General features: G+C 46.9%; 1 long non-coding RNA gene across 1 annotated transcript; it reads right to left on the bottom strand.

Moving 5' to 3' along the window:
• Window positions 1-27,118: 27,118 nt before the first annotated feature.
• LOC138473828 (uncharacterized) lies at window positions 27,119-52,507 on the bottom strand. The gene is made up of 3 exons (XR_011268941.1): window positions 52,428-52,507; window positions 49,473-49,518; window positions 27,119-27,682 (listed from the first exon to the last, which is right to left on the bottom strand). It is a non-coding gene; the product is annotated as an uncharacterized lncRNA (long non-coding RNA).
• Window positions 52,508-52,971: the final 464 nt, after the last annotated feature.

Genomic DNA, 52,971 nt, shown 5'->3' with positions numbered 1-52,971 from the left:
GAGGAAGGAAGGAAGGAAGGAAGGAAGGGAGGGAGGGAGGGAGGAAGGAAGGAAGGAAGGAAGGAAGGAAGGGAGGAAGACAGGGAGAAAGGAAAGAAGGAAGGAAGGAAGAAAGAAAGAAAGAAAGAAAGAAAGAAAGAAAGAAAGAAAGAAAGAAAGAAAGAAAGAAAGAAAGAAAGAAAGAAAGAAAGAAAGAAAGAAAGAAAGAAAGGAAGGAAGGAAGGGAGAAAGAAGGAAAGAAGGGAGGGAGGAGGAAGGAAGGAAGGAAGGAAGGGAGGAAGGAAGGAAGGAAGGAAGGAGAAGGAAGGAAGGAAGGGAGGGAGGGAGGGAGGGAGGGAGGGAGAAAGGGAGATAGGGAGGAAGGAAGGAAGGAAGGACGGAAGGAAGGAGGAAGGAAAGAAGGAGGAAGGAAGGGAGGAAGGAAGGAAGGGAGGGAGGGAGGAAGGGAGAGAGGGAGGAAGGAAGGAAGGAAGGAAGGAAGGAAGGAAGGAAGGAAGGAAGGAAGGAAGGAAGGAAGGAAGGAAGGGAGGAAGGAAGGAAGGAAGGGAGAAAAGAGGGAAGACGAAGGAAATAAGGAGGCAGGGAGGAAGTGAGGAAGGAAGGAAGGAAGGAAGGGAGGAAGGGAGGAAGGGAGGAAGGAAGGCAGGAAGGAAGGAAGGAAGGAAGGAAGGGAGGAAGGGAGGGAGGAAGAAAGGAGGGAAGGAAGGAGGAAGGAAGGAAGGAAGGAAGGAAGGAAGGAAGGAAGGAAGGAAGGAAGGAAGGAAGGAAGGAAGGAAGGAAGGAAGGAAGGAAGGAAGGAAGGAAGGAAGGAGAGAGGGGGTGGAATCTGTGGTACTGTCTCTGTACCTGTAACTGTTCCATGGGGGTGATCAGAGGCACTGGGAGCTGTTCTTAGAAAAGGCAATTCCAAACAGCTTCCTAGGGTGTCGCCAACAAGGGCACGGTGGGAAGGGGGTGGGCATTTTGACTGCAATGCATGAAAATAGGGAGCACACTAGGTGAGTGATATCTAAAATGGCAATTGACTTGAGAGAGCACACATTCCTGCAGCTGCCCGGATCCTCACATCACCAAGGGCGACAAAACCTCCAGGTCTGGCAATTATTTCTGCTCTGCATGTTTCCCCCAGATCAATGCTTTCAATGGGCTGTTCTGTATGTCGAGTTCTTTCCCCTAGCAGCAGTGTCACTGAAATATGTAGACGTGTTTTCCAGTTTGCTTTCCCAGCTGTCCAAGGAGCTGAATTTCTGTAATTGTTCTTGCAGGCAACAGGGGAGTTATGTTTGCTCATGGCCGCAGTGTCCAAAAAAGAATTGCTGTCACCAGTGTAGATCGCACGCATTAATGTAAACGCGCTCATTTTACAGCAGAGAGGCCCACGCTTAGAAGGCCTGGACGTCCCTGCTGCAGCACACACTGTGAAGACACATCAGGCCATTAGAATGCGGGCTGGGAACCCAGCACCCCAAGTACGGGAATCTCTGCTCCCTCACGGGGCACTTCCCAGCGCCTGCCTCAAAAAACTGGAGCGCCGAGGCCCGCGGGGGAAAGTGAATAACAGGCTGCAGCGGCCCACTTCCGGTCCGCACGCAGGCACCTTACTACACTCATTATAATGACAGGACAGCACCCTAACCAAATAGGGTGTCACACAGCAGTGTCCTTCCCTACCTGCGTGACCCAAGCACACACTGATCGCGCCAGCCAATCAGCTTTGCATAAGGCTTTAATCTCACATCGAATCCCGCATTTGAAGTTCCTTGCTGGCGCCTCACCCACAGGCTCACATTATCAGGTCTGCCTCGGGACCTCAGCACCCCCTTTCCCGCTCATTCCCCATTTCCTCTGTCCAGCACTCCACAGGTCCTGCCTTTAGTGTTGCATCATCTATGCCGTCGCCATGGAAACGGCAGAGCGGCTCCTCTTCGAAGTCCGGCTTCCCTTTTTATGGTACTTGCGTTTCATTTTTCTCACATGAACAGAATCCACGGGTTGCGTGCCGGCTATGGCCGGTGTTTTCCCTCTGTCGCTTCACTCTCAGTGCCAGGGCCAGCTGTTGTATAATACCATTAATCAAGCACTGGAGGCTGCTGGGCTGCTGATGAGGCTTCTGTATTCAATGTTGAGCTTCATCTTCTTAACTGCACAATAACACTGCTTAAATGAATGGGCAACAGGCCCAGCAACTTTGCTCCAACGTAAATGAGTTTATAGTCTGTAAAGATCTCTTCAGGTCAGTCTATTGGAGGAGCACACGGGAGCCGATGCTGCTCCGTGCCTTCTCTCCGGCTCTCTCCTCTCCCGAAGTGCGGAAGCCGCACTTCTGCTTTATTGGCAAGATCTTGTGAGACCTGGAAGTCGCCCGATCTCTCTACACACCTCCCTTTGACAATACAAAACAAGTTACTGCAAGACATAGTCATTGTATCTCACCAGTCTTCCGTGTTCCCTTCTCGGCCGGTCATCCTTCTCGCCATTGGCGTCCTGCTTATGACCATCTACTTGCTCCACTATGGGTGCATCTGCTTCAATCTCCTCTTCTTCAACTTCTCTTCTGCCTGTCTCCGGTTCTCGTTCTCTCTCCGCTTCCTTGTCCGGTACTTCATGGGTTTCGGGTCTTTCATGGGTCTTTTCTCTCTCTTGCCTCTTTTCAAACATGGCTACTCTCTCCATGTTCCATGTGCGGCCGTCCTCGATACGGACGTGGTTGTTTCCTCTGTGAGTCACTTTTATGGGTCTGCTGAACCTTGAGCCAGTCATTTGATCTTTGGTCGGTAAACAAATTTTGATCCAATCTCCTTCTTTTACTTCCCATCCTTGTTTTGTCCTTCTGTCGCTCCACCTTTTCATGCGTGCTTTGCTGTTCTCTATTCTCCACACTACTTCCGACATGTCTACTTCTTCGTCTTCTCTTACTCTGGCCAACCATGGTGGCACTAGTGTGGAGGCCGCTCTCCTCCCTCTCAACATGCGAAATGGGGAGTTTTGGGTGATACCGTTGGGAGTCAGTCTGTGAGCTGCGATGGCCTCTTTGGTCGCCTTGAGGGGATCCATTCCTGAGGCGTTCGCTAATTGGATGGCTCCTTTGAAAAATCTGTTGGCCCTCTCCACAAGCCCATTGGCCTGGGGATGATATAACGCTGCTTTCTTCTGGTAAATGTTGTGTTTCTTCAGAAACAGTTCCATGTCTCTGGATATTAACTGTACCTCATTGTCTGTCACTAACTCGCTGGGGAGCCCTTCCCTCTGGAAGATGGCGGTAAGGATTTCTATCACGATGGCGGTCGTGATGTTGGGGACAAACTTAGCTTCGACCCACTTCGATAGGTAATCCACTAACACCATGCCATATCGATGCTCGGGCGCCATTGCTTCCAGTGGTCCGATAAAGTCCAGGCCTACTATTGACCACACAGCTTCTGGGATTTCCATGGGAATCATGGGCGCTTCTCTGATCTTCAAGCGTTTGTCACTGTTGAGACATTCATGGCATCTCTTGATCATTGTACAAATCTCCTGATCCATAGTGGGCCACCAAAAGGGTTCCCTCACTCTGCGTCGGGTCATGGTGTTTCCTAAATGTCCTGCATGGGCTCTGCACAGGATGGTTTTCCTCATGCCTGTGGGCGGGATCACTTGGTCGGTTTTCATGATTATGCCGTCAGTCTCGGAGATTTCATCTGCCACTTTCCAATATGGTCTCATTCCTTCTGGCACTGCCCTTTGATCTGGCCACCCCTTTTTGATCCATTCCCTGATTCTCACCATGGTGGGGTCTTTTCCGTCTTCTTTCATCCAATGTCTCTCACTCAGCGTTAGGTAGTCTCGGGCCCTGAGATCTGTAATTGATGCTACAATCTTCCTGCAAGAAGTAGGTGGCATTGTCTTTTCCTTTGGGCAATCTTGACATGCAGTCTGCCTGCAAGTTTTTCCACCCAGAGATGTGTTGTATCTCGAAAGTGTATTCTTGCATTTTGGCTACTATGCGTGCTAATCTGGGTGTCGACACTTTGGTGCCTCCTGGGCTGAGCATATGGATGAGGGGCTTGTGGTCGGTGACTAACTTGATCTTTGTGCCCCATACATACGTCCTGATGTGCTCCACAGCCCATGCACAAGCCAGCATCTCTTTCTCGTCGGTGGAATAATTTTGTTCAGCTGGTGATAGGGCCTTTGAGGCAAATGCAACCACATGTTCCGCATCGCCCTTCTTCTGGGTGACGACAGCTCCTAGTCCATACGCACTGGCATCTGTGGCAATGACTGTACACCAGTCTGGGTTGAACGGTTGCAGGTACGGTGCTTCCACTATGTGTCGTTAGATGCTTTCCACTGCTTTCTTCTGAGCTTCTTGCCACGTGTACTCTGACCCTTTCTTGGGGAGTTCACAAAGCTGTGCTGAGGATTCTGAGAATTTGGGGATAAATTTGGCGTAATATTCGGCTAGCCCTAGGAATGATCTCACCTCGTCTTTGTTGGTAGGTTCAGAAGCTTTGATTATTGCTCGCAGCAGGTTTTGCTTGGGGCTTGTTCCTTGCGCTGATATCTTGTACCCCAAATACTCGACTTCTTGTACCTGGAATGCACATTTCTCATACCTTAGTTTTACTCCCGCTTCTTGGAGCTTGGTAAGGACTGTCTTCAACGTGGCGTCATGTGTCTGTTCATCTGCAGCGTATACCAGGATATCATCCTGGAAATAGTACACGTTCTTGACATTCCATAGTAGAGCGTCCATCATGCGTGAAACGCTGAGGCTGCGGATAATAAGCCAAACGGCATCTTTGTAAACTGATAGGTGCCAAACGAAGTGATGAATGCGGTCAGTGGCTTGGATTCCTTATAAAAACGGTATTTGATGGTACGCATTCCTCATGTCCAACTTTGAGAACACTCTAGCCTCCTTCATCATGAGGTTTAACTCGTTGATGCTCGGCAGGGGGTAGCTGTCCTAGATTACTTCCAAGTTTAGACTGCGGAGGTCAATGTATACCCTTAACTCCTGTGAATTTTGTTTTTTTATGAGTACAACTGGGATCGGACACTCTGATGCTTCGATCTCCTCTATGGTGCCTTCTTTCCTCATTTAGTCCAGTTGGCTTCTGAGCGTGTCTCTTGCAGTCGCAGGTACTGGTATTACTCTGTGTTTGACTGGGACTGCGTTGGCTTTGAGTAGTATTTTGTGGACAAAGCCTTTGATGTGTCCAGGCCCTTCCGAAAATAGTCTTGGATAATCTTCTCTCGCTACCGGCGCGCCTTTGGAACTGACTGACAGTACTTGGTCCTCTGTGCTGGGCTCTAGCTTCATTTTCAGTTTTGCCTGATCATCCCACCCTAATACTGCTCGGCCTTCTTGACTGAAGTAAACTTTTGTGGTGGTCTCTCTCCCTTTGAACTACACTTTTCCTTTGATGTAGCCCAGCAGGTCTATGGATGCGCCTCCAAACACTGGGCTTATGTCGAGTGCTGAACCCTTTGACAGTCTCTGTACCCATCATCTCCTTTAACGTGTGCAGGGGTATTATAGTTAGATCAGAGCCCGTGTCGGCCATGACTCTCGTTTCCAGTCCGTTTATTTTGATGGCACAGTGGGGCTTTTCTCTCCTGGCCCGTGGGCTGTTCACCATTATGACTGTAGGCCTCCCCTCTTCGTCAAAGGACGATTCCCTCTCCGTGTTGTGTTCAGCGTGGACACTGTTGACTTTTTTGTTTCGCCATCGACACACTATTGAGAAATGTCCAATCTTTTTGCACACCAAGCATTCTTTGTCCCTTGCTGGGCACTCTTTGTCAAAGGCCAAGTGTTTCGTGCTGGTGCACATGTGACATTTGAACAGTTCTTTCCTTGCATATTTCCCTTCTCTCGTGTCGAAGACCGGCTTCTCCTTATTTGGGCGGAACGCTACCGCTTGTACTTCGGCTGGGCTGTGTCCACTTGCGTATTCTTTCCTCTTACCTGCAGTCTCTTCCACTGCTCTCGCTATCTCAACTGCTTTCTCCAACTGCAGTTCTTTCTCTAGAGTGAACTTGTCTTGCACTTTTCTGCTTTTGGTATGAACCACTAGCATGTCAAAGATCAATCCTTCTGCGTTGTTTCCGAAATTGCACAGCGCCGCCAATTCGCGCAGTTTGGTCATATAATTGTCTACTGGTTCTGACTCCTCCTGCTTGCGGTTGTAAAACCGTATCCTGTGTAGGAACGTATTCTCCTTGCTGGCGAACCTTTTGACTATTCTTCTCACGGCATCATTGTCGCCTGCCACTGGCTCCGGGGTGAGACTTTCAAACACTCTTTGGCCTTCGATACGCAGGGCAGTCAGTAGCATCGCTCTGCGTCTCGCTGCCGTGTAGCCTGCACCACCCAAGGCCTCTAAACACGTGGTGAATAAGGGTTCCCATTGTGGCCAAGGAATGGCAGGCCTACCTGGTGTTTGCAGGAAAGGCGGTGGTGGTGTTGCTCCTTGCATGGCGCCGCGTAGGTTTCAGTGGTGATCCTCGTCGCCAATTATGTTGTATAATAACATTAATAATGCACTGGAGGCTGCTGGGTTGCTGATGAGGCTTGTGTATTCAATGTTGAGCATCATCTTCTTAACTGCACAATAACACTGCTTAAATGAATGGGCAACAGGCCCAGCAACTTTGCTCCAACTTAAATGAGTTTATAGTCTGTAAAGATCTAATAAGCCGGTCAAGTGGCACAGCGAGTAGAGCGCTCTCTTTGACATCCGTGCAGAGTGCGGTGGCAGGTTTGAATCCCGGCGGGGCCAAACTCAGCCTTTCATCCTTCCGAGGTCAGTAAATGAGCACCACACACCGTGGGTAATAATAAGCAGTGCTCAGATACCTGAGGGTTCGTAGCGCTATATAAATGCCAAATTAATTATTATTATTAAATTATTATATCTTCAGGTCAGTCTATTGGAGGAGCACACAGGAGCTGATGCTGCTCCGTGCCTTCTCTCCGACTCTCTCCTCTCCCGAAGCGCGGGAGCTGCACTTCCGCTTTATTGGCGAGATCTTGCGAGACCCGGAAGTCTTGCGATATCTCTTCACCAGCCTTAGGGCAGGGCGGGCCAGGTGACCACCCGGGGCGCCATGCCTCCCAGGGCGCCATATGCCCCCTGCCACGGCAGCTCGGCTGAGTCTTTCAAGGGCTCCCCCAAGCTGACATAGTGGGAGAAGGCGTGGCAGGCGCCCTTTTGATATTAAATGTGCGCAGAGAGGGGGGGACCAATTCGCCCAGGGCGGTGCTGCCCTTAAGGCTGGCCCTTCTCAGTACCCTTGGTGTTTGCCATGGCTTCCAATAGCCAAATTTCCCTGCTCCTCAGGTCATACTGGCTGGTTATGGCGTGCATTAAAGGCCAGGATGAAACTTGGGCTCTGATCCACAACCATCCGGTATGGCCGTCAGAACCTGACTTAAATAGAACACTGTCCATGTCCATCACTTACTGTGATCCTCTTTCCAGGTCGACTTCTTGATGATATAGCACAAAGGGAGTAAATGTGCAAGGCTAAGTAGCAATGGCCTAAATTGTGCTGCCACAAAAGAGTGCATTCCTGCTGCATAATCTATTTTGTATTATGTTGCTCTCAACTGAAAGTATAACTGGAGCCCAGTGCCCTCATGTGCAGGTGTACTGCAACTCCCTTCAACTAAAAGTAACAGCAACTAAAACCAAAATCGTAGGTGTAACCCACACACTTGGAAACAAATCCCATTTCTTTGTATGGTGAGTACGTCTTAACAAAGAAAACATTTTCCCAACCATATTTTATTACTTCGCTAATCTAAACTATAGTCTAGTAAACCATGAGAGATGTTTTTTAAATAGCATTAACTGTGAACGGAATCACTCATAGGGACGTCATTATTTCAGATAAGGCACAGTGACCATAAATGATTAGCCAGGGTCACACAATTTGGTTATGTGATAACGCTGGGATTGGAACCCAGTCTGAAATGAAGGCAGTTGATCACATATCTGGTGCTGCTATATCAACACCTCTGGCTTCTTTTTTTATAAATGCTGTTAAATGTATAGAAATCACATAACGAACCAACCTGACAAAATATAAATCGTTATAGAAACATGTTGAGCAAAAGGAGTATAACTGCACCTGAATTTTCTTTATAAATGAAAAGCAGTAGGCAGGTCAGGCATCAGTGCATGGAGTACTGCAAAAGTCGAGGCGTATGGTAGGCCCTCGCAGGCAGGTGCGCTCTGATCTCCGGAACAAGGTATCAGAGGAGCGGCAATCATGATGCTTCTTATGCAGGTTGCCATGGTACTGAGATGTCCCTCTTGCCGTTCAGTTTCTGGGGAGAGGGCTTGACTTCCTAAGTGGTGGAGGCATCCTGATGGTGCGAAGTGCCCGCCAGGTTGCCTCATGTAGCCCAGGACAATGTCCTAGAATTCAGAACAATAAACAGGGCAATGCTGACAAAACATGAATGCCTCTGCTTGAGGAGAACTTGTTTTTGTGGCAGCACTCTGTCTAAAGGGGTGCCCATGCTCATCCCCATGTTTTATGTACCCCTTCTTTCCCTGTTTTTTTGGCATTTATTTTATCTCTCCTATATATATAAGCCACAGAGTCACTAAAGGTCATTGGGCCTCATTCCAAGCTCGGCGGTAAGGGTTAGCGGTCACCGGTAACGAGACCGGTGCCGTTAAACCCTTACCGCCCTATTCTGAGTTCCCTTTGCGGGTTGGTACTTAACGCCTGCTTTTAGCAGGCGTTAAAAAACGAACCCGCAAAGTGACTTTGAAGGTAATTACGGTACCGTAATTTACGGTACCGTAATTACCTCCTTCCCCATTCCCATTGAGCCCTATGGGGGCAACAATGGGAATGGGGAAGGGCTCTGGTGAATGGGGAATTACCGGTCCCTCCAACCTTGGAATGGACCGGTAATTACTCCATTCACCAGGCCGGATTTGGGACGAGTTGGGAGGCAACCATGGAGCTAATAGCTCGATGGTTACCTCCAAACTCGGAATGAGGGCCAGTCTTTGGTACTAGATTTAGATATTTTGAAGGCTGATGGAGAGGGATGCTCGTGGTGTAGACACAGGGATAGAGCGGACCATGGGGGGTTGCCCAGCCCAAAGGTTACTTTCCAATGAATTAAATCACAGAAAGCAATCATGTATGCTGCTTCCTAAAGGCGCACTTTTTTTTTTATAAGAAGGGAGAAGGAATCTTAGAGGCTAGATAATAGCCGTCTGTATTTTTAAACATTTGGGATAATTGGGGGTCATTCCGAGTTTGGAGGTAGCCATGGTGCTATTAGCGCCATGGCTGCCTCCAAACCCGGGTCCGGTCTGGCTGAATGGGGACTTACCAGGACATTCCGACCTATGCGGATTCGGTAACTCCCCATTCACCATTCCCCATTCCCATTTGAGCCCCCATAGGGCTCAATGTGAATGGGGAAGGTGCTAATAACGGGCCCGCTATTTCCAAGGACCCTTAACGGGTTCCGCAGAGAGCTGCTGGTCAGACCCGCCGTTTCTGCTGGGACCCACTAAGGGACCTCAGAATAGGGCAGTAAGGGTTTACCGGAACCGGCATCCTTACCGGTGCCGTTAACTCTTACCGCCCAACTCGGAATGAACCCCTTTGACTTTTTAAACAATGCCACTTGAGAATGGTGGCAATTATGTTGTCTATAAAACCAATTATAAGAAGTGCTGCTTTCTTTTGATCGGTATTGTCACACTCTACCCATAAATAAACAGTGTTAAGCAGCATTGCCTACGCGCTTGAAAGTTCTTATGCTAACTCTGATCGTTGGGAGAATACGTTGGATGCTCACATTTGAAGACACATATTAGGTCTCTCAGGTTCTACCCCGATACAGGCCATAAGGTTAGAGCTAGGTCTTACATCTCTTAGCACTGTGGTGAACATGAACAGGGGTAACTTCTTTATAAAGATATTGGACCTCGTTACGAATTTGGTGGTATCTGGGTGGTAAATCCAGACGATACCAACACACTGAATTACTGTTACTACCACTTGGTCTGGTAGAATTACCGCCGGATTGCAAGTGGCGGTGACCCAGTTAATCCTAATTTTTATAGAGGCCATTGGCCTCTATGCAGCATTTTTGGTGGAGTTACCGCTGGTGGAATTACCACCATGGGATTTCCGGCCATTAGTGTATTTATTGTATTGAATTTGGTTATTTATATAGCACTCTTCCCACATTTGTATGGCCTTAATGCGCTTTGTGGTTGGAACGCCCTTGGTGACCATAGTCAATGTGGTGGAGGTTCTAAGAGTTTTAGATTAAGAGATGCTTGTGTGCATTTTCGCCGATTTAGGACTTAGGTGGCTGGCTAGGCTCCACTAAGCAGCCCAAAGGTCAGGCACGTTTGGGCACTGTTGTTGGTTTGCAATAGAGTGCTAATGTTGAAGAGGCGATGTGTGGCCAGCTATATACCGAATGATCTTTTTGTTGGCAGTCGCTGCATGCTAGTGGCAGAGATGTTGAGGTACGTCAGGTGTTTCAGTGCAGATTTTTGGCTTTTGGCTGAAAGCTGGAGGATTTACCTACAACATGATGCTGGAGACAAAACCCCCACTCCAGGGCCATACTCGTAGTATGGCAGTGCAGGGAAAGTGACGGTAATTCCATTACTGCCAATGTTTTCCCGCACCAGTCTTTTAATGATGTGTGCAGATGACAATAATATGTTATGAATTTCAAAGGTTGAAATTCTCTGGGGGTCCAGTCACTCCCTAATTGCGTTTAGAAGCATTCATAAAAGATTCTTTGTGCAGCTTGCGTGGGTCCCATACTGGCGTTTAGGACTGGGTGCGCTTCTGGGCCTGTTAAAAAAAGAAAGCTCTCTAGTGGGATTGGGCCCCAAACCATGACCATGTAGGCAGACTATCCTCCTCCCTAAGTTCCTTCACTAGGCTTCACTTCCCTTATCGGAAGGCCCAAACATACATCTACCAGTTTCCTTGTCCCTATACGAGAAGTTTGTTTATGTGTGTGCGCCTAAATAAACTGCCTGTTAGGTCTGTGAAGGAGGCCTGGCTGTATACACCAGAGGCTGACCAACGCTGCCATCTCTGTGATGACTGTAACTGCATTGAAACTCTAACACATGTACTCACTTTGTGCAAAGCAATGACAAGGCATCATAGAAGTCATCATATGTATCTTGCTGAAGGCCTGGCAGATACTCAGACTGAGATTTTCTGACTCAATGGATTGTCAGAATGTAATCTAACCAGAGCCATCGCTCTAGTAAAGGTATGGCAGGTATTTGAGTACGAATTGACTAAGGTGTGTGAGAATTGACTAAGGTGTGTGAGAATTGACTGTATTGCTGTTTGTTTCTAAGATAGTTCTAGTTAAAAGAACACATGGATATGGACCCCAGGCGGCTGCTCTTTTTAGGATTGTTCTTTGTATGAATTGTGCATAAGTTATTTTTAAATGTTTTATGTTTAGCATTAATGTAATGAATGTAATTTGTTTATATTTTGATATTGTTTTTGTATTTCTTTGTACCTTGAAATGTGAAAGTTTCGCAATGAACTATGATACAATAAATAAAAAAATAAAAAAATATGCGAGGTGCAAAACTGAGGTATAAGTTTTGTGTCCTGAAGACATTGGGCCTCATCACGACCCAGGCGGTAAGTTACCGCCTGGGCCGTGACTTTACCACCATGGCGTAAACTACGTTTACGCCATGGTGGTTGGCGGACTTACCGCCCCATTCCGACCTTGGCGGGGCGGTAAGTCCCCAATCCCCATTTACCCTTCCCCATTCCCATTTTTGCCCCATAGGGCATAATGGGAGTGGGGAAGGCGTTAATTACGCCACCGTAAATTACGGTGGCGTAATTAACTCCATGGTCCCTTAGCGCCATGGATTTTAACACCTGCTAAAAGCAGGTGTTAAATCCGCCATGGCGCTAAGGGACCTCGTACTCAGGCGGTAAGGGTCGGCGCTGTTTACGGCGCCGTAAACCCCTTACCGCCTGAGTTGTAATGAGGCCCATTTACTTTGGAGTAGGTGCAAATTGAGGGACTTTGAAACGATAATGGGCCAATCTAGTGAGCTGTGACCTGACAGCGAAATAGGCTATGGACTCATTCAGGGCCCGATTAATTGAATTTTTTTCCACGGTTCAAAGTGACTTTGCACTGCTGAAAAGTGGCTTTGCACTGCCAAATCAAACCCTGAATCATGGAACTGTGCAAAGCATATTTTTGCAGTGCAAAGTCATTTTTGAGTGTCTGTGTCGCGGTTTATTACATGGTCACACTCAACTCATGGAGTCCCCCCCCCAATGGATGTGGCGCACAAAAAAATCACTTTTAGTTTGTTTAGTTCACTGTGGTAAGGCCTCCAACCCGTCTTGCACCCAACCCCAACAAGTACCCGTTGCCACAATGGACTAGGAACCAGGCCGGTCTGTATTCAAAATATATATATTTATTAACTTATTTAAACCAAATTTCACACATAGATTAACATCAGCCACCAATGCTGTGGCAACACCAGATCAAAACCGACTTCTGTAAGGGTACCAACACAGAGATGACACTGAGGTATACAGTCACAGTTCTTTCTTTTTAAATCACACACCAAGACAGAAAAAGAATGATTCAACATGCACAGTGATTGCAGATTGTGTTATGTTTTCTCCCATCAACCCTCACCCTCCAAACATCAATTAGACTTGACTCCTCTGAAGGCAAGGTAGTGGCAGAGAGTGGGAACACAATGAGAACATAGGATTTGAGATTATAGAATCACAGATGCAATATGAGAGAGAGGAAAACAATGAGAATTTTGTTTTGTTACACCTACAACGAACAACAGGGATTGGGTTTTTTGTCAGAGCACAATGGGAAGATCAGTTTTGGGATTGTTAGCACAGATGCAATGTGAAAGAAAGAAATGCAATGAGGAGAATGTGTTTTGTAACACTGAACCAGAACATGCAGGGCTTTGGGGTTTTGGTCAGAGCACAATGGGTACACAGGGGCAATTTCGTTTCTTCAAATTGCATATGCAAAGGCACTACCAGGCTTCCCCTTCTGATTTAAAATGAAGGGGATCAATGGGGAATTGTGCACCTACATGGCAACCGGGTTTTGGGGTTAATTCTTTCGGCAAATCTTTATGTCTATACCGGATCAGAACACACTGGGAAGAGTTTTTTACTTTTGAATGCCAACACACATCACCTGTGATTTCTATAGGGGAATTAATTGATTTGCTTTAATTAAATATGCTAGGGATCTAGGATCGGGGTTGAAAGCCAGAGATCCAAATGTTCAAGGGGGAAAAGACAGAAGATTTTTTTTCCAAAATAGCCTTCAGTCTTTTCTCCCCAGAACATTTCCAACTTGGCCCCCACCTACAACAATGTATGGGTTTTGGGTAGTTTTACTTACAGGAGAGGCCTTGACATAGGCATTTGGGTACTGCAGGGCACCCCTGGGACAGCCATGGGGTCAGTCAAGGATCTCCTCTGAATCCTCCAAGGGTCACAATCAGCTTATATGTCTCCTGGCTCCTATCTACAATGCAAGATTTAGGCCTCTCTGCTGGGATGTTTCTCGCAAAACCTCAGTAGCAGGCAGGGCTGGACTGGGAACCAAAAGTGGCCCTGGAAATGTTTTTCAAAGTGGCCCCATATTATCATAGACTGGACGATTTGTAAGACATTCTTTATTTAACCCACTCAAAAGAGGACCACTGGAAAGTCTTGAGTTCCCTGTAGGCCAGTACACCACTGGTAGTGGGCACTGATTCCCAAAGTATAAATGCTCAAACCTGACGTGGACGCTTGCGTGAGCATACAACTGTCCATGTGATGTGTGTGAAACAGCAACTGAGTGTGCATACAAGTGAGTGCACTGCGTACCCGTTTACAATTTCCAGTGCGTGCGTGTGCGCACGGAACTGCTAGTGTCTGGACACGAAACAGCAAGTGAGCATATGCGTGTGCACTAAACTCATGTATGTGGAGTGTGCGTAGTGGATAGCAAGTGTCCACGCGGTACTCCCTGGGACTGCCAGTCCTCCGATAGTTAATACTGTGGTTGAGGTATAGGGGTTCCCCTGGCATTCGGTGGTGGGGGGGAAGGCTTACTCTGGGGGTGATTGATGGGGTGGGAGGTAGCGGCAGGATTTTCCCGCTTGAGGGGGTACTGGGGTAAGGCCTGAGGCTGCAGGGGACGTTAGACCACAAGGTTGTTTCCGTGGGGAGGTAAGTAATACGGCGCGGAAGGTACTCGGCGGTATAGATGCGGGTTGCTATTTAAGGGGGCCATTTGGATATGAGTTGAGTCCGCAGGCCATCTTTGGGGGCGAGGATTGGGGATAGAGGTGGGCATCGTGGTTAAAGGAGGCTCTTGGAATGAGTGGTGAGGTAAGAGTGGTGTCCGTGCAGCTACGGGGGACACTCACCACTTGAGAAGGGTATTATTGGGGTCACGATTGGGGATGGATGAGGACACGTGTGTTAAGAGTTGCTCCTGGAAAGTGAGGCAGTGAGGGCGGTGTGTGCAGGTCGGGTATTTATATCTGGCCATCATGAGTGCCACTCGCCTCTTGAGGTGGGCTCTGAGGTCACGATGGATGCTGAGGGTGGGTGGGGGTGGGCACTCGTATAGGCTTGCTTTTGACAGGGTGGGACTGGACTACGGGGTACTCTGGAGATTTCCCAGTGGGCCTCTGCACCCTAGGCCTCTTTTGTATTTAAGGGCTTGCTTAAAATGTGTAATATGGGGCCCCTTTGAACATTATTTACAGGGCCTCTTTGGTTGCCAGTACACCCATGCTGAAGTAAGGGCTGCCCATGGAGTGGATATTCGGGGCATTGCTGGTAATCCCTGGGGTGGGTGAGTGAGGGCAGAACCTGGCAATTAGGAGACAGGCGTCAATCCAGCCGACAGTGCGCCTGCGCGGTGTCCCCCACCTGGCCCTCCATCATGCTTCACTAACAGGGCTCAGATTGGGGTAAAGGGATGCCCCTAGGTGTAGGCGCACTGGGAGGGGGGATTGCCCCTGCGGTGGTTGTTGGGATTTGCACACTGTGCACCTCCTTTCATCCTTCAGAGTCACCCTTTCACCCCAGCGCTGTGTCCACAGGTACAGGGATTAGCATATGTGCTGTCAGCGGAACAATGCCCGGGGGCAGATAAAGGCCCACTTTCTGTGTCCAGAGAGGGGGCGTTTGAAGTCAGGAAAGGCAGAATGCAGATTCAGCAGAAGATAAAGAGCTCCCTGGCTTTGGGAGATACTGATCCCCACTTCACCTTTTCACCCCACTCCTCGAAGCCCACCCCCAACATCCGTGGCCTACCCTCGCCAAACCAAGACTTCCTGTCTGTCAAAAGTCTTGCCAATTCCGTCAGTCAAGGGGGTGGGGGGGAGAGACAGAAAGAAGGAGCATGAAAGAAAGAAAGAAAGAAAGAAAGAAAGAAAGAAAGAAAGAAAGAAAGAAAGAAAGAAAGAAAGAAAGAAAGAAAGAAAGAAAGAAAGAAAGAAAGAGAGAAAGAAAGGAAGGGAGGGGGAGAGAAAGAAAGAAAGAAGGAGATAAAGAAAGGAAGAAGGAGAGAGAGAGATATTTAGGAAAAATGGAAGCATGGAAAAAAAAGGAAGGAAGGAGTGAGGGGGCCTGTGGACTGGCCGTATGTGCTATACCTGCTATTGCCCCAGAACTGTTTCGTGCCCTTGCAGGATGATAGGGAACGCCGCGCCCATTATAGTGGCAGAATGTCCCAACACTAGCAACATTCTTGTCTTTTAAAGTAATTTGCTTTGCTTGCTGATAGTCACAATAGCTACTTTTCCTTTAAATTTGGAAAAAAGGAGTTTCACCTCATCCACTGGCCCAGAAGCCAGACTCTCTGCGAGGTGCTGCAGCCAGGCTCACTCTGAGAATCCCTGCCCGGGGACACACCAACGTGCCCCTCGCAGCAGGAAGAAAGAAATAAAGAGAGGCAAATGTAGGTGGAGCAGAGATAGGGAAAGATAAAATGATTGGAAGGGTGGAAATTGATATATGGAAGTAGGAGACGAAGTGCAAGAGATGAGGTGCCACTGATAACAGGCATAGACGTGGTAGTGAGAGAAGAAGTGCTAAAGTTGAGGCACGTCTGGCAGTGGGGCTAGACATGGCAGGGAGAGAAGAAGTGCTAGAGGTGAGGTGCGACTGGCAGTAGGGCTAGACATGGCAGGGAGAGAAGTAGTGCTAGAGGTGAGGCACGACTGGCAGTAGGGCTAGACATGGCAGGGAGAGAAGTGCTAGAGTTGAGGTGTGACTGGTAATAGGGCTAGACATGGCAGGGAGAGAAGTAGTGCTAGAGGTGAGGCGCGACTGGCAGTAGGGCTAGACATGGCAGGGAGAGAAGTAGTGCTAGACGTAAGCCGCGACTGTTAGTAGAACTAGTTATGACAGGGAGAGAAGTAGTGCTAGAGGTGAGGCGTGACTGGTAGTAGGCATAGACATGGCAGTGAGAGAAGTGGTGCTAGAGTTGAGGCACGTCTGGCAGTAGGGCTAGACATGGAAGGGAGAGAAGAAGTGCTAGAGTTGAGGCATGTCTGGCAGTAGGGCTAGACATGGCAGGGAGAGAGTGCTAGAGGTAAGGTGCGACTGGTAATAGGGCTAGACATGGCAGGGAGAGAAGTAGTGCTAGAGGTGAGGCGCGACTGGCAGTAGGGCTAGACATGGCAGAGAGAGAAGAAGTGCTAGAGGTGAGGTGCGACTGGTAATAGGGCTAGACATGGCAGTGAGAGAAGGTGTGCTATAGGTGAGGTGCGACTGGCAGTAGGGCTAGACATGGCAGGGAGAGAAGAAGTGCTAGACGTAAGCCGAAACTGTTAGTAGAACTAGTTATGACAGGGAGAGAAGTAGTGCTAGAGGTGAGGCGCGTCTGACAGTAGGGCTAGACATGGAAGGGAGAGAAGAAGTGCTAGAGTTCAGGCACGTCTGGCAGTAGGGCTAGACATGGCAAGGAGAGAAGTAGTGCTAGAGGTGAGGCGCGACTGGCAGTAGGGCTAGACATGGCAGGGAGAGAAGAAGTGCTAGAGGTGAGGTGCGACTGGTAATAGGGCTAGACATGGCAGTGAGAGAAGGCGTTCTATAGGTGAGGCGCGACTGTGAGTAGGGCTAGACATGGCATGGAGAAAAGAAGTGCTAGACATAAGCCGCGACTGTTAGTAGAACTAGTTATGACAGGGAGAGAAGTAGTGCTAGAGGTGAGGCGTGACTGGTAGTAGGCATAGTCATGGTAGTGAGAGAAGTGGTGCTAGATGTGAGGCACGAATGGTAGACAGCATAGACATGGCAGTGAGAGAAGAAGTAGTGTTAGAGGTGAGGCACGAATGGTAGACGGCATAGACATGACAGTGAGAGAAGTAGTGCTAGAGGTGAGACGCACTTGTAGGCATGGACAAGGCAGGGAGAGAAGAAGTGCTAGAGGTGAGGCATGTCTGGTAGTAGGGCCAGACATGGCAGGGAGAGAAGTAGTTCTAGAGATGAGACGAGACTGGGAGGTGGGAGTCTTGTTAACAGGGCTAAATATGGCAGCTAGAGAAGTAGTGCAAGAGGTGAAGCACGACTGGAGGGCGGGATATTTGATCACAGAGATAGACATGGTAGGTAGAGAAGCAGTGCTAGAGGTGAGGTGCAAGTGGGAGACAGGAGATTTGTGAACAGATAGATAGATGCTAGTGAGAGAAGTAGTGCTAGAGGTGAGGCACGGCTTGGAGACAGTAGATTTGTACACATGGGAATAGATGCTACTGAGAGAATTAGTGCTAAAGTCGAGGAGCAACTGGGAGACAGGAGATTTGTTAACCGGGATAAACATGGCAGTGAGAGAAGTGCTAGAGGTGAGGCTGCACTGGGAGAAAGTAGATTTGTGAACAGGGGGCAGATGCTAGTGAGAGAAGTAGTGATAGAGGTGAGGTGCGTCTGGGAGACAGGAGATTTATGAACAGGGCTAGACATGGCAGTGTGAGATGTAGTGCTAGGGGTGAGACACAACTTGGAGACAGTAGATTTGTGATCATGGGAAGGAATGTTAGTGAGGCAAGTAGTGCTAGAGGTGATTCGAGACTGGTAGACTGGAGATTTGTTAACAATGATAGATATGGCAGAGAGCAGAGTAGTGCTAGAGGTGAGGCACAACTGGGAAACAGTAGATTTGTGATCAGGGGACAGATGCTAGTGAGAGAAGTAGTGCTAAAGGCCAGTAACAACTGGGAGACAGGGGATTTAGTGCTAGAGGTGAGGCACATCTGGAATGAAGTATATTATTAACAGTGATGGACATGGCAAGGATAGAAGTAGTGCTAGGGATGAGGTGTGTCTGGGAGACAGAAGATTTGTGAACATGGGAAGAGATGCAAGTGAGAGATGTTTTAACAAGAATAGACATGGCAGTGAGAAAAATAGTGCAAGAGGAGAGGCACTAATGGGAGACAATAGATTTGTGAACATGGTGCAGATGCTAGTAAGAAAAGTGCAAATGGCAAGGAGCAACTAGGAGACAGGAGATTTGTTACCGGGATAGACATGGATGAGAGAGAAGTAGTGCATATCTGGGAGACAGTAGATTTGTGAACATGGGAAAAGATGCACGTAAGAGAAGTAGTGCTCGACGTGAGGCGAGACTGGGAGACAGGAGATTTGTAAACGTGGGAAGAGATGCTAGTGTGAGAAGTGTTGGTGGTGAGGCACGATTGGGGGACAGTAGAGAAGTACTATAGGTGAAGAGCAATTGGGAGACAGGAGATTTGGTACCGGGATTGACATGGCAGAGCAAGAAGTAGTGCTAGAGGTGAGACGCGTCTGGGGGACAGGAGTTTGTGGGCAGGGGGGGAGATTCTAGGGAGAGGAGTAGTGCTAGAGTTAAGGCAAGAGTGGGAGAGTAGAGATTGGTTAACAGGGAGAGACATGGCGGAGAGCGAAGTGGTGCTATGCCAGAAATGGAGAGAGAGAAAGAGGAGGAGCAACAGATGAGGAGAGCCTCAGAAGGGAACACGTGCCGAGTGGGAGTTGTGATGGCCTCGTTGGTGTCCCTTCACGTGCTGCACTGCGCAGTACAAAATGGATAGACACAGAGCTTTCTCACATGCGTCCTTCTTTATTCAATACACGGTATGACATCTCCTCCCAATTTAAAATTTCACCCAATGAGGTGATGAACTATGTCGGCACATTGTTTACTAGGTCATTTCCTCAATGAGGCAGCAAGGTTTATTCCTGGTTCTCTGGAGTCGAGAGCTGAATAGTTCAGTGGAAGCACTGCCACCCAAATCCTCACAGTAGTCCTCTTGGCCCAAAGCTCCAGAGTCCTCTTGGTCCCCTTGATAGGCATCGTCAGACATATATTCAATGGGTATTCCCACTCTCCCACCTAGTCGTCAGGACTCGGACAAGGAACCTTTCTTAAAATAGGATGAGTTATGGTTGGTTGAGCCATTGTTCCCTTGGGCTGTGATCATGGATCCCTTTTTCTCCATGACAATCAGGGGTTCCTCGTGAAAGAAAGCTGTGTGTTTCTGTGTTTGGGGCTGTCTTACCGCAACAATGCCCCCTATAATGTCCCCTCTGGCGCTCATCCACGTATTCTTTCATGCGCTCCTTTGCGGCCCCATCTCATTCCCTCACTTCGACATCCACAATTGGTCGATCTTCCATCAGAGTGGCCTGGGGTAGGCTTGTCCTGATGTCTCTCCTGAATATTACATCCGCAGGAGTTTTCACAGTGGTGCTGTGCGGAGTGCTTCAGTAGTCCCTTAGCAATTCATGCAGTACTTGTTCATAGGGTTGTCCAGTGAGCCGGGCTACCTGCAGTGACCTCTTCAGGTTGGCCATGAACCTCTCGAGCATGCCATTCACCTGGGGCCACAATGGAGTGACTTTGTGATGGTGAAACCCCATGTACTCGCTGAACAGGGACCCATTGTCTGTCTTCATTATCTGAGGGACACCGTACACCGTGAAGATATTGTCCAGCACAGGTATCACATGATGGGCTGCTGTCGACAATATAATATGGACTTCGGGATATCTGGACTACTCGTCCAGGATGGCCAGTACGTACTTTCCCCCCTCAATAGGGTCAAAGAAATCGGCTGCCACTGCCTCCCAGATGCCTTCTGGTAGTTCAGACATCTTCAACGGTTCCAGGTGTCTGTTTGGCGTGAGGAGGCAACAAGTGGGGAGATCTTCCATCATGGTGTCAAGTTGGGGAAACCACACTTTTTGGCACAGCATGCGCTTTGTGGAGACCACTCCTCGGTGGCCTTCATGAACCAGCTCAACTACCTTTCTTTTCAGGGATGTTGGAATCACCACTATGTGACCCTTCAATAGGAGGATATCATCTGAGAGTGCCAGTTCCTCTCTCACTTGTAGCAACCGCTCTACCTCCACCCGTACATCCTATGCTGCCGCACGCACTCTCTCCTTGGCTTTCCTCCATTGGCCCGACATGAGTGCATCACTTATGATCTGACATGCAGGGCCTGGCCCCACTTCTTGGCCCAGTTCAGCCAGCTCAATCCCTTTTGGTATGGCTTGTTGGATTAAGTACCAGAGATACTGGTCTGCTGCAGATCAGAGTTGAGGTGCCTTAGTGGAGCAGTGTGTAGATCTCTATAGTGGCACAGCCGGGATGGTGCAGACCAGGGTTCAGGTGCATTGGTGGAGCAGTGTGTAGATCTCTATAGTGTCACAGGGATCTATGTGATCACTGCACCACCCGCAACTGCGATGCCGAAAATGCTGACGGCAGTTACGGCACAGCGCAGTGATCATATGGATCACTGTGCCCGCTTCCCCTGGCCTGCATTACCCCTCCCAACCCCCACCCCACTTACCTTTAGGGTGGCACACTTCTGCGTGTGCCGCCCGCACTCTGTGAACCCTGCGGTGTCAGCTCTTCCCACTAACGTGGGTTGGAGCTGACGCTGCAGGGTGCTTTTTTTTTTTTACATATCCCCCGCTTTCCGAAATGGTAAACTGGGGACACCCCCGCAACCCCTGACCCCCATTACTGCGCCCAGGAAGAGCAGGGAACACCCCCACAACCCCTGCTCTGCTTGGGCGCAGTGAATGTCACCCTCATTTTGTGCGCCTCCAAAGACACAGTGGGCCTCATTAGGACCCAGGCGGACTTCGCGGTGCTAAATGCACCGCGAAGCATGGCGGAAAGCCGCCGATAGCGCCATGGGGGTTGGCGGATTTACCGCCCCATTCCGACCTCGGCGGAGCGGTAAATCCCCAATCCCCATTCTGCCCTTCCCCATTCCCATTTTTGCCCCATAGGGTATAATGGGAGTGGGGAAGGAGTTAATTACGCCACCGTAAAATACGGTGGCGTAATTAACAACGAGGTCCCGTAGCGCCATGGTTTTCTCCGCCTGGTAAAACCAGGCGGAAAAGGCCGCCATGGCGCTACGGGAACTCGTAGTATGGCGGAGAGGTACGCCATGCACTACGCTGGCGTAACACCCTCTCCGCCAGGGTCCTAATGAGGCCCAGTGACTGTGGGGGCATACAAATCAGGGCGACATTTTTGTATGATACCGTGTCACAGCCGGGATGGTGCAGACCAGGCTTGAGGTGCATTGGTGGAGCAGTGTGTAGATCTCTATAGTGTCACAGCTGGGATGCTGCAGACCTGGGTTGAGGTGCATCAGTGGAGCAGTGTGTAGATCTCTATAGTGTCACAGCCGGGATGGTGCTGATTAGGATTGAGGTGCATTAGTGGAGCTGTGTGTAGATCTCTGTAGTGGCACAGCCGGGATGGTGCAGACCAGGCTTGAGGTGCATTAGTGGAGCTGTGTGTAGATCTCTGTAGTGGCACAGCCGGGATGGTGCAGACCAGGCTTGAGGTGCATTAATGGAGCTGTGTGTAGATCTCTGTAGTAGCACAGCCGGGATGGTGCAGACCAGGCTTGAGGTGCATTCGTGGAGCAGTGTGTAGATCTCTATAGTGTCACAGCCGGGATGGTGCTGATTAGGATTGAGGTGCCTCAGTGGAGCAGTGTGTAGATCTCTGTAGTAGCACAGCCGGGATGGTGATGATCAGGGTTGAGGTGCCTCAGTGGAGCAGTGTGTAGATCTTTGTAGTAGCACAGCCGGGATGGTGATGATCAGGGTTGAGGTGCCTCAGTGGAGCAGTGTGTAGATCTCTGTAGTAGCACAGCCGGGATGGTGCAGGTCGTGGTCGAGGTGCCTTAGTCGAGCAGTGTGTAGATCTCTGTAGTGGCACTGCCGGGACGGTGCAGATCAGGGTTGAGGTGCATTGGGGGAGCAGCATGCAGATCTCTGTAGTGGCACAGCCGGGATGTTGCAGACCAGGGTTGAGGTGCATTAGTGGAGCAGTGTGTAGATCTCTATAGTGTCACAGCCGAGATGGTGCTGATTAGGATTGAGGTGCATTAGTGGAGCTGTGTGTAGATCTCTGTAGTGGCACAGCCGGGATGGTGCAGACCAGGATTGAGGTGCATTAGTGGAGCTGTGTGTAGATCTCTGTAGTGGCACAGCCGGGATGGTGCAGACCAGGCTTGAGGTGCATTAGTGGAGCTGTGTGTAGATCTCTATAGTGTCACAGCCGGGAAGGTGCTGATTAGGATTGAGGTGACTCAGTGGAGCAGTGTGTAGATCTCTGTAGTAGCACAGCCGGGATGGTGATGATCAGGGTTGAGGTGCATTAGTGGAGCAGTGTGTAGATCTCTATAGTGTCACAGCCGGGATGGTGCTGATTAGGATTGAGGTGCCTCAGTGGAGCAGTGTGTAGATCTCTATAGTGTCACAGCCGGGATGCTGCAGACCAGGGTTGAGGTGCATTAGTGGAGCAGTGTGTAGATCTCTATAGTGTCACAGCCGGGATGGTGCTGATTAGGATTGAGGTGCATTAGTGGAGCTGTGTGTAGATCTCTGTAGTGGCACAGCCGGGATGGTGCAGACCAGGCTTGAGGTGCATTAGTGGAGCTGTGTGTAGATCTCTGTAGTGGCACAGCCGGGATGGTGCAGACCAGGCTTGAGGTGCATTAGTGGAGCTGTGTGTAGATCTCTGTAGTGGCACAGCCGGGATGGTGCAGACCAGGCTTGAGGTGCATTCGTGGAGCAGTGTGTAGATCTCTATAGTGTCACAGCTGGGATGGTGCTGATTAGGATTGAGGTGCCTCAGTGGAGCAGTGTGTAGATCTCTGTAGTAGCACAGCCGGGATGGTGATGATCAGGGTTGAGGTGACTCAGTGGAGCAGTGTGTAGATCTCTGTAGTAGCACAGCCGGGATGGTGATGATCAGGGTTGAGGTGCCTCAGTGGAGCAGTGTGTAGATCTCTGTAGTAGCACAGCCGGGATGGTGCAGGTCATGGTTGAGGTGCCTTAGTCGAGCAATGTGTAGATCTCTGTAGTGGCACTGCCGGGACGATGCAGATCAGGGTTGAGGTGCATTGGGGGAGCAGCATGCAGATCTCTGTAGTGGCACAGCCGGGATGTTGCAGATCAGGATTGAGGTGCATTGGTGAAGCAGCATGCAGGTCTCTGTAGTGGCACAGCCGGGATGGGCCATACCAGGGTTGAGGTGCATTGGTGGAGCAGCGTGCAAATCTCTGCAGTGGCACAGCCGGAAGGGTGCATATCAGGGTTGAGGTACCTTAGTGGAGCAGTGTGTGAACCGGACATTCATGTAGCAGAGGCTGGTGTTGATCAGTACTGCAGTACATTGGCAAGCTAAGTGGGTTCAAGGCCCTAGAGCAATAGCACGGGCAACGTCAGTACGGCCAACACGTAACTTAGGGCTTGCACTTTTGTGAAAGAGTGAACTTACTGTGTCCATGCAAAGTTCTCTTTATCGCCACCTAATGAACTTGTAAAGGTGCAGATTGTAGCACTGGTTAGCTCCTCTAATGTGTGCACTAGCCCCCAATGCCAGTGTGCCCCCTATAAATACAAAGGAAATATGCTCATTCCACCATTTGAGACATAACCAGGTCCAGGCCACACGGCGCTCTGGCTCTGGCAGTGGCAAAGTGGGGCACACCAGAACTTCAGGAAGTTGCCCCTATTCCGGTGCTCAGTAAGAAGCATCAACCAAAAAAGCGAGTACTCTTCAAGGCGCTTGCTCGAACACACAAGTGTATCCACCAAACGGCACCTCCCTACCTCTCTGCAAGAATACACCTCACCACATCTAGAAGCCCGACTAGAACGCCCTACTCAAATATGCTCACGTTACCTAAAATCAAGAGAGCCCGAGCAGGAGGTGCCAGCTTCCCCTACCTAGCAGCCCAGCACTGGAACACCCTTCCATCACCCATTCGAGCTGAAAAATCTCATCTAGCGTCCAGAAAAGCTGTAAAAACACGTATTTTCACCTGATCACCTCTGACGGCACCCATCTAGCCTGTAACTACCCTGTAAGAAAATGTACGCTTTATAATGATATGAAAATGTAACCAAGCCTTAAATTATGATGTAACTGTAACTAGGTTGTGCACAAGTAACAGCGCTGCGATGCCAAAGGGATGCCTGAGCGGTATACAAATGTAAAAATAAATAAATAAATAAATAAATAAATAAATAAACCATGCCACCAGGAAGTGTCATTCCTGCAGGGAGAGGTGGACATTGTGCATCAGCACGCACTCTAGCAGGTAACCTGGATAGTGTGGACCCCATGGCAAAATCTATGTGACATGCCACCAAAGCCACCCACACCTGGCAGTCTTTCAGAGGCACTGGTCTGTCGTGAGACCAGCAGGCCACCCTGCCTTGTGGTGCTGCGCCAGTGCAGGGTGGCATTGGGGGCGAGCTCATGGGGAACCCTTTGGAAGGATGGGGCTGCTAACTCCCGACTTTTAAGGGAGACATGAGAGAGGGTTTAAAGGGCGAGCACCTGCACTTCTCAGCACTAACCCTTGTAGAAATTACATCACAAATGTTGAGGTGTGTGTGCCTTTTATTGGAGTAACTGAAAATATTGTGCTGAGAAAGAACAAGGTACGAACGTTTGAAGTTGCATAGACCTTTATCAGGGGGTAAAAATCTAAGAGAGGACAGTGATGAGAGTGTGACACCCATCACTGGAGGGCAGGGAATGTAGTGCCTTGATCCTCTTATCTAAACGCTATACACCTGCACAGCAGAAGCATTATCTTGCTGACAGAGCGGTGAGAAATACCGCCAGCGTAAAAAAGGCTCACACTGGCCTAGCGAAAGCAGGCCAGTCTTCCATGCCTTCCCAAAGATGGGAGAAACGCTGTCTGACGATGGGCTCCAGTGAATGGGGAAATGTTTGCATTTATGTTCATGATAGAAATAGTGCAGGGTTTGAAAGCTTGAGCAAGCATGCACTGCACTGTAGTGTATTCATTTCATTGCTGAAAACCTCTGCACCAAAAACAAGCCTTTGCCAATCCTGACTGCATCTTCTGCAGGCCCGACCCTGACTGTCTGCACTGATTCTAACACTGAATGATACTTTTCTCTGCTATGAATAGTGAATCGTCAGTTGCATTAGATATGAGCAAATGCGGTGTGACTTATAGTGTCCATGAGACAGCTTGATGAGAGGAGAGCTCTTACACGCAGCTCTGCAGAACTCTCTGCAGTGCGTGTGCCTGAAGTGGCGCCAGAACCTCTCCGGAGAGCATGATTTATTCATTTTTTAACTTCTCCCTCTCCCAGGGCAGGGCCGTGACCCCAGATTACTCCTTTCCTGTTATCAGTTAACACACAAAGTAAAGAGGTCATGGGCAGCTGCGCAGGCAGGCCCATAAATTGTATGTATACTTTCCCCAAGCAAAGAGGCCCTGTGTGCTCGAGGCCTACCGGGGAAACTCCCGGTGTCCCGGTGGGCCAGTCCAGGCCTGGTAGCAGGTTGCTCCTCGGAATTAGTGGAAGTACTCCAGTTCTGATGCAAACTGGTTTATTTATAGGGCAAATGATATCACTAACTTGTCATGATTCTTGCAAAAGGGATTGGCTATTTTCATAAAGCCACGTCCCACATGTGTGCTGATAGGACAAAGGGATGGGGGGGAGTGATTTGGGACATCTGTGGGAGGAGAAAGCTTCATCATCCCACTTTGACAGTGGGCTTGTTCATGTTTTAAACTCACAGAATTTCTCAACATGGCAAGTACCCTACATTTTCAAATCTTTACATGTATGAATATATTTTTGAGAACTAAATATTAAGGTGAATTAGATAAGGCTAGTCTGAAGTCAACACGCCCTTCCTATGCAGAGATACAGTTTTCCTTCATTTACTCAGGAGCCATATCAGTGAAAAATATGCCACTTTATAATTTCCATGTTACTGATTACCTGCACGCGCATACCCATTTTCACATCGGTCGGAATCAAGGGATGGCCCAAATCACATTTTCCTTACTAACTTTAGTTGTGTTTATCACACCAAACCTGTTTTAGCATGCTTACTGGGGGGTTCCTGTCACCTTTACTAAAAGTTTAGAATGAATGTTGTGAGATGTACGCTGCCCGTTTTATGCAATAACATGTATTTCTCTCATTTAATCCAACTGCAGCTTCACACTTCTTCACTCCGGCCCCCACCTTTTTTAAAGTTTAATTTCTCCTTCCAGGCATATGTTTATGTTCACATCTTCCTTCAAGGCACATGAGGCCCTGATAGCAAAATGGGAATTTTATGGGAATTGTGACCTCAAGATCCCTCCTGCTGCCAGAACAGACATGGCTTATCAGTTCTCCACTGTGTTTCCCATCTAAAACCTTGTATTTCTTTTTATATAATGAAGTACTGGCTTTGATTGATGATAACACCCCAGGCCGCTTGCATCAGGGCAGCAGAGGAAAGGGCTTTGAGGTTAGGTTTCATGTCCTGTAGAAATGACCAGCTTGTGTACCCTGAAAGCACATGGCCTTTTAAACTCACACTCAATTGCAATTTTAAAGAACATCTTATAAAACCTTCACAGTTTCAACATAAAAGTATGTCACTTCTAAATTGTCCATATATATAAAGCTGTTATATGCAGAAACCATGTTCAAATTATGCAAGTCTAGTGAGCATTACGCTTAGCATACTGCCAAATTGAATGAGGGAAACACGAAAATGACATTCTTTTATTTCTTTTCTATCTGGGATGTTTCACTTTAGCTGCTTAGCGCACAGTCCAGCATCCCATTGAAGATATTGTGCCCTGCGGTTTCTTGATGTCAGTGCAGCTCTTCATGGATTTGTCAGCCCCATGTCTTTCTGTTCCTTCCTGAAAGGCATTGTGCATATCCATGCATTTTAAAATTTAGTCCCACTTTCTTTCCTTTAAATTTAGGTTCAATAGGCCTCATATCTGATATAATTTCTGTGCTGGCCTTACATTTCGGTGAGCATTCACAACTGACTCTGGCCTCTTTATTTCTAGCAATCAGCGGCTATATTTCACGCAACAAATTCACCCCTCCTGTCTCTTTGATTAATGAGACCGAGAGAAGAGCAAGGAGAGAGTGGGGTGTCTGTTTCCTTTTGTCCTGAGTTCGTTCAAGGGATCTTCTTGGGAGTACATTTGCTCTTTTCCTTGTCCTGAGGGAGTGGCACTCTGGTCTGCACTCCACTCTTTTCGGATTTTGTGTTTCGATCATGTATCCCTCCCTTTCCGGTAGCTCCACGATTGACCTGTAGAGGCAAGGAGTTATTTAATCTGCCGAGAACAAAAGAGGTTAAATGTTTCATACAGTACGAATTTCCCCTGTATGATTGGCATGCAAATTGACAACAAAAGCAACGAGTTATAAATTTACATTACATGGCATCACAGTTTTGGACATGACAATTATTCTTGGTAACTTCCTAATAAGTTCTACTCCCTGTAAATGTGTCATTTTCTCCATCCGGGTTCCCATTCTTTACCTTTACTCTTAAGATGATTCCTGGGCTTTACCCTCACTGGGTTGTATGACAGATTTTCAACTGATTGATATGAACCCATTTCTCTTCTGTTTGTTCTCCTTTAGGGATGCAGATCTTATAGGCGACAGGTGAGATTTTATCCACAATTTCAAAAGCACCATTCCAGGAGGGGAGGAACTTCCGCTCTTTGGTCTGGTTCCTTTGGAAATTGTACAGGTAGACCCTGTCTCCTACTTCGTACTCTTTCTTGGTGGTCTTTAAGTCATAGTGGGTTTTCATCCCCTCTGCTGACTTTTCTAAATTTCGCTGAGCGTAAGCAAAAGCGTGCTGAAGGGGTCTCAATGTACTCATGGATCTGTAGAGCGCAGCACCATTTTCCGTCCAGTCATGAGCTTGAATGGGGATATTTTTGTTGCAGAAGATGGTGTAGACCTGATGGCCATCAGGACAAGCATTAATCAGATGCCCCAACTAAGTCCAGAGTCTGCCACAAACATCTTCAAGATGCCCACAATCACTTTATTGTACCTCTCAACTCCCCCACTTGAGGCTGAGCAGTAAATGTGGAGTTTTCTCTTTACTCCTAGTATCTTCCACTTCTTTGTCATCACCTCACTAGTAAAATGACTTCCTCGGTCCTACTCAATCATTTGGGGAAGGCCAAATGCGAGCAGATGTGATTGATCATTAGGGCGGCAGCTGTCTCCACCTTGCAGATTGGGGCTGGAAGACATTCCACCCACTTGGTAAACAGGTGTCAACAGTGGGGCGGCTCACCTGGACGTCTTTGTCGCAGTCGCTGGAAGAGGCTTCTGAAATGGAGTTGTCGGCCGAGAGTTCTTCAGGGGCACCCTTCTTCTTGAAGAGGTAGGGTCTGTTCCGAAAGTTCCCCACCCTGGTAGGACCGAAGGAAAAGTACCAACCAGAATGGCATTCCTCCTGCACTGCCCAGGAAATGGGGAATAAGCCCACAGGCACAAAAAAAACGGTAGTTCTTCTGCTGAGACTAGTGATCCTTGAGCAGAGATGAAGTACAGATGCAGGTGATTCTGAAGTAAAGATAATGTTATGATGTGGCAGAATAGGGTCTGAGTCCAAAGTGCAGAGTGTCCATTCACAGTAAGAATGAAATCGGTAGCTCCAAGGCCTAGGAATAGTATACATGCAGATCTGGCTGAGCAGTTAAGTAAACAAAATGGATCCCAGCTGGACATCAATCAAAAAGGCTAGCATGTGGAAGGCACCTAACAGAAGAAAGTAGTTCAAGGCAGACAGAAAAGGGAGCAAGAGCGCAGCTGTAGGCAGTTGAGCGGACATAAAGCTGAAAGGGTAGACAGTGAGCCGTGAAGACAAACATAGTCCAAAAGAAATGGAATAGGAAGTAGGAAGCCGTAGAAGGCGGTAAGAAAAAAAAGGAAGCAGCAAAGAGCAAGAGCGAGCTGGAAGGAGAGAGAAAGAGAGGGAGAGATAGAGTTAGAGAAAGCTGCCTGTGCTGAGAGAAAGAAAGAGCATGGCAAACTAAAAACCACTTACCCAAACACCAAAAAGCAGTGCAGATACAACACGAAAGGCTGTCAGTGAGAAAAGGACTCGAGGCGAGACTCACTACTGGAAGGAATAAAGACCAAAGCTGATACGACCAAGAAGGTGTGGAGGTCAGAGGGGAAAACTGGACAGCAAGGGAGTAAATGAAAGGGCAATTTGAGCAAGGAATAAAACAACAGCGGTCAGGAAGGTAACCGGTGCGAAGAGGAGCGAGTGCACGAATAAAGTTGCAACGTGCCTGGGGGTGGGGCCACCAGGCATAAATGGAGATCCTGCAAGAAAGACTAGCACGCTGTTACACCAGCGTGATGGAATGTCAATGGCGGATCTTCCACCGGGACTACAACTTCCAGGAGCCTTTACCCATGACAACAAGCAAGTCACGTCAACATGTACTTATTTCCTCTATAGGAGCGAAGCACTGGCCCGATGAAATCGACTTACAGATCCGACCAAGCAGTGTCATTCCCCTTTTCTGTAGGGATGCTCCGTGTGTGAGGGAACTTGGCTGCAACTGAGCATACACAAGACATCGCTTCAAGTATAGGTTTAGTTCCTGACCCATGAGTGGCCAGTATGCAACCCTTCGCAAGATTTATAAAGTTGTATGAAAACCCCCTATGACCGGCAGTGGCCGCGTCATGGCGTGATTTAACATCAGGCTTCGGAATGAGGTAAGTACCATCCACTGGTCACATACCAGCACACCGTCTTGGATTCAAAACATTTTGGAAATCTTCATCAACACCTGGAGATCCTCTTTCCCAATGTAATCAGATTCTGTCAGAGGAAAATTCACAGGGTCTTCAATATGTTGATAACATTTCCCAATAATTGGGCCCCCTTTTTGTGCCATAATCAAATCAGCTTCTGTGGTTTCTTTACTCCACTGGGCAGTTGAGAGTTCATTTTGGGCATGTGTTTGGGACCTGGTGACAGCAGCAACCTGGATTTCCCCCAACAGGGATTTGGTTTCTATGAGATCCCTGTGGATGGCTCCGGTTTTGTCCAAATGGTCAGCCAAGTAATTTCCAGTACTGTCTGGTCCCTCGATTCTGGAGTGACCTTTGATCTTTTTCCAATAGATGGTCTTCTCATTAGAGGTGATCAGATCATCAAGTGTTTGCATTAATTTCCCATGCTTCAGAGGTTTGTTATTTGCACACAGCATGCCTCAATTTTTCCAATTAATCAGGTGCTCCACAAACCGATTCCTGACATAATCTGAATCAGTGATTATGACCAGTTTTTTGAGTTGGTGTTTCATGGCAGTGAGGATGGCTTGATGTACTGCCATCAACCCTTCCACCTGACTACTTTGGGGACCTATCTTGTACACAGCAGAGGGCACTGGGGCATCATTCACCCAGACATTCCCAATGCCAGCAACTAGTTATTTTTATCTGTGATTATCAACATGGTGGGAGCACCCATCCACATAAACTGTGGGTATTCCCTGGCACGTGCCTTCCTCATAGATTTTGTGTGTGGAAGTAAGGTACACCTCCATGTTGTCTTTGGTTTTTAGACTTTCGTCCTTGACACTGTTTTCTTGAGCACAGTCATGCAAGTCAGCCAAACCTTGCGTTAGGTGACTCTTCTTGTTTTGGCCATATCTGACCTCCACACGAGAGCCTTGCACGGACAGAATCCAGTAAGTAATTCTGGAATTACTCACATTCCCAATTCAGATTTGGTCACTTTGGAGATATTCGAAGGGCTGATGAGGAGTCTCAACAATGATGTGCTCCCCCTGGATGAACGGGTGGTAATTCTTCAATGCCCACACTGTTACCAGGAGTGCCTTTTCGCAATCGTTGAATTTTTCCTCCACAGAGGACAAAGTCTTGCTCATTTACAAGATTACTTTGTTGACCTTGTTGGGCTTTTGGTATAATACTGCTGTTAGACAAGTATTTGAGAACCCCATCTCAAAGAAGAATTCCGTGTTCTTTATGAGGTAAGCCAAACAAGGCGCTTGGGAAAGGCTTCTCTTTAGTTGTTTTACTGCCTTGGATTGCTCTGGACTCCACTCCCACTTGACCCCGGCCTTTCATAAATGGACCAAGGGTCGTGTGACATCTGCATAGCCTTCTATGAACTTTCTACTATAATTAGTGAGCCCAAGAAGGCTTTGTAGTTCACACACAGTAGTAGGGTCTTTCAGTATCAATAATGATTCTACCTTTTTCGCCTGGGGACTGAGACCCTCAGGGTTGATGTCATGCCCTAAGAAGTTCACGCGGGTCTTACACCACTGTGCCTTCTGGAAGGACAGTTTTGCCCCGGCTTTCTGCAACTGGGTCAGAACATAGCATAGTTCAGCTATATGTTCCTCCATTGTTGAGTTCTTGATTAAGACATCATCTACATAGGCTAGGTTTCCCCTTTCACCCAAGCCGGGCATGGCCTTAGGTAGGAAAATGTTAAATTTGTTGCCAGAGTTTATGTATCCAAAGGGGGTTCGGTCCATGTGTATTGTTGCGCCCCTTGCCCCCACCGAAAATAAAGGCAGGCTTGTACCGGTCTTCCCTACTCACTGGTACTGTCCAGTAACCGTTGGCCAGGTCAATGGCGGTATACACCTTTGACCCTTGGATCTGGCCAGTCCCTGATTGATGTAGGAAAGTGGCCATCTTGACATGTGGACCTGTATATTTAACTCCCTAAGGTTTGCACAAAGTCCCCATTGGCCATTGGTTTGAGTATGCCCAGTACCGGGTTATTAAAGGTACTGTGGACTGGATGAATGATCCCACAGGATTCTAAGTTTTAAATAATCTCTGTGAGTGACCCCATATATGCGAGAGGCAACCGTTACTGCTTCACAAACACTGGAGCCATCTCAGGGTACGTAGGTAAGGAGGTTTAATTTATCTCTGTGCAACCACAGTCATACGAATCCACGGCAAAGATATCCTGACATTCCAAAAACACCTGTTTCAGCTTCTGCTTTTGCTCTTTGGTCTCACAGGCATCAGTAAGATTGATTTGTTTTTCAACCATCCGCTTAAAGCCTGTAAATACCTCGGGTTTTGCAATGTTGGCGGTATCCTCCAGTTGGGTGGAGAGATCTCTTATTGTGGGTGCTGGCCTGGACATGAGTTTTTCCATGATGGGAGGTAGTCACTGTTGTCTTGAAATACCACCTCATCCTTCCTGATGTCACAGGTTACCTCCTCCCCATTATAACGGCAGGAGGAGAACACCAGGAAAAAGCCCACTTGCCGGGTGAAAATCTTTTCCGGAGGGATATCTTTATCACAATTGTAACAGTGATTTGAAATTGGTCCCATGATTTCATTAGATAAATCAATAGAATAATGTTGGGCATCAACACCATTCCAATAAAGGTGTCTGCGCCCAGAGTGATACGTCTAGGGTTGCTATTATCCACCAATATTTCAATGCTGTCATGTTCTAGGTCAACTAGGGGTGTCAGATGTAAATACAAACCTTGCTGTTGGAAGTGATAATTCAAATTTATAAAATCGTCCTTGTTTTTGAGATTCTGTTCTCGCTTAATTTTTAGGGGAATTTTGAATTGTGGCACCTGTCCTGAATGGTGACCTCTTCTCACATTTGAACTTCAACTGCATAGGGCAGCAATTGAGCTGACCGAAATGCTTTCTCAGTGTTGTTAAAGCCCGTGGAGCTACCCCCAAGTCAAGACCAGGTTTTGTAATTAATTAGGTCCAAATTAATTGTGAATCGATTGAGAATGTTGCTGCCTAGGTAAAAGGCATAGGGGACATCTCTCACAACCCAACAATTATGTTCTATGCTGTTGTCACAAATGGAAATGTTTAGCATGCACCTGCTAGGCAGGAGATGTTTGGAATTTGGAGTTTACAGGCCCATTTCCCATTCATCAATCAACTTAAATATGGGAATGGTCTGATCTTTTGGGAGTTTCCTGAATAATGCTTCGGTGATGAAGCTTCTTCTGTTATTCAGGCATACCCTGGCAAGAACAGGCCCCCCCCCCCTTCATTTACCTGAATGGGCAAAACCAGCTATTCACCATTTTTATGCATATCAGCCAAACGTTGAGCTGGTTTCTTATCATCTTTTATCATGGGATTTGGATTTTCTTCAGATTGTGGATTGGTATAACAGTTCAGAGTATTTCATTGCAGTGTGGAATGCCACTGAAAACTGGGAGGAAGGTTAATTTTCAAAAATGGAGAAGAGTTCCTATCACCAGTTTGTTCTCCTACAGAGATGGCAGTGATGTTTGGGACTTGATTGTTCCTAAAGTGAAATTCTATTTGGTTGGACCGTTGTTCAACCACATGGCATGTGTCATTTAAATTCACATACATTGTGCTTTGTTTCAATTTGATTAAAACAAATGGTGTCCTGAATGTTGTCTGTTTGTCTGAGTCCAGAGGACCTTGTTACACTGTGAATCAGGGATGATAACATCTGGAGGAGGTCATTTCCCAGTAGACAAGGTGTGCCCTCTGGGGTGGTGGGTATCACCAGGTGTTTCACCTTATGTCGCCCAATTTGATCTGCAGATCCGTAGTCCCTTCGACAGAAATATAATTTCCAACAAAGTTTTGGAGTTGTCCAGGAAGAGGTGTGAGGGGGATTTGGTGGCCCCCCGCACCCTTTCTGAATGTGTTTGGTCCAAGGCCTTGAGATCCAGTATCCACCAGCGCTGATAATGCACATTGACCCAGTACCTTGACAGAGGCATAAAATCTCCCATCTCTCTCTTCTGGGGGGGCAAAGAAAATGTGCATTTTGTGCCACCTTGGCAGTCAATTCTTATTAATTTTGAACTCCGACACTGTGTGATCTTGGATGTTTTCTGTGTCAGACTCCAGGAATATGTAAAGAAAATGTTGCACCCAGCAACAAATGGGCTGGGGAAGTCTCCCTTTTCCCCGGATTCTTTGATGTGCCCCTTTTCCTGGAGAAAGTTACTTGAACCTGTTTGGGAGGAGGATCCCTTATTTCTTTCAGAGTCATCTAGAAGACATTGTTGGGGTTTAAGAATGTGTTGCTCTGGGTCAGTCTTCATACTTACTGGTTCTAAATCAGGGTCTTTTGGGACAAATTGTTCCTTGGGAGGGATCCCTCCATCCTTAAAAGAGACAATGTTCTTCCCTGGATCCTCCAGGGATTCTTTCCCTTCAAATGGGATGATGCAAACTTCCTCGACAAAGTGGGTTTTCTTTTGCTCTTGATTTCTCCTACTTACCCTCTGTTCCCTAGGTTCCAGATTTTCATGGGTAGGAGATTTGTGTTCAGAGGTTTCCAGGGGTTTTTCTCTGGTGAGAAAGGAAGTTTCCTCTAGGGCTTTGCATCTCCCTTCCCGCCAGCCCACTACCTCCTCTGGAACCTGTTAGTTTTCTGTTTTTTTTTCCCCGTCCCCGTCACTGCTCAAGGGCACCAGACCCAGGTGTTGAGCTGTCCTGGGCAGCAATTTCCATTTGAGGGCTCCATTGAGCCCTCAACATGCGACCCAGGTCTTATGTCAAATTGTGGACCTAGCGCTCCAGTTGAGACATCCGTTCTGGTTGGTATGGCAGTCTGTAGTCATACCTTTGCTGCTCTCAGAAAGGGTAGCTGTTCCTTCTCCCAGAGTACCTTGGGTATTGTGATTTTCCCTGATAACCCTCCATCTTTGGTCTCCCTTCTCCCTGATTTGGGAGATCTAGGGGATTGGTTTTATCCACACTGCAGGTTGTAGGCCACCTTGCGGGCCTCCCGAGGGTTGCTGTGTGCAGAGAAATTCTTTAAGATAGCCGTCTTATAGGTGAGCCATCTTTGGTGATCTTGGTCCTCCAGCCCTGCAAAGAAGCTGGAGTATTCCAGTGAGAATGGCGATTTGACGAACTCCATGGAATTTTTATCATTTTTATGACAAATTACGTCATCATTTGGTCATATAGTTCTAAATGCTCCTATACCAAGTATTTCACATTTTTGTCAATGGGAGTTATAAAGCTCTTCATGGTGTTTATTTGCTGAATTTGGTCTTTTACAAGGCCCTCTTCTGTTTGGCAGCCTTTCTTTTCCGCTGCACCTGAGTCCACTCACCCTCTGACTCAGAGATGCTTCTATTGGTGGTCCACTCCCTGTCCTGTAGGCGCTTCCCACCTCTTTGAGACTGGGAATCCCTCCCAGAAGGACAGGGTCTGGTCTCTTCTCCCCTTTGGTACCGTGGGCTATCAGGGTCACTTCCCTTGGAATCCCCTTTTCGCAAGGGGGAGTACTCATCTTCCTCATCCCTTCTTCCAGGTATGTTTAAGAATCCCCCCCACCTCCCTGAATGTGTGAAGGTTTTTAAAATACTCTTTTGATGTCTGTACTCTGGTTCTTCTCTGTCTGCAAAGCGGAGTTGGTAGTCCCTTTGTAACTTTTGTTTCTGCCAGTTTAACTCACTGACCGTCTCATTTTGATATTTGATATTTGATATTTTATTTCTATCGCGCTCGTACACAAGTGTTTCAGAGCGCGACAAGGCAAGGGAGGGGAACAATGGAGAACAAAACAGCGTTCTTACTAGGCCCAGTGACATTAAGAACACGCAAGTGCATGAGAGAGGGGGAGGGAAAAAGTGCACGGGAGGGGGAGAAGTGGAAAGTGCGAAGCAGAGGAGAAACAGATGAATAACAATAAATAAATAATAAAGGCAACAAAAAGTTTTAGTGCAGCCAGCAATTTGCAAGTGCTAGGTTTAAGGCAGCAGACAGGGTAGGTCTGATAAGTGCAGGAAGAAGAAGGGGGGATCTGTATGGGTACAGATACAGACCCCAGTGCAAGGGGTGGCCTGGAGGCCGTGCGGGAGGGTGGCAGGGTGAGCAGGTACCAGGGCCCGGAGGACTGAGGGTGACCAGGTGCACGGTGCCAAGAGAGAACATATCAGCAGGGGAGAAGGGGAACGAAGGCAGAAGAAAAGAGGACGGTCTTGAGGTGCTTCCGGAACCGGAGATGGTTCTCCTCAAGTTTTAGAGTGGCAGGGAGGCTGTTCCAGAGGGAGTCCCCAGCCGAAGACAGAGATCTACCCCCAGCTCGTTTCTTTGAAAAACGACTGACCCTGAGGGAGTTGGAGGTAGAGGAGCGAAGAGCTCGAGAGGGGAGGTATTTGCGGAGGGACAGATGAAGGTATTTTGGACCCAGGCCACAGACAATGCAGAGGGTTTTGAATTGAATCCTTGCATCCACTGGGAGCCAATGAAGAGATTTCAGAGCTGGAGAGATACAATCCCAGGGCTTGAGGCCAAGGACAAGTCTCGCAGTCCTGTTCTGGATTAGTTGCAGAGGGCAGAGAGTAGAGGCAGGTAGATTTAGAAAGAGGCTGTTACAATAGTCCAAGCTAGAGAGAACCAGAGCTTGGGATACCATGAGCTTCTGGGGGAAGGAGAGGAAAGGCAAAGTACTTCAGAGGAGTTTCAGTCGGAACTTTGACTTTTTAGAGACCTCAGAGATGTGGGCAGAGAAGGAAAGGTTGAATTCAAAGATGACCCCAACGTTCTTAGCATCGCAGGTGGCGGTAGGAGGAGGGCAAAGGGAGGCCGGCCAGAGAGTGAGGGGAAAGGATGATGAAGGTGTGGCGATGAGGAGGATCTCCGTCTTGCTGGCATTCAGACAAAGATCATTGGCGGCACACCAATCTTGAATGGCAGTTAGGCAATCAGAGATGAGAGAGGGAGAGGAGGTGGCAGAGGGCAGCCTGAAAATGAGTTGAGTGTCATCAGCGTAGCACTGGAAATTTGAGCAGAAAGTGGCAATGCAGTGGGAGAGAGTTGCCAGGTATTGGTTGAAAAGCCAGGGCGAGAGGTTGGACCCCTGAGGAACACCACAGGTAGAGCGGAAGATAGATGAAAGGAAGGACCCAAGTTGGACCTGGGAGGGTCGATCTGAGAGGAAAGAGGACAGCCAGGCCAGAGCCTGATCAGTGCTACCCAGGTTTTCACGGAGACAGTTGAGCAGGATGGTATGGTTGACCGTGTCAAAGGCAGAAGAGAGATTGAGGAGGATGAGAACAGAGGGAATGTTAGAGTCAAAGTTGGAGAGCAGATCTTCACGTATGTTCAGGAGAGCAGTTTCTGTGCTTCTAGCAGCTCTGAAGCAAGACTAGTGGTCATGGAGACAGCCAACAGAATTACAATGAAGGTTAAGCTGAGAGATGGCCAACTTTTCCAGGGGTTTGCCAAGAAAGGGAGTAATGAAAATTGGGCGATAGTTAGCTGGACAAGAAGGATCAGCTGTGGGTTTCTTGAGAAGAGGGTGCACAAAGGAGTGCTTCGGAGGGGAGGGGAAGGATCCCAAGGCAAAGGAGTGGTTGCAAAAATCAGCAAGGGACGGAGCAAGGGTGTCAATGTGGTCCTTGATGGTTTTAAAGAAACAGGGATGAACCTGTTTTGATGAGGCTTTCATAGATCGGACTTGTCTAGCGACCTTGTCAGCGGAGAAAAGAGGAAAGGACGAGAAGGATGGTGGGGGGTGGCTAAAGGAGGGTCAGCAAGCACAGATGGGGAGGGGACAGGAGGGTTGTGGGTGAAGAGTGTGGACAGGATGTCCTGGGTTTTTTAAATGAAATGAGATGCAAGGGCACTGCAAAGAGCCTGGGAGGCAACAGGTGGGGTAGAGACTGCAGCAGGGTTGGCCAGGTCCTTGCAGATTTTAAAGAGTTCGGCTGAGTTGTGAGATGCCACAGAGGCAGGCACGAGCTTGAATGTGGACTCTCTTCTTGGTGAGGACAGAGAGTCAGTATTGCCTTTGTAGCAGGCGACAATTCAATTTGTCAGAGGATGAACAGGAAGTCCTCAATTTCCTCTCAGCCGCCCTACACTTACGTTTAAGTGTAGCTAGGTCAGAGTCATACCAGGAATTGCACTTGGCTTTGGACTTCAAACGGATCCTCATGACAGGGGCAAGAGCATGAAGTGTATCATAAATTGTAGAGTAGAGGAGAGACTGGGCTGTGTCAGGATGTGAGACAGCCAAAGGTGGAGGGGGGGAGAGAAAGTGGTGGCAAAAGTCTCAACTGACACACACTTCATGGGCCTGATGTCCGAGAAGATAGGTGGCAGTGTTGGGATAGGCTTGGTTTGGGGGGAAAGAGAGGGAGAGATGAGAGGAGAGGAGGGAGTGATCGCTCCAGGAGAGAGGAGTGGTCAGAGGGATGGAGAGGGGGAGGTTAGAGGAGATCAAGACATCGAGTGTGTGCCCTGCAGAGTGAGTCGGGCCAGATGGGAGGATGGACAGGGAGAGGGAGTCGCAGAGGTCACAGAAGAGTACAGAAGAGGAGCAAGGAGAGTCTAAATGTATATTGAGGTCACCGAGGAGGAGGAGTTGAGTGGTAGAGGCCAGGAGGGAGGAGGAGAGGTCTGCCCACTCAGAGAGAAATTAGGTAATTTGACCAGGAGACCGGTAGATGGTAACCATGGTAAGAGAATGGGTAGGTGAGAGAGAACGCCTACAGACAAGGCATTCAAAAGAGGAGTAGGTCGGAGTGGCAATGATAGAGGCAGGAATCCACTCAGGAAAGATCAGGGCTACCCCCCCACCAGACCGGGAGAATCTGGGTGCTGAGAGGATCTTGTAGCCATCAGGGAGGAGAGTGTCAAAGCTTGTGACAGAGCTGGCCGTGAACCATGTCTCAGTAAGACCAAGGACATCAAGGTCTAGTTCTTCAAGGAGGTGGAAGATGTCAGAGGAGTGTTTGACAGCATAGTGAGAGTTGAGAGTGGCAATATGAAGAAGGTTGCCAGCCTTAAAGCCCTTCCGGGGAGGGGTACAGATCAGAGGTATGCCCTGTGGAGGAGAATGAGCCCTAGGAGGGGCAGAGGAGGAGGAGGAGGAGGAGATAGAGGGCAAGGTAGCCAAGAGGGGAGAGAGGAGGGGACAGCAGGAGATGAGAGGTAATTGATGAGGCGGGGAAACGCCTATCAAAGAGGAGGAGATTGGCCTGAGGGCCTTGGACCATGACAGTGCCATTTAGGTAGACATTAATGATGACTTTAGAGGAGTCGAAGGAAGCCATGAGAACTTCCCAGCGAGTGCCACCATTAATGGGAGAGGAGGAGATAGGGCAGAGCACAGAGACCATATGCGGAGTCCATAGATCTGGCGAAGGAACGACAGAGAGGATGTCGGTAAGGGTCTGTCTGGCGGAAGCATTGGAGTAGGTGTCGGCGATAGGAAGACCAGAATTAGAGGCCAAGATATCCTTTTTGAACTTCTTCCTACCAGACTTAGTGAGAAGTGAAGGATAGTTAATGGAGAAGCAGTTGGAAAAGATAGGAGAAACACAAAGTGCCATTGGGGTGGACTCGAGGAGAGGATGGAGATACTGGGAGGGCTAAGGCAGGTAGGTGTGGGACAAAAGAGAGTGGTGAGGCCATTGGGCTGGCAAGTTACAGAGAAGAAACAGTATACAAGCAAAATAAAGAGAATTTTGCAATGGGCAGCAAGATTTGACTTTTTAGCACAAAGCAAAAACAGAAAGATTTGATTTTTTAGCACAAAGCAAAAACAGCAAGATTTGACTTTTTAGCACAAAGCAAAAACAGCAATATTTGACTTTTCAATCTTGGAATCGGATGTTAGCAAAGGGTTTTAGGAATCACTGCGCATCAGGATGACAACATGGGAGTAACAAGCAGAAAGAACAGGGATAGTCAAAGGCGGTAGGAGTGAGTCCATAAGGAGGGACCTAACCCATAGTTCTGGAGGAGGCAAAGTCAAGGCAGTCCGGATTTCTTAGAGGCATGAGGTGGCAGCATCATTGTCGTTAAGGTGCAGGGAGGACCCAATTAGCGTTCTGGAAGTGGACAGGGAGCAGACAGCGGCCTTAGAAGTAGGCCTTTGCTGAGCGGGCCGGCTGAAGCCTGACAATCCCTGATTGGATGGAAGAAAACACTCAACAAGCAATGGGGGTGCAGCACAGGGAGAGGTGATTCAGCACAGCCTGCCTACACAACAAAGAAAACCACGGCAGCCATCTTGGAAGGGCCAACAAAAACAGTCAAATAAGCAGGTAATAGTGGGAAAAAAACTTGTGCTTTCAAGATAGCAAGGCAGCTCCAGGTTTTAAAAAGCTCAAAAAATGGCAGCACGATGAAAATGCCAAATAAAACAGTCCTTTCCAACAATTGTATGCAAATTTCGGGGTTTTTTCTTTTTTTTCCAATTTCAATTTTTCAGGATCAATAATTACCCTGGAGGTGCAGTAATGCACAGAAAGTGCACCTACCCAATGAAATGGTCAGCAGCCAGGCACAAAGTCCACATGTGCAGGAGAACAACAGATGGCCAGGAGGGTGGAAACAGGACCTCACTCTCAGTGAGAAGCAGATGAAAGTCTCATCAGAGGAGCCCTCCTGGTCAGAAGTATCTGCTAGGGTATTTTTAAACCTGGATAAAGATGAATGCCCATCAATATCTGATAGGGGCTGGCCTTGCATCTCAGTTATTATATTTTTTGTATATGATTTTATTAATTAACACTATGATTTGAACAGCAGGATAAATACAATTACATATGTTCCAAATGAAGATTATGTATAAAACTAGACAGGGCCAAGCCCTCTCGCGAAGTTCCAATACACAGACAACGTTGCCACACCAGTCCAATTGGTAGACCCAGGAATAAAACTTTAAGAGTATTCAAGCAGGAGTCTCTCAGTTTTTCGAGTTGTGTGCAGAACGAAATTAAATGTTTAGCCATTTCAGGAAACTATATGACAGAATCGGCACATACCATCCGCCACTGAAATCTGTTTCCACCTCAGTTTAGTGTCCAGAGTTGGTAAGATATTCCACCTCAGTCTAAGTAGAGTTTGTTGATGATCACGGTTAGGAAAAATCCTAAGGATTGGAGATAGAGTACCTCTTATCTTGTGTTCATGAGCCAGATGAGACATAGAGCTATAAGAATGGAAAGTGTCCGTAGTCTGGCCCCAATCATAGTCCCACAACTTCTTTTTAGTTTTTTTAGGATTAGTGATTAGCTGCTCTAAATCTGAACTGATGTTACACAGAATATCTTTGCACCGCTTAGCAAATTTAGTTAAGAAACCAGATTGATTAATGTTATTCCCAACACATTCATACAGGGTATTGGGTACAGGTCCCTTAAGTTTAGCGGAGAGTATGAGCTTTCTCCAATCAACTCGGGATTTTAGGGAGATGTAGCCTAAATCAAATCGAATTGCGGCCAGGGTGACAGCATTAGGTAAAAGTAAGACCCGTCTCCAGATATCTCCTTCAATCCCATCCAGTTTTTAAGTAGTTAACCCCATACAGAACTCTAGACCCTAAATCAATTTTGGGGCTATTTTACCCTCAAAGAATAGAAGGGCAGATCTAATAGAGAATCGGCCATATTTGCAGTTGAATTTAAGGACCTGCCTGGCCACTATCTTAGCTTTGTTTAAGAGAAGATGAATCTGCCTTTTCGAGCCTCTACTGGCCCCGACATAGTAGCCCAGGTAAGTAAGACAAGTAGAGCAAGGTATTCTTACGCCCCTCAAGTTCCAGAGGTTAGTTTTCTTCTTCACCTGCCCTTTAGAAAATGGCAGGATTTTGGTTTTTGCAGGGTTTATGTTCAACCCATTTAGCTTCGCATAGTTGGCGAATACATCTAGCAGGCGCTGTAGCCCCACCTTGGTTAGGTCAAATAATAAGAAGACGTCTGGATAGGCCAACCAAATAAGCTTCACAGAGCCAATTCTTGGTGATAAGAGACCCTCCTTCAACAAATACTCCGCTGCGTCAGAGACATACTGATTAATTACCCATGGGCTAGGACACAGCCCTGTCTAACCCCACGATATGTGCAAACCTTAGCTGACATATCCCCCTTTTTATTTAGCCGAATTCGTACACTTGAATTGTTGTAAACCCCCTCTAGGAGGGAAATTAAGCCCCTAGGTAGTCCCCAAGCAGAGAGTTTGTGCCATAACCGGTTTCGGTCAACACAATCAAAGCCTGCCGAGAGATCCACTGAGGCCATGTAAGTAGGGCCCATAGTTGAGCTCCAGGCAGCCTCCTGAATACACTTAACCACATGCCTATTAATATTGGTAGAGTGGAATTTACGGAAGCCCGTTTGGAAGGGACTTAGGGGATGGATGTTGTTTTCCCAGTCCTTCAGATGCGATAAGAGAAAGGCAGAGAAGATTGTGCAATCCGCATCGATCAAAGCAATAGGCCGTGATTTTTAGGCTCAGACCTACTGCCGCATTTGACGATTGGGATCACGTGTGCAGTTGACCAAGAGGTTGGGCATACCCCAGATTTGAGGATGTCCCGGAACTCAATGCATAGAAGATGGGCCCAAAGATTGGGGTCGGCTTTGAAAGTGTTGTTAGCAAACCCTTTCGGGCCAGGGGCTCTAGATCTTTTGCACTTACGAATTAGATCTAGCACTATATCAATCTCAATTGAAGGAGCCCATTTGGGCGAAGGGACGGATATGTCACAATTTGTAGGGAAATTAATTCCCTCTGAGATGCTAGGGGCAAATCTGTTGGAGTAGAAGTCTAACCAGACTTGTTCAGCAATTGAATTCAATAAAGCAATGCCCATGTTACTATCTTGTCGATTGCCAATATGCCAGAAGGCACCTACATTCGCCTTCACAATAACCTGGAGCAATGTTTCAGAGTCCTGTTGTAATAACTGATGTTTGATTGTTTTGCAATAGTTTTTATAGGCTTGTTTAACCTTCTTAATAAGACCTAAACGGATGGACAGATCAAAGTTTGCTAGTTGAAGTTTTCTAATCTGCTTATTCTTGTTAGTTTTTGCTACTGCCAAATCAGAATTGTAAAGGTGCGTATGCCTACTAGCTGATATTTGGCCCGCAATCATCGGCCAAATCATTTGGCCAAATCATCTACTGCTACTTGTACCAATGCTTTAACTGATGCAGTGTTAAAGGTAGACATTTTCCAAACAAGAGTAGTCTGATTCAGCATAGCCATCAAATTGAGGTTCAAAGTGTTAATATTCTTAGGGGACCATCGAACTGCAGTACCTGATGAGTTTGGGGTAACCATAGGTTGGGGGCGATACTGAGCCCTTGGTTGGCGGATTTTAAATATTGCAGTTAATATGCCATGGTCACTCCAGGTGTTCATGAGAATTTCCAACTTTGAACATCTTAAACTCAAGTATTCATCCGCAGAGATGTAATCAAGCATAGAGGTGGAAAGGCTGTGGCGCCAGGTAAATTCAATGGGATTTTTGGGGGATTGTGAGTGTCCGAGCAAGGGTTGTAGACCCAAGTTGCACAACTCCGTATACCAAATATAGCCATCTTGTTTCTTCTTTGAATAATAGGGGTTAAATGTATTCATTTCACAAATTTCCCATGATGAATAATTAAATGTACAGTCACAATTTAAAGCTCCGGCTAATAATACATGTCCTGCGTCGTTAGCGAGCACCCAGTCTAGGATAATCTGCGAAATAGTGGACACAAACAATTTGACTTCACCAACGCCTCTATGCCAATAGATGTTAATGATTAACATTTTTAATTGCCCATAGCTAGAAGTAAGATCTACACCCAGAGCCCTATACGGGAGACCCGTCAGGGCCTTACCAAATAAATCAAAGCAGTTATCAACTGCAACAATTAAACCACCCGAGGGTCTACCACTCAGATTTTGTTGAGCAGGCTGATCGAAAATATGAAAACCATCCAAACATGGGGTCAAAGTCATCCAAGTCTCCTGTATACAGATGGCATCAGCATCTCTCAACAGCAGTAAGCACTCCAAGTTTGTAAATAGATGTTGCTTGCCTCTAGAATTCCAAGACTTAGGCAAAGGTCCGTAGAAGAGACTAAGTTTGAACTTGGAGAAATTGGCCTAGGGCACAAGTTTTTGCCACAAGGTGGAGATAATGGAGGCCCAATCAACATCCTCGTTCTGCTGTTTAGGAGGATTTCTTGGGTTCGGCAAGATTTCAGGGCCACCTCGATTGGCCGCCAATGGTGTAGCTGAGGAGTGTGCCAAAGAAGGCCCCTGCAACAGCATTTCCCACGATTCAGCAGCCTCAACTTTAAATCCCAATTCCTGCAAAGAATCTGTTTGCGTGAGGATCAATTCCTTAACCAAAGGGGAGGCAAGGCAGATCATACTCATGTCAAGCACATTACGATCCGGGAAGGCCACTCTAGTAATGTCCTTGGAAGAAATTAGGGAAAGTGCTGGAATTTCAGCAAAGATAGATAGAACATTGCATCTGTTCAAACAGATTGGGGCCTCCAGATCCAATAGGCTCTGAATTTTTACCAAGAACAACGATTTCGATTTAGGAGCGTAGGTACCTTCTTGGCGTTTTAGGGAGGCCATTGAAAGGTTTTGAGTTCCCTTTAAGTTGGTGTCTTCCCTTTTAGTAGCAACAGAGAACTGAAGCCTTGAAGTTGGTTTGGCAGGCGATCCACCAGGTTTCAGATACCAGCTGAGATTGTTGGATGTGTAGAAGCTGGCGGAATGTCGCTGTCCTGTAACTGCTCCCACTCTGCTCCTAAGTCCACTGGTGGGACAGGAAACAGAGACTGGTTGGGAAATTTATTGATGGATGGTTGGATTTGGATAGGCCCCCATATGGATGAAAGTTGATCGGTCCTTGTGACCGAGGGTCCCTGTAGCTTGATTGGATTTGCAGCCTGAGACACAACAGGTATCTTAGGAGCTTCTTCATAAGTCCTACATTTCCCAATGCCACATCCCTGATGTAGGACCGATGTGGTGCACAGCTTCACAATTGGTGTGGCAGTTGTTGTTTCTTGTGCATTCAATTTCAGGGGGGCCAAGGGGCGCAGTGAAGAGTTTTCCTCCAACTTAGTGGGAGCCTGAGTAATTGGTAGAATACAACTGTCAGTTTGTACTGTAGAATCAACCAATGTGGCCTTAAGAAGACTAGGAACACATTGGCGCTTCCCCTCCGAGGTAATCCCTAGGTGCAGATTTAATGGAGCTGGAGACGGAATTTTGGAAAATAGTAGGTTGGTTTGTTTAGTGGGCAATTTCCGCTTGATAAGGCGCGACTTGCGTGGAGCAGTCTTTTTTTTCTGACACAGGTTCTTAGAAACATTTTCCTGTGTATCTGAGGTCACAGCAGCTGGAGGCGGAAATATATTAGAAGCGAGGTTGGGAGTAATCTGTGTTAAGTTATTTGTTCCAGTTAAGGCAACAGCAGTGTACAGATGACCCACTGGCAGTACTAACTTAGCCTGTTCATAAACGATGTCGTTACCAGAAGCACTTTCCTGTATAACTGAGGTCAGAATAGATGCAGAGTGGCTTGACTTGGAAATCAGATTAGGTGGGCTCTGTATCAGATTAGTTATACAAGCTGCAGGAGCAGCACAAAGACAGGGACCAGCCAGTGGTACATATGTAGCATGGTCTTGGGTAGTGAGATTATTGATCGGTTCCAATGTAGAGATACGGTCAGATATCTCTATAATGTGTGAAGTGGTCGTAGGTGTTTGGATAGGTGCGGAGGCAGAGCTTTCCCCCTGTGGAGCAAACAAGGGTAGTTGCACAGCCAACTTCTTAGATAGTTCGGTACCGATCCAATCCACTTTGTTATTTAGGTCTACCAGGATATCTATTCCTATGCAGTCGATTTTCAGATTGAGTTCCATCATTGATCTTTGAACCGTTTTAAGCTCAGACCAAACATTATCATATAGCTCAACAAAAGAGCTGAGGACTACGTTGAGGGCTGAGACTGTTGGATGGGTCAATCTGATCCGTTCATCCAGATCTTTCACTGTATGTAAATGTGGTGAATTAGCATCATTTGGATTGGATATCCCAGAACTAGCTTCAGCTGCAAGTTCACCATTGTTAGGATCAATGTCTTCTATAGTGTTGGTTAGGGCGGTGGGTGTATTATCTGCCAAATCCACTTGAGACAAAGGGATAGGATTTTCCGGTGTTCCAACAATAGATGGTAGGTTCATTGCTTTATCCGCACATTCAATTATGCTAATGTCCGTGATATTGTTGTTTCCACCAAAGAAAGCCTGTGTAGTCATTGCTGAGTGGTCTAGCATAACATTGCCTCTAAAAGCTTTGGGTAATTTAATTTCAGTGCTAGTAGAGGTTGCTTTTAAGATGTATCTATCCATAAATGTCTGACCTGGGACTTTTTGATTTATTTTCAATTTTCTAGGGATTTCATGGTGTGATTAGTCATGGACAGTAGGGAGGTTGATAGTAACGCCAGCAGATTCACAATTGTGTATTAAAGCTTTATGAGTAGCTGCTGCCATGGTGGGATCCGTATAGTTGGAAATTGTAGGCTTCACTGATAAGAGGCTACAGGACATCTCGCTTTTTAGTGGGGGGGCAGGTTAAAATGAAACTGGAGCAGCAGAAAATGTCTTAGAGGTAGTTGGTTATATATTTGAAAGTGGACAGCACTTTGAGAATGTGCAGAGAGGTTCAGTGTAGTGAGCATGGTCCACTAAAATAGCATCTGGTAACGTCGAGGAGCCCTTTTGGCTACGGAGACCAGATCTCATGCTTGACCTTAGAATGGAGAAAGATATATAGAACCAGTAAAGTAGCTAGGAACTGTTGAGTAAATAGGAACCCTCAGCCAAATTAGAGAGCTGGCTGCTTAATCAGTCACAAATCAATGGTCACAATAAGATAAGAGTGCTTACTAGCATCCGGCAGCCGCACACCCAGAACAGCCAAACAGCACCAGCCATTCTGCCACCAGGGCTTACACCGCTAGGGTGGCAATGCAGCGCTGTTCAAGGAGCCTGCGTAGTCACGTCACATGATCACGTGCTCCTCCTTAGCTTCGCCTCCCTCACTGCAGCAAGAGCAACCCGCTTGCAATGCTGCTAGAGGGGGGATCAGGGCAACTGTTAAAAGTCTTCAGGCAAAGTAAAAAGTCTCCTGCAACTCTGTTAGGATTACCAATCAGTTCAGTTCAATATGCCTCAATGCATCTCAGTTATACTAGGCCTGAATGAGTCCAGCTGCCTCATGTTTCCCTGTTCTTGCAAACTGGCAGGCATGACGTTAGCAGCACCCTGTGCATACAGTGTGGTGAGTTGGCTTGAGGTCCCTGGTAAGGAGGTCATCACTCTGTGATTGGAGGGTGCCTTTTCATACTCTAACTGGTTGGGGTGCCTCAAATCATGCTTGTATTTGGCCATCTCTTTTTCCAATCTCTCAGATTTTTTTCTCAGCCCCTACCTCATGTTGATATACAGAGGCCTGAGTTTTCAGCTCAGATATCAGTGTTGAGTAGCTTCTTTTGCATTGTTTTGTGCCACTACTTGGTCACTGAGTCCCTTGTTCTCCTCACAAAGGGACTAATTGTCCTTCTGTGAGGCTTGTATTGTCTGGGCATATTCAGACCCCTTCTATTGCAGGAGAATAATCTCCTCCCTTTGTTCCCTTTTGGCCTGTGTGGCCTGCTCTACGTCCAATTCTGCATGCCTTACATGTCCCCTTAATTTTTCGTTTCCTATCCTCATGTTAGTCAGTTCCTGAGAACATTACTCACTTTTTTCCATGTCGGCCCTTAACTGACACACTTCTTGACACAGCACACTTTTCTCCGGACACAATTTGCTATTTTCTTCCCTGAGGTGTTCTCTCTTCCATTTTAGAGCGTTCAGATTTTGGCTCTCCTGATTGAATTCTGCCTGGGAATTGACATCCATAATGATCAACTAGCGATTCTCATCTTTCAGTTGTTCAATCTGTGTTTGAAATGCATAAATGTCTTCCTCTAAACAGGCTCTATTGTGCACAACTTGCTCACTTAATTTTTGTTGACTCTCTCTCAGATTTTCATCATCTTCTTGATACACCTATCTCGGTGCAGAAAATTGGGACTCTCACTCAAAATTCGCTCAGTGCTGTGTCACTTACTCCTCTTTTAGCTGCTGAATAACGTTTTCTAATTTTAACTCAGAATTTTGGCTCGTTGCACCTTTTCCTCTAATTGTTTCAATTCTCGCTGTGCTTGATCCAAAAGCTCAGATTGGTTTTGCACAGAGGCTACACTAACCTGGTATCTTTCTTCCATGATCATCATATGAAAGTACAAATATGCTGTGCTTAGAGCCATTTTAATTTGCTCATCTCTGATGGTTAGTGTCATGTAAAAGTGTGTCAAGGCCTGATGCAACAGCCCATTATCCTGCCGCATAACATAATTTACAGATGTATCCTCCTGCATCATTCTAGATTGCCACATTTCAAGCTCCTCTTCTACCCATTCAGCGTTAAAAAAAACTATTTGGATAGAAGGTGGTCCCTGGCTATATTGATTTCCACTGTGCTCGTTATGAAATGTGTTTTGCACCTAATATGCTCTCTATGCAAGAGAGAAATCTCAACCCAGTTCCTGTTTTATTTTGTACTTACAATGACACTCAAAAAACACTTACGTACACTCCACCCTGAAACCCAGGGAACAGGTCTGTATGGTGACTTCACAATGCAAGACAACTTCCCATCCACTAAAATGCATTTACACCTAAATGAATAGTCTGCTGCTACTGCACTGTCACAAGTGGAAATGCTATATCAATCCCGGACGAGTCCCCAGTTTTGAAGCAATTTATTACGCGGTCACACCCAGCTCAGGGAGTTACTTTCCCCACCATGAATGTGCCGCACAATAAATAACTTTTAGTTTTAGTTTAGTTCATTTGGTAAGGCCTCCAACCCATCTCGCACACAACATACCCAGTGCCACAATGGACTAGGAATCAGGCCGGTGTGTATTAAGAAAATATTAATTAATTAATTAATTTAAACCAAATTTCACAAATAGATTGACATCAGCCACCAATACTGTGGCAACACAAAAACAATTGACTTGCATATAGGCACTAACACAGAGATGACACTCAGGTAAGCAGTAACAATTATAATAAACTAATATTACAATTAAAAAAATATTTCTTTTTAAATCACCCACCAATAAAAGAACAATTCATGACACAGTGATTGCAGATGGGGTTATACATTTTCTGAGCCACACTCACCCTCCAAACATCAATTTGACTTGACTCCTCTGAATGGAAGGCAGTGCTAGAGAGTGGGAACACAATGGGAAAATTGGATTTGAGGTTTTAGAATCACAGATGCAATATGAGAGAGAGGAAAGCAAAAAGAATTTCATTTTTGTTACACCTAAAAAGAACAGGCAGGGCTTTGGGTTTTTGGTCAGAGCACAGGGGGGAAATTGGTTTTAGGAGTGTAAGCACAGCTTCAATTTAAAAGAAAGAAATGCAATGGGAAATTCGTTTTTCCGTACCTAAAAAGAACAGGCAGGGCTTTGGGGTTTTGGGCATAGCACCAGGGGAACATCGGTTTTGTGGGGTTTTGATCACAGAACAATATCGGTACTTCTAACCAGGAGGGCTCCTATAATAAAAAGAGCAGGAAGTTAGAATGGCAGAAACAAACGTTACAGAGGGACCACCTGGTCCACTTTGCAGACAGAGAAGGACCAGAGTTTAGGCCTCAAAACAGTATTTTAAAAACCTTCACACATTCAGGGAGGTGGGTGGAATTCTCCACCATACCCAGAAGAAGGGATGAGGAAGGTGAGTACTCCCCTGTGTGAAAAGGGGAGCCAAGTGAAGTGACCCAGAGAGCCCTCAGCACCACAGGGGAGAAGATACCAGACACTGTCATTCTGGGAGGGCTTCCCAGTCTCATAGAGGTAGGTAGCACCCAGAGGACAGGGAGTGGACCACCAATAGTAGCAGCTCTGAGTCAGACGGTGATTGGACTCAGGTGCAGTGGAAAAGGAAGGCTGCCGAACAGAAGAAAGGTCTTGTAAAAGTCCCAATTCGGCAAATAAAGGCCATCAAGAGCTTATTAACACCATATAACAAGACTGTCAAATAATCAGTATGGGAGTATCTAGAACTGTATGACCAAATGATGATGTCATTTGGCATCAAAAATGATCAAAATGTCATGGAGTTTGTCAAATGGACATTCCCCCCGGAATACTCAAGCTTCTTTGCTAGGCTGGAGAATCAAGATCACCAAAGGTGTTCCATCTTTAAGGCGTATATCTTAAAGCATTTCTCTGTGCACAGGAGCTCTCAGGAAGGCCGTATGGTGGCCTACAACCTGCAGTGTGGAGAAGACCAAGCCCCTAGAGAGTTTGTGCAAGAGCTGAAGAGGTCATTTGCCCAGACCTCTAGGCGGGTGAACATAAATAATTGTGAGTTCATTAATACTTATTTTCATGCCCTCCCAAAATACATAATGACCCAACTAGTAACGGACCTCCATGAGCGTAGGACCCTGGATTGTGTGCTGGAACAGGCCACCCAGATTTATGAAGTACAAACGCCATCTAAGAACAAAAATACCCCCAAAAACCCTAAACCATCGAAAACACCCACTTCTGCAAAGGTGGCAGAGGTGAGAAATACCCCCATTTTGGGCAGGGGGTGGTGCTGCTTCCCAGATCTTTGGCCAATGGCATTAAAAGAGTATTTCATACCTAATACAGGTAAAACACAAACCCCATAGGTTGACCTCTCTACAAGACCAATCTATCTCTTCGCTCTGCGGTAGACCTAAGTCTATATATAAGAAGAGAGATAGATAACCCTGATTGAAGACAACTCTCTCATAATTAGTGATAGGTCCGTTCTGTCTTTCACTGTCTGTCCTGAAAAAAGTGACACAGTAACCCTATAATATTATATAGAAAATAATTTGATTTATTGTATCAATATCAATTTATTAAAACCTGAATTACACACCCGTTAACACACAAAGCATCACATATTTCAATACAGATTCACAAAAACATTGAAAAGTATGCATAACCAGTTAACAGTACAACAGACACAATTTAACAAAAATGAAGAGTGTCTTTATATCAAAGTCTCAACATGTTTCCATTCATCGCACCACACTGGTAGAACATTCATCAGGGGATGTCTTTTTGTGTAATATTTTAGCTTTTTCCAACACTTTATGCTGAGGGCGACTCTCAAGAACCAACTATACAATTTAAAAACTCTAAAAAGAAAGGATAAAAGGGGAATACTAAATCAACAATTTGAATATGCTAATACTAACAATGCATTAAAAAAAAACTACAACTGTATCTATACAGTATCAAGGTGTAGTTGTATGTGTACATACAGCACATCCAATTACAATCTAAAAAGAAGTATCTTATGTTATACTTCTTCCACCATGTGGACAATGTTTCCACAAACTCCAAATGAATAGGAATTTCTTCACTTATGCTTGATCCTAGGTAGCACTTAAGCTCATCTGCCACTAAAAAGACATCAGAATGGAGGACTAATCAAACTCATCTTAGGTCCCAAATAGTCCGCCACACACACATCTCCTAAAGATGACATTACACCTGTATCAGCACCACCTTCCTACCTTTTGATTAGCAGCAGGTCAAATGCACCTAATTCAATTCACAAATAGTATTCCTTCCAATGAAAGACCTGTGTCCTATTTGCAAGTTAGATGTTGTATATTTAACAAGCACGTCTATGTTGGTCAATGTACATTACTCAAACACGTTACTATGCCACCACCTAGACCACACATCTTACCTGGGGTCAGCTGATAGACAAATATACTTTAAGCCCACTGTGGATACATAGAATGTTCATGCACCAAACGTCTTCGAATGAATCTACAGGTTACATAAGCACATCTGTACTTTGGAAAGGAACCATTCAATAATGACAAACAATGCACACTCCCTCAGTGTACATACTGGTCAACACATGCCTGCTTATGGAATTCTACATAACACTCATAACAGCGCTGAAACTTAGTGTTGGCGTGCAGCCTCGAACAACTACAGGGTTGCAATTCTAAACAACCAATCACACAGCCATACTCAAAATGCAAACAAATAACCTGGCTCTATCAATAGCCTGCCCTATATATTCTCTTAACAAGCTCCCATAGCATGACCCAAACACAACTCTTACCTGGTTCACAATGCTACGCCGTGCACTGGCAATACATTTAGCACTAGAACTCAGATGGCTCACAATGCGGCTCTATATGCCATCTCGATAGACACTGAAAAGGGACTACAGATGGACGCTGCAACTACTCCACGGGGACGCCATATTGTAATTCTCTGCGTCTTATTAAAAGAGTATGACCATTGTTAGAGTTTAGTTTTACCGAGGGGGGCCTGGGTCCCAGAGCACCCGGCTGCCCGACTCATAAATTGCCACAGACATCACAAAGGGTAGACTGGGCATGGAAACATATGTTTCACCGGCTCATATCCTAATCAGAGAGGGTAGAACACAGGCTGGAAGAAATAGGAATCTAAACCACAGTCTAGCTATTATAATGATCTGATCAAAAGATTACATCCAGCAAAGATTTTAAGAAATCTTATTATAAAAATGATAAGTCCTCCTAGAGCATTTGGAAACATATGAATGGGTGATAACGTCATGTGCAATGAAAGGAAAGGAAAACAAGAGGTATCCCATAACATGGACATTTACCCAATGG

This window comes from Ambystoma mexicanum, chromosome 8 (assembly GCF_040938575.1).
Source record: "Ambystoma mexicanum isolate Mex_15411 chromosome 8, UKY_AmexF1_1, whole genome shotgun sequence".
Classification (NCBI taxonomy): domain Eukaryota; kingdom Metazoa; phylum Chordata; class Amphibia; order Caudata; family Ambystomatidae; genus Ambystoma; species Ambystoma mexicanum.
Note: the sequence above shows the minus strand (reverse complement) of the source record. Positions and strands in the feature narration are given on the sequence as shown.